General features: G+C 39.4%; 1 non-coding gene and 1 pseudogene across 1 annotated transcript; one reads left to right on the forward strand and one right to left on the reverse strand.

The window, feature by feature from the left end:
* The first annotated feature begins 13030 nt into the window (after window positions 1-13030).
* Window positions 13031-17515, forward strand: LOC126085744 (malectin-like; annotated as a pseudogene).
* A 32890-nt stretch (window positions 17516-50405) lies between these two features.
* LOC126086390 (U6 spliceosomal RNA) lies at window positions 50406-50510 on the reverse strand. Its single transcript, XR_007519481.1, has one exon. It is a non-coding gene; the product is annotated as a U6 spliceosomal RNA (small nuclear RNA).
* Window positions 50511-72089: the final 21579 nt, after the last annotated feature.

A 72089-nucleotide genomic window follows, 5' to 3' on the forward strand; every position in this document is an offset into this window, starting at 1 on the left:
CTTCTGAAACCAGCCTGAATATCTAGTAGTTCCTTGTTGATATACTGTTGTAGCCGCTTTTGAATGATCTTCAGAAAATTTTGCTTGTGTGTGGTATTAATGATATTGTTCAATAATTTCCTCATTCAGTTGGATCACCTTTCTTGGGAATAGGCAAAAATATGGATCTCTTCCAGTTGGTTGGCCAGGAAGCTGTCTTCCATATTTCTTGGAATAGATGAGTGAGCACTTCCAGTGCTGCATCTGGTTGTTGAAACATCTCAGTTGATATTCCATCAATTCCTGGAGCCTTGTTTTTCACCAATGCCATCAGTGCAGCTTGCACATCTTCCTTCAGTACCATCAGTTCCTGATTATATGCTACCACTTGAAATGGTTGAATGTCGACTAATTCTTTTTGGTATAATGACTCTGTGTATTCCTTCCATCTTCTTTTGATGGTCCCTGCATTGTTTAATATTTTCCCCATGGAATCTTTCACTATTGCAACTCAAGGCTTGAATTTTTTCTTCAGTTTTTTCAGTTTGAGAACGCTGAGCGTGTTCTTCCCTTTTGGTTTTCTATCTCCAGGTCTTTGCACATGTCATTATAATACTTTACTTTGTCTTCTAGAGCTGCCTTTCAAATCTTCTGTTCAGTTCTTTTACTTCATCATTTCTTCTTTTTGCTTTAGCTGCTCGACCTGCAAGAGCAACTTTCAGAGTCTCCTCTGACATCCATCTTGGTCTTTTCTTTCTATCCTGTCTCTTCAACGACCTCTTGCTTTCTTCATATATGACGTCCTTGATGTCATTCCACAACTTGCCTGGTCTTCAGTCACTAGTGTTCAACCCATCAAATCTATTCTTGAGATGGTCTCTAAATTCAGGTGGGACATACTCAAGATCATATTTTGGCTCTTGTGGACTTGCTCTGATTTTCTTCAGTTTCAGCTTGAACTTGCATATGAGCAATTGATGGTCGGTTCTACAGTCTGGCCTTGGCCTTATTCTGACTGATGATATTGAGCTTTCCATCGTCTGTGTATTCTCTCTGGTGAGGTCCATATGTATAGTCACAATTTATGTCAGTGAAAGAAGGTATTTGCAATGAAGAAGTCGTTGGTCTTGCAAAATTCTACCATTCGATCTCCAGCATTGTTTCTGTCACCAGGGCCATATTTTCCAACTACCAATCTTTCTTCTTTGTTTCCAGCTTTCGCATCCCAGTCACCAGTAATTATCGGTGTACCCTGATTACACGTTTGATCAATTTCAGACTGCAGAAGCTAATAAAAATCTTCAGTTTATTTCATCTTTGGCCTTAGTGGTTGGTGGGTAAATCTGATTAACACTCATGTTAACTGGTCTTATTTGTGGGCCTATGGATATTATCCTATCACTGACAGTGTTGTACTTCAGGATAAATCTTTAAATGTTCTTTCTGATGATGAATGCAACGCCATTCCTCTTCAAGTTGTCATTCCCAGCATGGTAGACCATATGATTGTCTGATTCAAAATGGCCAATACCAGTCCATTTCAGCTCACTGATGCCTAGGATATCAATATTTATGCATTCCATTTCTTTTTTGACAATTTCCAATTTTCCTAGATTCATTCTTCGTACATTCCATGTTCTGATTATTAATGGATGTTTATAGCTGTTTCTTCTCATTTTGAGTTGTGCCACATCAGCAAATGAAGGTCCCAAAAGCTCTACTCCACCCACATCATTAAGGTCGACTCTACTTCACGGCAGCAGCTCTTCCCCAGAAGTCTTTTGAGTACCTTCCAACCTTGGGGCTCATCTTCTGGCACTGTATCAGACAATGTTCCAAAGCTATTCATAAGGTTTTTACTGGCTAATTCTTTCTTTCTTTTCTTTTTTTAAATAATTTTTATTGTGCTGTAAGTGAAAGTTTACAAATCAAGTCAGTCTCTCACACAAAAACCCATACATACCTTGCTACATACTCCCAATTACTCTCCCCCAATGAGACAGCCTGCTCTCTCCCTCCACTCTCTCTTTTTGTGTTCATTTCACCAGCCTCTAACCCCCTCCACCCTCACATCTCCCCTCCAGGCAGGAGATGCCAACATAGTCTCAAATGTCCACCTGATCCAAGAAGCTCACTCCTCACCAGCATCCCTCTCCAACCCATTGTCCAGTCCAATCCATGTCTGAAGAGTTGGCTTTGGGAATGGTTCCTGTCCTGAGCCAACAGAAGGTCTGGGGGCCATGACCACTGGCATCCTTCTAGTCTCAGTCAGACCATTAAGTCTGGTCTTATAAGAATTTGGGGTCACTGGCTAATTCTTTTCAGAAGTAGACTGCTAGGTCCTTCTTCCTAGTCTGTCTTAGTCTGGAAGCTCAGCTGAAACCTGTCCTCCAGGGGTGACCCAGTATCCCAGCAACATGCAAGCCCCAACAGTACGACAAACTGACAGACATGTGGGGGAATATCTTTATTAAAAAAAAAGTACAATAAAATTCTGGATCAAATGTTGTGTCTAGTTGTCCAGTATGGTAAACTCTAGACACATGTAGCTATTGACACTTGGAATGTGGCTAGTGTGACTAAGAAGTTGAATGTTTTTCAATTGATTTTAAATAATTTAATTTTAAATTTAAACAGCCACATGTGGCTGATGGCTACAGTGCATATTCTAATTCCTCAGTCTTTCTTGTCCTTCGTGTCCTCAATATTTTTATAAGTAAGGCCAATTATTTCACAGAGGGACCCTTAATATGAATATGTCAAATGTTTCTCTGTGATTAGATTCAGGTTATTAGTTTTGGGCAGAAAAACTTCAGAAATGATGTTATGCTCTTCTCGGTGCACTATATCAGAAGGCCCAAGATGTTAATTTGTTTCATTAGTTGTGATGTTAACTCTGATCACTTAGTTGAGGTGGCTTCTTCAAGGTTTCTCCACTGTGAAGTAACTAGAGTCCTTTTTGTACTTAATAAATGTCTTGAGGGGAGATACTTTTAGACTACATAAATATCCTTTTATTCTTCAAAGTTTCATACATTATTTTCAGAATTTATTTGTGATTCTTGCCTGAGTCAGCTGTAACTTTGATTTTTAAAAAGAGTTTTTCTAGGGTTTTGATTATCATCTACTGAAGGATTAGTCCAATGCAAACTATTCCACCATTATCAGGACCAGAACCCTAAAGTACTCCCTATGCACTTGCCATTTTGGTATGTAACTGTTTTATATATGATTATCTTATTTAGTCTTTATAATAACCCAATAAGGTAAAGGTTATTACAAATGAGCAATATGAGACTTAGAGAATTATGTAATGTCTTGGGTCATACATCTAAGTAGTAGAATCAGAATACAGAATTTAGGCCACTCTGACTCTAAACCTGGAGCCTGGTGATGGAGTGGTTTAAGCACGTGGCTGCTTATCAAGAGGTAAGCAGTTCAAATCCACTAGCCTCTCCTTGGAAACCCTATGGCGGGGGCAGTCTTACTGTGTCTTATAGAGTCAATATGAGTCAAAATCTATTCAAGGGCAATGGTTTTGGTTTGTTTGGTTTTTGACTCCAAACCTGTGAATGTAAATCATAGCTGGTTTTATGAGGAATTTTTCACTTTCTTCTTAAGCTTAAAGCTGGAAAAGCCAGTGTTATATTGCTGAGGAATCTAATTAATGGTTCCCGGTCATCAAGCAAGTAGCAGCAGTGGCACTCTACCTGTAGGGACAATGTGTTCACATTTAGGTGATGAGTACTATTATTATGAGAAAGAGAAGCCACAGGGAGAGATATACCTGAACTAACAGATCAGAAAAGAGAAAGATTTAAGATATCCATGTAAATCCAATTCTTCCAAACAAACCTTTCTCTTGAAGGATGAATTTCTCAGAACATAATGAGATCCCTGGCTTCTCTATTGGGCAAGGTCATTCATATCTTGGAGCTCAAGGCTATTTTCTGCCTCTGTCATTCCTTAGATATTTGCTTCTATAATTAGTCCAAGGTATTGATGCTGTCCTGAATTATTAAGATGATTGAAGAGGGGAAAATATATATTTGCCCTAAATTTTCAAAGGACTTAGCCAAGTCTTAATTTTATTCAAGAAGCAATTATATAGTTGTAAGACTGCAAATATTATAAGTTATAGACCTTGTCACAAGAGGCTTTCAGTCCAGTGGAGATGATACAGAAACAAGGAGTTAAACAACCCAAATCACCAAGGCAGCAGTTATCACCTGGCAGTATATAGTATTACAGAAGCAGTGTATTACAAATGTATCCCACAAGCAGTGAGACTAGAAATGAGAAGGAGGCAGGTACAACGTGGCCTGCAGTAGCTTCACAATAGAAATGACACCACAGTGTTGAACAGTTTGTCATTAACAGCTACTCATTAAACCTGAAGCATAGATAAGATGAGGTGTAACTCATGCATATTCTAGGAAGTTGAGGTTCCATTCACCTCTTTCTTTTCCGGTCAAGAAAGCACATATTGAATTGCAAGACAATGAGTATTGTTTTTACAGGGATAACCTTCAGTTATCAAAAAGGGGAATTATCCACCTACTTAGGCAATTGTTGTTGTTGTTATTAAAAAGGTACCATTATGTCAGTTCTGACTCATAGCAACCCTATGTACCACAGAACGAAACACTGCCTGGTCCTGCACTATCTTTACAATTCTTGCTATGCTTGAGCCCGTTGTTGCAGCCACTGTGTCAATCCAGCTCATTGAGGGTCTTCCTCTTTTCTGCTGACCCATACTTTGCCAAGCATGATGTCCTTCTCCAGGGACTGATCCCTCCTGACAGCAAGTCCAAAGTACGTGAGACGTGGTCTCACCATCCTTGCTTCTAAGGAGCATTCTGGTTGTACTTCTTCCAAGACAGATTTGTTCATTCTTTTGGCAGTACATGGTGTATTTAATATTGTTCACCAACACCACAATTCAAAGGCGTGAATTCTTCCTCAATCTTCCTTACTCAATGTCCAGCTTTCACATGCATATGATGCAATTGAAAATACCAAGGCTTGAGTCAGGAGCACCTTAGTCTTCAAGGTGACATCTTTGCTTTCAACACTTTAAAGAGGTCCTTTGCAGCGGATTTGCCCAATGCAGTGAGTCTTTTTATTTCTTGACTGCTGTTTCCATGGCTGTTGATTATGGATCCCAGTAAAATGAAATTCTTGACAACTTCAGTCTTCTCTCCATTTATCATCATGTGGGTTATTTGTCCAGTTGTGAGGATTTTTGTTTTCTTTATGTTCAGGTGTAATCCATACTGAAGGCTGCCTAAGCCCCCACAGTACGACAAACTGACAGACACATGGGGGACTTAGGCATTTAGCTCTGTTTATTGACAGTGGCCTGTGACACACCTCATATTTCATCCATGTGCTCAACATTGTGATTGAGAACAGCTGGCCTAATGACCTCTACCAGCTCTTCCACTTTAAACATTCCCTAAGTCCTTGATCAAGCACTTAGGCTTAAGCACTAGGCTGCTAACAGAAAGGTTGGCAGTTTGAACCCACAGAGCAGCTCCACAGAAGAAAGATTTAACAATCTGCTCCTGTAAAGATTACAACTTAGAACACCCTATGGGGCAGATTTACTCCGTCATGTGGGGTCGCTATGAGTCAAAATCGACTCCACAGAACATAACAACACTGATTTGATGGCTGACTATATGAATATACCATACGAATAGTTCATGCAGAGAATTATTGAGATATACTTCCCTCTGGCCTTTCCAGGATCGAGTATTTATTAGCTCAGGAAGACGCTTGGGAATAGAAGAGTTTCTTGGTAGCAGAGTGAAAGCCAGAAATCATTATCAGGAGAGGCAGCAAAAAGATTACATCAGAATCCTGGAAGTCACTCTTGGTGGAGAGGGCCACTAGAGCTAGAATCATAGCAGTGAAATGAAAGATACCAAACTGAGTCCAGACTCTGCATCCAACATATTAAACCCCTAAAGAGTGATACAATATGCTCTTAGATAAAGGGGTCAGCTGTGGTGTTAACTGTGAACAGTATGACGGTGACGAGGAGAGCTACATGGTATACAGTTGGTGAGCAAGGAGAACCATGATATATATAATCTCAGAAAGGCTCTTTTCTGCCCAAACTCCAGCATGACTGCTGCAACCATGAATATTGTTAAATGTTCATTGACAAATGTAACCATTATATTATGGAGGCAGGACCTGTGGAGTATAATCAGTGGTCAACTTACCTTTTTCCCTCTTCCCCACTCTCCCACTTCCACCCAGTCTCTAAGTCTAGCTGGGAGCCAGGACTTTACTGATCATTCTTATGTTATATGAATTGGTTATTAGTCACTTCTAGTAACACAAAATAATCTTGATTTAGTAATCAAAATGTCCAATCTTGTAAAATAATCAAAACTTCAAACTGGCTTTGACATGAAAACTTCTGCCCCATATCGAACTGCTGTAGACGAGAAGTCTGCAGGTGGGAAAGTGGGTGTTGGTCAGCTCCTTAAGCTTTCTAAGGAGTTTCCTTAAATCCCTTCTCTCTCGGATCAGAGTGAGGGATAGACACAACTATCCCCAAAAACTTACCCTCAAATTATCAACTCCCAACCCTTTTGTAATCTCTTTATGTGGGTGGGAGGATTGAGAATTGTGTAGTTAATTGGTTTATGTACCTCCTTTAGCAATCTTGCCTCCCTCTAGTACCTAACAAATCCCTGTTGAATACTTGTGTCATGCATGCACAGGCTATCTTGTTTTATTTCACTTTCCTTTATTGTACTTCAAAAATGCTGCATTTTTTACAAATTAAAAATTTGTGGTAACCCTGTGTCAAGCAAGTCTATCTGCACCATTTTTCCAACAGCATATGCTCACTTCATGTCTCTATGTCACATTTTGGTAATTCTCCCAATATTTCAAAAACTTTCATTATTATCATACCTATTATGATGATTTGTGATCGGTGATCTTCGATGTTACTGTTGGAATTGTTTTGGGGTGCCACAAACCATGCCCATGTGAGAAGACAAACTTAATTGATAAATGTTGTGTGTGTTCTGACTGCTCCCCTGGCTTTCTCCCTCTCCTCGGGCTTCCCTATTTCCTGAGACATGATAATATTGAAATTAGGCCAATTAGTAACCCTGCAGTGGTCTCTAAGTGTTCAAGTGAAAGGAAGAGACATATATCTCACACTTCAAATCAAAAGTTAGAAATGATTAAGCTTAGTGAGGAACGTGTTAAAAGCCAAGATAGGCTGAAAGCTAGGCCTTTTGTGCCAAACAGCCAAGTTGTGAATGCAAAGGAAAAGTTCTTAAAGGAAATTAAAAGTGCTAATCCAGTGAACTAACAATTGACAAGAAAGTGAAACAGACTTATACTGATACGGAGAAAGTTTTAGTGGTCGGGAGAGAAGATCAAACCAGCCACAACATCTTCTTAAGGCAAAGCCTAATTCAGAGCAAGGACCTAGCTCTCTTCAACTCTATGAAGGCTAAGAGAGGTGAAGAAGCTGCAGAAGAAAAGTTTAAAGCTAGCAGAGTTTGGTTCATGAGGTTTAAGGAAAGAAGTCGTCTTCATAGTGTAAAAGTTCAGGGTGGAGCAGTAAGTGCTAATGTAGAAGCTGCAGCAAGTTATCCAGAAGATCTAGCTAAGAAAATTGATGAAGGCGGCTACGCTAAACAACAGATTTTCAAAGTAGATGAAACGACCTTATATTGGAAGAAGATGCTATCTAGGACTTTCATAGCCAGAGAGGAGAAGTCAATACCTGGCTTCAAACTTCAAAGGACAGGCTGACTCTCTTGCTGGGGCTAATGCAGCTGATCACTTTAAAGTGAAGCCAGTGCTCATTTACCATTTTGAAAATCCTAGGGCCTTTAAGAATTATGCTAAATTTACTCTGCCTTTCCTCTGTAAATGGAACAACAAGGCCTGGATAATAGTACATCTGTTTACAAGGTGGTTTACTGAATATTTGAAGCCCCCTGTTGAGACCTGCTGCTCAGAAAAAAAGATCCCTTTCAAAGTTTTACTGGTCATTTTCAATGCATGTGGTTACCCAAGAGTTCTGATGGAGATGTACAAAGAGATTAATGTTTTCATGCCTGCTAACACAACGTCCATTCTGCAGCCCATGCCACTGGTCGGGAAGTGATTTCAACTTTCAAGTCTTATTATTTAAGAAATACATTTCATAAGGGCATAGCTGCCATAGATTGTGATTCCTCTGATGGATCTGGTCAAAGTAAATTGAAAACCTTCTGGAAAGGATTCACCGTCCTAGATGTCAGTAAGAACATTTGTAATTCATGGGGGAAAAAAAAAAAAAAACAAACCCAGTTGCCATCGGGTCGATTCCAACTCATAGCTACCCTACAGGATAGAGTGCCCTACAGAGTTTCCAAGGACTGCCTGGTGGATTCAAACTGCTGACTCTTTGGTTAGCAGCCGTAGCACTTAACCACTATGCCACCAGGGTTTCCTGATTCATGAGAGGAAGTCAAAACATCAACATTAGCAGGAGTTTGGAAGAAGTTGATTCCAACCATCGTGGGTGACTTTGAGGGGTTCAAGACTTTAGTGGAGGCAATAACTGCAGATGTGGTGGAAACAGCAAGGGAACTAGAATTAGAAGGAGAGCATGAAGATATTACTGAATTGCTGCAATCTCATGATAAAACTTTAACAGATGAGGAGTTGCTTCTTATGGATGAACAAAGAAAGTAGTTTCTTGAGATAGAATCTACTCCTGGTGAAGATGCTGTGAACATTGTTGGAATTACAACAAAAAAAGTTTAGAATATTGCATAAACTTAGTTGATAAAGCAGTGCCAGGGTTTGAGAGGATTGATTCCAATTTTGAAAATTCTACTGTGGGTAAAATGCTATCAAACAGCATCACATGCTACAGAGAAATCTTTTGTGAAAGGAAGAGTCCACTGATGTAGCAAACTTCATTGTCTTATTTTAAGAGATTGCCACAGCCACCCCAGCCTTCAGCAACCACCACTCTGCTCAGTCGGCAGCCATCAACATCAAGGCAAGACCCTCCATCAGCAAAAAGAAGGCTGAAGGCTCAGATGATGTTTAACATTTTTTAGCAAAAAAATATATTTTAATTAAGGTATGTACTTTGCTTTTTTAGACATAATGCTATTGCACACTTAATAGACTACAGTATAGTGTAAACATAACTTTTATATACACTGGGAAACCAAAAAAATCATGTGACATGTGACTGCGATATTTGCTTTATTGTGGTGGTCTGAAACTGAACCTGAAATATCTCTGAGTTATGCTTGTACTATTTTAGATCAAAGTATCTAAGAGGCACCTTGGAAGAAAGGCCTGGTGTTATGGATTGAATTGTGTCTCCCAGAAATATGTGTATCAATTTGGCTAGGCCATGATTCCCTGTATTGTGCGATTGTCCACTATTTTGTCATCTGATGTGATTTTCCTATGTGTTGTAAATACTACCTCTGTGATGTTAATGAGGTGGTATAGATGGCAGTTGTGTTAGTGAGGCGGGACTCAATTTACAAGATTGGATTGTGTCTTGAGGCAATCTCTCTTAAGATATAAAAGAAAGAAGGGAACAGAGAGACAGAAGGACCTCATACCACCAAGAAAGCAGTGCTGGAAGCAGGGCGAGTCTTTTGGACCTGGGGTTCCTGTGCAGAGAAGCTCCTAGTCCAGGAGAAGATTGATGAGAAGGACCTTCCTCCAGAGCCAACAGAGAGAGAAAGAATTCCCCTGGAGCTGATGCCCTGAATTTGGACTTCTAGCCTACTTTACTGTGAGAAAAATAAATTTCTCTTTGTTAAAGCCATTCACTTGTGGTAGTTCTGTTATAGCAGCACTAGATAACTAAGACACCTGGTAATCTATTTCTGAAAAAAAAAATCAGCCATTGAAAACCCTAAGGAGCACTGCTCTACTCTGATAAACATGGGTTCACCAAGTATGGACTCGATGGTTTTGGTATCTAAGAGACATAAGCATGTTTATTATTCTTTAGAGAACCAGTGTCACAAAAGTGGCACCAAAAAAAATCACAAGAGAAGGAGATCATGGCTAGCTAGAATATTCAGGGAAAGTTTTGTAAAGGGCATGATATATGTGTTATGACTTAAGGGAAAGATTGGTTTCCAACAGGTAGAAGTAAAGGAGAAATAGCTTCCTAAACACTGAAAAGTGAATAATTATGATCAGCTGGTCAAAAGGTAAAAGAGCCAGGTGTTGTAGAGCAAAACTAATATTTGCTTTACCTGTTCTATAGGGTTGCTATGAGTCAGAATTGACTCAATGGCAACAGGTTTGTAGTGTGTGTGTGTGTGTGTGTGTGTGTGTGAGAGAGAGAGAGAGAGATTTATGGAGTATATCTCACTTTGCACATTTTATTATATGCCTGTCTCGTTCACAAGATCCACAAGTTGTGAGAAAATAGCCACTGTATTGGGCATTTGCCTTTTGGGCTACCCAGTGTCTGAACTCACTCACTTGGAGAAAGACAGATGTATCTTTTCTAGCTCCTGGGGGTTATACCACAGGTACTTCATTGAAACTTAGTCAATTGGCTATTTTTCCTAGCTTAAATTGGGAGCAAATAAAGCAAAGACACAGGGAGCAAGTTGGAAGGTCTTCTAACAGTGTTGGTGGTGTGCAACCCCTAGCATCTCAGAGGCAATTTCTACTGACCTAACCTGGTAACAGAGGTCAGATCCCTTCTTTGGCATCTCCTTGGGTGTAATTCTGGCAGATTTGCCCATCTTAACTTCTGCCCACTTTCTGAGACTAGTCCTTCAGCCTTCCCAATTATTCTTGGAGTTATCCAATATCTTTCCAATAAATTTCTCTCTGCTCGATTTACCAAGCTTTGTCTCTGCTGTTTCCAACCAAGGACCCTGACTATTAAATGTGTCTATACTTTTATCCTTCGTTGTTGATATAAGAAGCACTCAATTGTTGAACTGAATTCAATTGAAAAGTTTGTTGCCAGATTCTGGAAGGCTTTAAGTTTTAAGTTGTGTTTTGCTTGTCATGTAATGAGCCACTGTGAAAAATATTTTTTTCTCGATATTCTCTCTTACAATTTCACCTATTTCCAGCAAACATCACTCAAATAATCCTATAATCTCTATCTCCAGTTCCCATTTGCTTCATAAGTTTTACATTCACATATCCAACTGCTAAGATGAACTTTTTGTCTCGGTTGACTGGCTGTCAGTACTTTTAACCTAAAATTTTAAAATTAAGTATTTTACCTTATATCCTAAACCAGCTATTTTTCTTGAGTTTCTTAACTTTATAACATTCTTATCTGTGACCCAGGTTTAAAGCCTTAGACTCCTTTTTCTATTTCTCCTCAAGACTCATCATCAAGTCCAACCAAACTGTAGCTTGGGAACTTATCACTGGAACCCTGGGTTGGAGTACTAGTCACCTCAACTTTCCAATTCTTATAACATTCTGCTGGGGATTAATCTCTCTAAGGCACCCTAGGTGACATGCCCACAGTGATGAAGTGATAGGAAATGTAACTAGAGAAAAGGACTAGGCTGATATTACAGATATATTTAAAAGAACCAAGACTTGCCTGTGAGAACAGATGACTTGAAATTTACAGATGGCCTTGAGAAAGAGATTTCGGTAAAGTAGTGGTAGTGCATAAGCGATGTTAAGGGGTAGTGAGAAGTGGTATTAAAAGTGAGGGCTGGAAATTCAGACAATGTCTAGAGACTATGAAGAGAAGACAGTAATGAGAAGGGAGAGTAGGAGTGGAGAAAAGCTGTACATGTAATAATTATAAAACATGGAAACTGGAGTCAGACTTCCTGGATTCAAATCCCAGAACCGTTATCCCCACTAACTACCAGACCTTAAGCACACTGAGATTACCAATCTGTGTCTCAGTTTCTTCATCTCTAAAATGGAGATAATAGTAGCTTCCTCAAGGGTTGTTATAAGGATTAAATGAGTTTGGGCATAGAAAGCACTTCCAACAGGGCCAGTAAGACATAAGGCATCAGTAAATATTTATTCTAAAGGGTAATTTCTTTTTTAAGTCATGAAAGACAAAAGTATGTTTTAAGAAAGGTAAGTAAGAAGGCAAAATTCAAAATGAAAAACAGAAGAAAAAAATGTGACAGAGTTAGATCTTGTGAGGCAGGGAGTAGACAATGCAGCAGTCCAGGTTGACAAAGTTGGCTTTTCAAATGGAGATGGCACCTTTTATCCAAGACTCAGAGGAAGAGAAACACAGCTAAGAGAACATAATCATAATTCCAGGGTGAAGAGGAGGATGTAACAAACGAGTTGTACTGAGTAATCCATAGGTCACTCTGAATTGGCAGAGAAAGTGGCGGACTGTCCAGGGGCTGGACAGCAGATAAAAGGACTTTTGCAGTCTTCACTAGGACTCTTAATAACTGCTTTGGCCTCAGCCCAAAAAAGAGAAACTTAGCTGGTGATCTCACTCCTGGACCACCCATCTTTTCAATGTTTAAGTCCTCCCCTACCCATGAAGGCTAAGTAACAGGCATGCCAAATCACCAGGCCCAGAAAATTAGGTGCCATGGTTTACCACTTGCTTCTTTTTGTCAAATGTGTAGCATGCTGAGTAGTTAAAAGAGGGAGAATGGTAAGGGGTGAGTTCTGGACACACATTTACATGGCTTCTAGAGGAACCTCCATAAAATTTCATTTTTAAAACCTATGGGCCTTTCCCCAGTGTGGTTTGGAAACATTTACACATCCCAGATAGGTATGTAAATTGGAGAATTACATCACATTACACACAGATGTACACTTCGTCTGCTCTGGGGCTGTCTCTCTCTGAATATACCTTTTCACCAGGAAACTTTGCCAAGGAGTTGCTGAGAACCAGACAGACCATGGACCTTAAAAGGGGAGTTTTGCTCCTTCTCATTCGTTCCTAGCTCACAAGTTAGACTCAAGCCATATGTAGGTCCTGGGATCAATCAATTCCAAATGTCAATGTCTCAGAGGCCAACAGCCACCACTCTTTTGTCTGTAGAAATTGGCTACTGACATGGTGGTGCCATTCAATGGAAATCAGAGAACAATAAAAGCAATGTCTTATGATGAGAAAATTGGTAACCTCTTAGAAAGCTTTGGCATCTATCTTATTTCCTGCTAATAATAATCCAGCTGGTTGAGAGGACAGGCATCGTAAGTCCCATTTTATAAATAAGATAACTGAGACAAGAAGATACTTAACAAACCCCTCCCATGATTCCTAACATGCTTTATGACAACCTCCATGGACTGAGTTCTGTTTCTACTTCTCCAAAACACAACTAAGCAGGAAAATGTACTAGCTACCAAAATGTCTTGATAACTATGCAAGCAGGGATTGTAACCTAATTATCTTTGTATTCTCAACCTATAACCCAATACCTGGCATGGGATACTCACTCAGTTAAATATTAAATATCTAAAGATATCAGAACTAAATAAAATGGAGTACTTTATGATATGCTTTTTGGGGGTATTCTTGTTCTTGTCACCTCTGCTGAAATGAACAGACTTGATTTCATTACATCACATAAACTCAAAGGCTACCAAGAGAAACATTGACCCAACAGTAATAATAGGCAACTTTATTTCAAAAAATTTATTCATTCCCTGCCTAAACTCTATAGTTATTTCTCTAAGGATGGGTAAAATACACAGACTATATTCCCTTTTATAGATTTACTCAAGAACAGGAATCATGTCTTCTACTTCTTTCTGTGTCCCCAAGAATTGCACAAACTTCTACAAATATTTGGGACAAAACAAGTTCTGGATGACTATATTTAGAGTGCTAAACACTATGTCTTTAATGACACAGAACGCAATTAAATCATCTGTTATTATTGTTGTTGTTGTTGTTGAGTCGATTCTGACTCATGGCTGCTCTATGTGTTACAGAGTAGAACTGCCCCATAGGGTTTTCTTGGCTGTAATCTTAATAGAAGCATATCACCAGGGCTTTTCTTCCATGGTACCACTGGATGAGTTCTTACTGCTAATCTTTAGGCTAGCAGTTGAGCTCAAACTGGTTGTGCCACCCAGGGACCTTGATCATATCATAGGATCATAAATATTTTCTAGGCAAAGAAAATGTCCATGGTTTTGTGCTAGGTGTTATAGGGTATACAAAATTTTTAGGCAAAGTATTTTCTCCTCAGTGTGTTTGCTTATTGAAGGAAAAAGAAATGTTTGTGAACATAAGACAAGGAAAAAAAAAGTACACGTATGGCTTATAGGGGTTATAGGGATTCAGGAAAAGAGATTCAGGTGCAACAGTGGTCAGGGCTTCATTGAAAAGATGATCCTTAAGCCTCATCAAGAAGGATGCTACATCAAGACTGTTGCCATCAACCCATATCCCTGATCAGCCATATTCATTCTAGAGCTATACGTGTCCTGACCTGGTCTCATTTGGTTGCAGATGGTACAGTTTTGCAAAATACAACTCTATCTCCAGACTTCTCCTTTGAGAGCTGGTCTTTCATTTATTTTGCATTTTGGTTTTCCGGAAATACTCCAAGAACAATACCAATGCAGTCCAATAATCAAAATAGGACAGAAAGATAAGAATTAAGAAGGTTTGATTCCTAACAGCACACAAGTTGGTCAAGTGAGAGTGACAAAAAATGATTAATCATTCAGGACCCATGTTGTTGTTAGTTGCTGTTAAGTCCATTCCAACTAATGGTGACTCCATGTATACACAGTAAAGCTGTTCCATAGGATTTTCAAGGCTGTGATCTTTCAGAAGCAGATCACCAGGCCTGTCTCCCAAGGTACCTCTGGATGATTTCAAACCACCAACCTTTCAGCGCTTTACTATTGTGCCACTGTGGGTCTCTACAAAGCAAATCCCATCACACATTCACATGGAGATCCTAAAAGCCCAAGTCATTCAGACACACGGTGAAGCTCCCACACTCAAACCAATCAATGTATGCATATAAATATCCCAAAGTCAACTTTGTTTTTCCACTCTCATGGGAGGTACAAAACAACCGAAAAACTAATATTCCTCCTTAGAAAATCTCTTCCCTTACTTTGACGGGTTTAGCTTTCCTTTCTCCCAGGTCACTAAGGGCCTGAACACAAAACCACTTCCCAACTTACTTATGGCATCATTTTTTTTACCACCTTCCTATTGGCAGCTCATTAAATCTAATTTAGAAAGAAATATTTAGGTGCTCAGATTGGAATTATTTTTAACAAATGCAACCACCCTATAAAAAACAATTCACCCATAACTATCACATTAAAAGCAATTATTTGCAAATTCAGCAGCAACAATGGTAAGAATTAGGGAAGTTTGATTTTTTAGTTGTCTAAGGCATTCAGGGAAAATATAAACACATATGTATGAGGCGGTTGACACTATTCTGTCTGTGTTCTCTCTATGCTGAAAGCTTAAAATATAGGCTAAATCCTCCACTTGACCCTAGAGCCAAGAGACAGAAGGAAATCCACTGCTTGGAGCCTCCTTCACCCCCGACCCATCCACCCAAGCTCAGTTTCCAAAGACCAACACAAAAGGCATATTATATATCTTCAGCTCCATGGCCTGAAGGTACCTGACTGGAACTGGGAGCCTGTCCAGTTCAGACAGAAGGAAAATATTACCCTTCTATTTAACAAGGCAGTGCTGAAGGATTAATCATTAAGTAAATAGCAACAAGCCAGGAGAGACAGAGGCCCCACCCATGTTCTCAATTTTTCTGGGATTCAGGATGGAAATTATTACAGGGATAGTTTGAAAGGGGCTTCAGGAACAACCACCTTCCAGGGCAAGATGGAACAATGCGTGAAATCTCAGGCCTGACCCAGCCAAGAGGAAAGTTCATTTCCAGAGCCCTCCAGAGAGTATTGTTTTGCTAACAGCAGGCATCCATGCATAGAGTTGATAAAATCTGGAGAATTGTGGAGTCAGGACTTTGTGTTGCTGTGGCTTTAAGCAAGTCATTTAACCTTTCTGAGCCTTGACTTTCTCAACTTAAAACTGAACTTAGTATTTCTCTTATCAGGTGTGCTGTAATTGGCCACACATAGAAAGTAAAAAACCTCAGAAATCTTGGAATGCTTAAGTCTCTTGGTAGCTCCGTCCTGTGAAGACAGACCCAACCAAGTCCTGCTTCTCTTAAGAAACAAAAAAAATCTGTAATCTGAGTAAGTGGACCTGAGGCATTTGTCTGAACAAAATAGGGCATGTGCCTTTTCTTAGAAACTAGATCAGGCATTGCGTCATGAATGGCCTCACCTTGGAGTTGCAACATGCTTAGCCCAGTCCATGTGACTGAATGGTGTTGATAAGATAAAGACATTTCATGAAATGTATTATCTTAAAGGTGATTTCCTTTTTTTTTTTTTTACTTGAACAAAAATCTTTATTTGCCATTGGATTTAATCTGTCTCTTGTTTTCATTTGTACCTATTAATTTATTCTGACAAAAAAAATTTACTGGACATCTAAAGTGTGTTGAATCCAGTACTCAATACTAAATGCAACATGAGAGAACTGTGAGACACAATCTCTGAATTTATTTTTTTTTTACAATATAGTCAAGATACTGCAATGGGAAGAAAACATAACATAAATAAAATATGTAATTAAAAATGTAAGATGGAATTTGCATGCAGGCTCAAGAGTGACATCTCCAGAGGCTGGGGAAGAGTAGCCATCAGCACTGTTTTCCTGAATCTAGGGCAGCCTGAGAGGTGGCCATGGATGGAGGGAGGATGGCCCTACTGTGGTGCCCAACTGCTGAGGGTCAGGCTGCCCAAAAACATCACTTAGACTGCCAACATAGGTAGCGAAGACATGTGTAAGTCCATTCCCTCAGTGACACATTGGAAGGCCAGGTGGGCTAAGCCTTGGATGATGACATGAATCTACAGTCCTATGCACCAACCCTGGTCCAGACAGAGATGTACAACAAGGAGTCCTTACTACAAAGTGTCCATCAAGGATGAGGAGGCCTATGCCTGGTGTTAAAATTTTCAGATATCTGTTTTGTACAGTCCCACTAGAAGGTATTTGATGTGTAATTGAATGGCCACATCATCATGGTAAAGAACTCATTTTTCTTTGAGTTGGGCACAGGATAGCTCACAATAGGAAAATTCCCAAAAGTATCAAAAGAGGGAACCTGAGTACAGGGACAAGGAGTCCACCTTCACAGGGAAACTCTACACTGAGTTTGTCAGTGGGAAACAACGACAATCCCAAAATCTGTGTACTCTACATCATGGCTGGGATGGTGGATGATGTGCCAAAGCTACTGCCTCATCCAGGATTGGATAAGAAAGAATAAAAAGGAGAAAGAGAAAGATATGATGAAGGGTCTAATTTCAAAAGACAGACCAATAAGAACCTAGTTCAGTCACCACTACCACCACCACTTCCACACCTAATCTCTCTGCTTAAAAGAAAAGCAGCCTCATTTTTCCCATCCTGGCAGCCTTTGGGATCTCCATTTCAACTCACTTTTATCTCTTCCAGTTGTAAAACCATAGTGTCATTCCTAAATGGGGTGGAAATGATAGGGAAAGAAACCGAACATGGTTGGCCTCAGTTTCTGTATTTATCAAAATGATTAATGAAACTAAAAGAAGTTTAAAAGAAATATATATGTATATATTATCATATATATTCATTATATATATATAAATGAATGAATGGCAGAATTTGTTTAAGTGTTAAATGAGTAGATTAAAGCTGTCCCAGAAGTGTGATAGTGACAGCCTAGAATCAATAGATAAAGTTCCACAGAGGAAAGGAGCGATTAAATTTTGGTTTTGAAGAACAGGGAGAAATAGGATAAACAGATCATGCATGACCATGTATGAGGATGTCCCAGAGAGGGGAGCTATTTCAGTTTAAGCAAAGCTTAAATGAGTCTCATATTTGTGGGAGGTGAGTAAGAGCCAATACTATCTCCTGTCTCCAGACATTCAGAATGTGGTCAACAATTCCAGGAACACAGCCTTCCAACTCCTTCCCCTTTTGCCTTGCTCTTGATTCTCCTTATTTCCACATTTGGGTCACTTTACCCACCCCATTGCCATCGAGTCAATTCCGACCCATAACGACCCAATAGGACAGAAGAGTAGGAACTGCCCCATAGGGTTTCCAAGGAGCAGCTGATAGATTTGAACTGCCAACTTTTTAGTTAGCAGACGATCTTTTGACTCCTTAAGTCACTTTGGTAGGAAGGTTTCCCAGGATGTTTAAGTTAGAATGGCCCTTTTATATTTCTGGCTTAACAGCCATCCTATATTCCTCTAATACTTGCTTATCATCTGTCCTCTTTGCTAAATCTTACATGTTGGCAAGTAAAGGGTCTGCCATATGTACAGGTATATACCCCAAATATGCCTAGCATAGAATATGTTTTCAATTTATTGAATGAAAGAGCAGGTGATGATCAGATTTTCAAGAATGAGATCTAGCTTGCAAGGAGTAATATTACCAATATAAAGATGAAAAAAATATGTTTCAACTGTTCCAGAATTCAGAGTCTAATGGTGGTTGGGAAGACACACATGAAGTGAATTACAAGGTAATATTATGAAGAGTTTAATAGACACACATAGTGCTGTTAGAAGCATGGAACGAGGCATCAACACTGCTGGTAGGGTCAGGATGGACTTCACAGCGTAGTTGAGTGCTTTGATGAGTCTTAAAGGAAGGGAGGAGTGCTTGCTCTTTAGCTATCAGAGGGTAAAGCACAGAATTTGAAGTTTGAGTAGTGTAGGGAGAAGTTGATTAAATTGGAGTTCAGAGATGCTTTGAATTTCAGCCTTTGTTTTATCTACAGCGAGACACAGCCAGAGCATATTGTCACGACTTGAAGTCTAATTTGCTGTAGATTGCAAGTTCCCAAAGGGTAAGGACCATGTCTTTAGTGTGTTCTCTCAGAACTTCATGCCTTGTGTGCTGTGGGTGTTCAATAAATATTTAATAATAATGAGTTGATTAATTGAGAGCATTCATGTTCCGTATGTATGGGTAGAGCTCTCTTTTCATTTTAATTACTATTGCTTTAATCATCATTAAATAGCATTTCTTAGATGCAATTTGATTAATTGTTAAACACTCTGGTGATCTGAGATTCTAGCCTTAAGGTAAATAGCAGTATCAGAAAATAACCTTCCTCTTACTGCTGGGGAATGATTTTGTGACACTGCCTGTATAAAATGAAGCAGTCAAATTCTGGAAGGACAGTTACTGACAGTGGCACCTGAATGGGTGTCATAAAGCATCTGTGAAAGTGGCAAATGTTGGAAATACCCTGGAAGGAATTAGGAATCCAGTGAGTGTTTTATCGCATGGCAGAGGGTGAAATAAAACCAGAAATAGGTCTTCCAATAAATGTGGCATGGAGCTGAGGGTCTCCTGGCTTGATGATGGCATCAGGGAGCAGATGATCACTAGTCTTTTTAGCTGGTAAGCGAATGTGCTCCAAATCAAGTAAACCCAACAAGACTGAGGTGAAATACAGAACTACACCTGCATATCTGAACATCTCTGCCTACCAGATCCACAAAGCCCAGACTGTTCTAGGCTGAAAAAGGACAATCTCACCTCAGCTGAGCAAAGTGGACAAGGAACTCATCACTTCTTGGCCAGCATAGCCTTGAGCACACAGAACTCTAGTACAGAAGAGGTAGTATCAACCTCTACTGTGAGTCTTAGCCAGATAATAGATCAGAGGTGAAGAGACATACAAGTTGGGAGGAAGGAGGAAACAGAGCAGGAGTGAGAACACTTAGAGCTTTGTTATAAGCATAACTGGAGAAAGTATTTATGAAAGCAGGAAGACCAATTTTCTGCCTTGGGTGATACCCAGGGTCCAACGTGGAGTAGGCTATCACTACAGACCACATATGAGTTTAGATTATCTTAATTCATGTTAATAGGCATTTAATATTGGTTTTCCTTCTTCTATTTTTGTCACATTACAGTCTATTATGCACAAAACATCCAGAGTGGTATTTTTAAAATACAATTCATATTATATCATCCTGTGTAAAACTTCCCAATGGCTTCCAACAGTATAGATCTATGATTATTGTAATACAGGGGTCTCAAACTCAAAACCCTAAGAGATCATATCGTAAGTGTTACACATATAAGAATGGAGGGACCTCTCAGAATTAGAGAGCATGTGGCCCATTTATAGAGTGCTGTTACTACTTACTTCCAGCTATGTGTTGCCATGTGGAAATGTAAACCCTGGTTGCCAGATCTTGTACTTTTTCAATACAACCTGAATATCTAACTTTTCATGTGAAATCTAATTTGCAATGTTGGATCAAGTTTATAAAATACAGTTCATGCCAAGCAAAATGTATCAGTATCACAGTTCTGCCTGCTACATGCCAATTTGCCCCCTCTGGGAAGGAGCCTAGGCCAGACTACAAATGGTATCCAACTAAAGGTACCTCATGATTATTGGCACGTTGTTCTTGTTAGTTCCGACTGATAGAGACCCCATGTGTACAGAGTAGAACTGCGTTCCATAGAGTCTTCAAGGCTATGATCTTTCAGAAGCAGATTGCCAGGCCTGTCTCTGAGTGAGTTCAAACCACCAGCCTTTTTAGGCTAGGAGTTGAGTATTTAACCATTTGCACCATCCAGGGACTCCATGATTACTGTCATAAGGATTAAAATTGTAGGAAACATAACTAGTGTTGTGAAAAGCAAATGGCCAGGTCAGTTGGTTAAACTTGGACTTGAGATAGCTGGAGAGTAGCAGCAAGCTCTGATCAAAAAAAGGTTAAGACAGGAGAGCCCACTGGAACCTGCAGAGGGTCACAGCAGCAAAGAGAAGTCCAGAGAGCTATAGATTCTTCAGTAACTTCTGAAGCAACATGCCAACCTAATTTATAAGTCATTTAATAGCTAATAAGCCCCTTGTTGCTTAAACTAGCTACAGTGGATCCTTTTTTCTGTAACTGAACAGTGAGAGATACAGTGGCTTTTTCTGGATCCGAAACTGAGAGACTGGGACAATGGAAGAAAGACTACAAGAAAGGGAAAGTTGGGGAGATGAGAAGGGTATGGATGAAAGAGAAAGAAAACATTCTGTCTTTCCTTAGAGGACTTGAAATAGACAGTATGACAAGAGGGAAGCAGCACCGAGACAGGCTAGAAAGACTTCAGTGCATCCACAAAGTAACAAGCCAGTATAAATAAACATCTGAGTTGAGCACAGAAGCACTGAGTGGGCTGTACCATCAAGGAGGATGCTGGAGGAGGGCAGCAACCTGCTAGGAGGTGAGAGCTTCCAACAAGCTCACTGAAAACAGAAGGATTAATTGTACAGCATTCCCATAACTGTTTAGATGAATTCAAATCATCTGTGTGCATGTTTTCAACACTGTCACAGAGAGGAAGCATGGGCTTGCGCCATTGGATATCATGCCTGCCTTGCTTGTGAGCCAGGGCCACAGGGGCTGATGCCAATAGAATGCAACAGAAATGCAGGAAAACACACACCATGGCACGAACAAAACACAGGTCATCCTGGAGCTAGTTTTTGGACAGTGGAGGGACAAAAATGCCTCCCCAGCAGAAAATCCTAGGAAAATCCCAGAGAGTGAATTATTGGAAATTGTCTTCTAAGTGGAGTATCAGAATGATTTACAGAGCCATGGCAAGATCTTGGGTTTTGCAATGCCCTGAGTTTCCAGACTGCCCTTGCCAATTTCACACCAAGGATTAGCCAGGGAAGAGGGTGATGGATGTGGAATAGAAGAGAGGGGGGAATGGGTGTGTTTCACCAGAGTTTATAATTTTTTCATTTGTTTATGTATGTGTTCTTTTCCTTTATTTTTACCTGACCTATTTCACAAAACACTGAAGAGTTATGGGTGACGTATTTAGTGCTTTTCATACTTTTTTAAAAGTATGTGCTGGTAATCATTATCTTGATAACGTATAAAGTCTGTCTCCCATTCTTCTTCCTTGCTCATACTCCCTCTCTATTGAATTTGTAAAGAGCTTTTAATAAAAGAAAACAAAATACATAGACATCAAAATGCTTAACACTCACAGCATCATTGTCATGCTGAAAATTGTTTCAGTCACCCATTGAAAACGCTCATCATCGTAAAAATCACACCACCTCCGTAAACTGTATTGTGGAAGAAAAAACACACATCTCCCCAAGTTGATGCTCCTGCCTGCAATGACTCATAGGCAGCAGTTATAGGCTACAATTTGCTGTCAGACTTTCAGGTTTTAAACCCTTGGGTGGGTTGATTTCACTTGTCCTTTCTAAAGTTACAGACTCTGGCATCTTGGTGCTTCAGAGACTTCTAAGTAGGGGGTAACTGCAATGCTGTAAAAAGCAAGAAGGGAAAAGGAAGGATTAACTCTTACAGCTTTTCAATGCAAAGGTCCCTGGGTGGTGCAGACAGTTTGCACTTGACTACTAAACTAAAGGTTGGTGATTCAAACCCCCCACTGGCTCCACAGGAGAAAGGCCTGGTGATCTGGTCCGTAAAGATTACAGCTTAAAAAACCTCATGGAGCAGTTCTATTCTGTCTAACACATGGGGTCTCCATGAGTCAGAATCTACTTAACTGCAATGGGTTTTGTTTGGTTTGTTTTCCAGTGTGCATTAGCATAAAAATACAAATGTAGTATTTATGTTTTTCAGTTTGGGTGTTATGAGAGCCAGCCTAAACATGGCAGGTTAACTTCATCTGAATCCCTCTGTTACCCAAAGAAGGTCCCTCTTGGTACAGCCTCTCTTCAACAAAAATACACCAATGTGAGGAGGGAGGAAGAGAGTTTATTGCAAGTGCACAGGCAAGGAGCAAGGAGGATACCTCAAATCAAGCTCCCCAGACAAAGGGTGGCAGAACCTTTTATACCATCTCTCACAAGAAAGTACATACAAACATTATGGACTACGTAGGTTATCATGGCATAGTAAGACGGATCACATATTTTCTTTGGCATATAGGCTAGTAAACTGGGTTTGACTGGCTTAAGCCACACACAATGCTTTGAGGACAATGGACAGGAGGGAGCAGGTTCCCTCTGGTCTGAGCAGCTCCCAGCTGAGCCACACCCACCGGCCGCCATCACCTAAGGTTTTGTTTGCTAATGGATAGGAGGAACAGGTAAGCAGCTTCTGGCTGCATTGGCAGTCACCTCTACAGTCCGTGTCACAGGATTCTGCACAACATGGGTGTTGTTTACCTTCATATCATCACGGAAGTTTGGAGGTGGAAAAGCCGATAAATGTTTGACAAGGTGTTCACAATCCAGACCTCCAGATCTACTATGCACACCCCTCACCATCAACATTTTCATGAAGTAGTTTGCTTCCTTTTAAAATGATTCATCAATAACAAAGAAAGTGTGCATGAGTGAGCTGGTCCATGCACAATGGGAGATCTGTGGTTCACTTCACTCTGAACCCCAGAAAGCCCACTACAAAGCTAGCCCCTGGGAATCTAAGACTCTTCAAAAATCTGCTTCTTGCAAAGTTGATGATAACAATAATGGTAAAGATGCTAGTTATAACCATAAACCTCTAATATCAATAGCATGCATTGTATACGCCTTTTAATGTTTTGCCCCAAGTCCTAGAGGTAAGGTAAAGATTTTTGTTTTAAATAAGCCTATGAAAATGACAAGACTTGACACAAATTACACCAAAAGGCAATAAAATAATAGGCTAGACTGACAAGTTTTCAGAAAAGACTTTCTGGATGTTCTAGGACCTCTTGTCCCTGCTCCTTAGGGGAGCAGGGATGTTGTTGTGAAGGGTTGGGAAGGGGATTAGGAGAGAAAGGGACCAGTAAAATCTCCAGATATTCCTTATTCTCCCAGTCTATTTTTCAAGATAAGTATTCCATGGTGAAGGTGTTGAAGGAGATGGACACTATAGACTGAGTAGAAAAGAAATGGGGAGTAGAAATGGCAATAACAGTAAGAATTTTTTTTCCAGAAGGTTCTTCCATTCTCTATCGCATTGTACTTTCATCTCAAATATGTGAGGTTAAAGCAACAGTTATTGTTATCCCTTTTTGTAGATAGGGAAGCTGAGACTCCAAGAAGTAGAAATAATTATCCAATCACTGGGACCAAAGCTAGGTCAGTGTTCTTTCTATGAAACCACGGCTGGAGAAAATGCTTTCCATGGAGAATTTTATATATAGTAAAATCTGCAAAAGGCAGAACCTGTGTAAGTCAGAAACCCATCAGAGAAGGAAAACTCAAATATTTTCCACTAATCGAGACCAATTGAAAAGTGGTAAGACTGCACCCTGTCAAAGGCGGAAAACTTTCGAGGCCCAGAAAAACAAAGCAATTCTGTCAAGTTCTGGCTCTCACAGGTTTCACTGTATATATAGTTTCAAAATTAAATAAGTAGATTTTAGAATTCGTTGCATTTCCTGGTATTCTGAATCCCTTCAGCGTAATTGACTTAAGCATATCTTGGAAATATAGCACTGGGCTAGAGGCTTTGTATGGCTCATCTGGTTCTAGCATTCTATGAATAAATTGGAGAGGAGGGGAAAGTATGCCTGCTGGTTTTGGTCTCCTCAGGCAGGGCTCTGGGGGAAGAGGGTGCGGTGCTTTGGGGCCAGAGCCTCTGCACACAGGGCTCTATCCTGACCTCTGAAGGCAGGCCACAACTGGAGCTCCAGGAGGGAGTGATTGCATCACTCCAGCCTTAAATATTAGAAAACACTCCAGCTGTCTCAGTCTTCCTTGCAAATCCCTTATTAGTTTGGGCACTTATCTAATCTTTCAGGAAATCTTTTATGTTTTTATTATATATCCTCTCTGGGAATAAGTAAAATGAAAATTTACTTCCCATTGCATTAAGTGGAATAACTACTGATTTATCTTAAACTTACCATATTCAGTTTCACTATCTCAAAGCAGATCCCCTCATTCTCATATTCCAGACATTTGGGGGAAGTTCTCTTTTTCCATCTGTTGCATGGGTATGTGATTTGTCTACTATCTCTGATAAGTCTTCCTCTGTGAAACCACAGTCCCGTGGTCCCTCATCTCTGGGGGTTCATTAATTCAGCAATCAATTATTGAGTACATTCCTTATGGAAGTCTCAGGGCCAACAGTGATGACAGAGATAAGCAAAGCACTCTCCGTGCCCTCAAGTAGTTCACTCTTTAGAGGCAAAAACACAGCTGAGTGGGAGTGAGAGTGGGAGCTGAGCCTAGACCATCAGAACGTGATTTGAGCTATAAGAGAACAAGCAGAATATGTGGACTTCACTCTAAGGAGAGCCCTAGTATTGATCAGAGTTCTTTGAAAACAGAATTGAACTCTGGATTACTAAAGTATAAAAAATAAGAGATTGGATTATTTAGATGGGTCTGGGAAAAGTGCAGGAGATCAAAAACAAGTCTCAGAAAGCTAGGAGCAAAGGCTGACCTTAGGATTTGGAGAGCAGGAACTATCATCAGAATAAACAGGCTCCAATCATTCCTGGTGCTGAATCACTCCACTTTAAGGCATGATTTCCAAAGAGAGAGTCTTGTTCGCTCAGCCTCAGACCTATGCCCACCCCTTTTCTAGGGGCGACCAGATCACTTTTACAAACATCTCATTAAGATTGCTTCTTGCTATTGGGGGATAGGAAGTTCCTACAAAATAGAAACATCAAGGTGCTTACACTGAAGCAAAAAGTAGCTGCCAGGTGTCCATAAGAGGAACTAGAATAGGCTGGGAGGCTGGGGAAGACTCTTGAGAGGAAATGGACAAGAGCAAAAAATTTCAAGAAAAGTGAGACTTAGTGTGATGAGTAAGAGAGAAGGTAAGGAAAAAGAAGTTACTCTGAACATTCCAGCATCAGGACAAAGGCATGGAGCTTTTGATATGTAGGGGTGGAATCTCTCACCTTCCATCCAAGACCAAGGCATGGAAAAGAAGATGACAGAAAACCACGGAAAAATTCAATACAAGACTCAATGTGACAGCATGGTAAAGGGGGGCAAAAAATAAGTGTAAGATGTTGCCTAACACATAATTAATGCTTAATTAGAAATGGTTCTATTATTGTTACAATCATATCAGTGCCTTCATCATAGATTTGTCTGAGAAATTCAGTGGTATAAAGGATGTTAAATGGCAGGCATATTGTAAATATGTTTCCAGCTTATTCCCCACCTCCATCTCCATTCTTGCAGTTGTTGTTGTTTTGGGGTGCTGTGAAGTCAATTCTGATGCATAGAGAACACACATGACAGAGTAAAACTTCCCCACAGAGTTTTCTAGGCTGTAATTTACAAAGACCAGAAGTTAGAAAGCCAAAAGGGAAGAACATACTCGATGTTTCTCAAGCCGAAAGAACTGAAGAAAAAATTCAAGCGTCAAGTTGCAATACCAAAAGATTCTACTGGGAAAATTTTGAAGGAGTCAGGGAACATTGAGAGAAGATGGAAGGAATACACAGAGTCACGGTACCAAAAAGATTTGGTTGACATTGAACCATTTCAAGAGGTAGCTATGATTAAGAACCAATGGTACTGAAGGAAGAAATCCAAGCTATACTGAAGGGAATGGCAAAAAACAAGTCTCCAGGAATTGATGGAATACCAATTGAGATGTTTCAACAAATGGATACAGTGCTGGAGGCGCTCACTCATCCATATCAAGAAATTTGTAGGCAGCTACCTGGCCAACCATCTGGGAGAGGTCCATATTTGTGCCCATTCCAAAGAAAGGTGGTCTAACAGAATGTGGAAATTATCCAACAATGTCATTAATATCACACAAAAGTAAAATTTTGTTGAAGATCATTCAAAACCAGTTGCAGCAGTACATGGACAGGGAAATACCAGAAGTTCAAGCCAGACTGAGAAGAGGTCGTGGAATGAAACATATCATTGTTGATATCAGATGGATCTTGGCTGAAAGCAGAGAATACCAGAAAGATGTTCACCTGTGTTTTATTGACTATGTAAATGCATTTGACTGAGTGGATCATAACAAATTACAGATAACATTATGAAGGATGGCAGTTCCAGAACACTTACTTATGTTCATATAGAACCTGTACATAGACCCAGAGGTAGTCTTTCAAACCAAACAAGGGAATACTGTGTGTTTAAAGTCAGGGAAGGTGTGTGTCAGGGTTGTATTCTTTCACCATACTTACTCAATCTGTATGCTGAGTAAATAACACAAGAAGCTCGATTATATGAAGAACACAGCATCAGGATTGGAGAAAGACTCATTAACAACCTGCATTATGCAGATGACACAACCTTGCTTGCTGAAAGTTAAAAGGACTTGAAGCACCTACTGATGAAAAGCAAAGATGTCACATTGAAGACTAAGGTGCACCTGACCCAAGGCATGGTATTCAACCACATCATATGCACGTGAAAGCTGGAAAATGAATAAGGAAGACTGAAGACGAATTGATGCCTTTGAATTGTGGTGTTGGTGAAGAATATTGAATATACCATGGACTGCCAAAAGAACAAAAAAACCTGTCTTGGAAGACCTACAACCAGAATGCTCCTTAGAAGCAAGGATGGCGAGACTGCATCTTGCATACTTTGAACATGTTGTCAGGAGGAATCAGTCCCTAGAGAAGGACATCATACTTGGTAAAGCACAGCATCAGCAGAAAAGAGGAAGACCCTCAATGAGAAAGATTGACACAGTGGCTGCAACAGTGGGCTCAAGCATAACAACAATTGTAAGGACGGCACAGGATGGGGAAGTGTTTCTCTCTGTGGTACATAGGGTCGCTATGAGTCAGAGCCAACTCACAGCACCTAACAACAACCACAATAACAACTGATGAAGATGAAAGACCACAGCCTTCAGTGTGGATTACACCTCAATATAAAGAAAACAAAAATCCTCACAACTGGACCAATAAGCAACATCATGATAAAGGAAGAAAAGACTGATGTTCAAGGATTTCATTTTACTTAGCTCCATAGTCAACACCCAGGCAAGCAGCAGTCAAGAAGTCAGACGATGCTGTGCTCAGCCAAATCTCCTGTAAAGGACTTCTTTAAAGTGTTAAAAAGCAAAGATATCACTTTTGGGACTAAGGCACGCCTGACCCAACTCACGGCATTTTCAGTGGCCTCATATGCATGTGAAAGCTGGACAATGAGTAAGGAAGACCAAAGAAGAAATGACTCCTTTGAATTATGATGTTGACAAAGAATATTGAATATACTGTTGGTTGCCAGAAGAATGAACAAATCTGTCTCAGAAGAAGTATAGACAGAATGCTCCTTGGAACCAAGAATGGCAAGACTTTGTCTCACTTACTTTGGACGTGTTATCAGGAGGGACCAGTCCCTGGATAAGAACATTGTGCTTGGTAAAGTAGAGGATCAGTGTAAAAGAGAAATACTCTCAATGAGATGGATTGGCACAGTGGCTGCAAGAATGGGCTCAATAATTGTGAGGATGGTACAGGACCAGACAGCATTTTGTTCTGTTGTACATAGGGTCCCTATGAGTTAGAACTGACTTGTGGGCACCTAACAACAAACAATAACAAATCTTTATGGAAGAAGATTGCCAGGCCTTTCTCCCATGGAGCTGAGGGATGGGTTGGAACCATCAACCTTTCAGTTAGCAACCGAGCACTGAAATGTCACACCACCAGGGCTTCTTCATTCTTGCAGTAGTATATCAGAATGATTGCAAATGGCACGTGACCTAAGGTGATTTTGCTGAAAACAGAAAGAAGAGACTAGAAAAGACATACTCAGTGAACAAGTAGATTGGGGGTATGAGGAAAGGAAGTAGAACTGCTGCTGAATTTCTGATGTGGGGGCTTAGGTAGATATTGGTATTATTTACCACGATGGGAAAGGTGGGTTTTGGGGAAAAGATGTACTCAGTAAAGATCTTGCCGATGAGATGTGCAGTCAACTACGGCTTCATGTTCGGTTTGGATGGCAAAGGAGTGCCTCTGGTGGTGGAACTGGGGGCGCTGGCCCTCTCCAGCCCTTACCAACGTGTATGTGAACTGGCTGGAAAGTGTGAAGACTGCTGTCCTGAGGCACAGAGCTCCGAGCTGACAATGAGGGTACCTAATTGCATGACCTGCTCTGCTGAGTTCCTTGCTCTGATTAAGCCATACTTAACCCTTTTAACCCTTATCTGGAAACCCTGGTTGCATAGTGGTTAAGAGCTACAGCTGCTAACCAAAAGGTCGGCAGTTTGAATCTAATAGGCGCTCCTTGGAAACCCTATAGGGCAGTTCTGCTCTGCCCTATAGGGTCGCTCTAGGTCGGAATGGACTTGAAGACAAAGGTTTAACACTTATCTGCAGAAATTCACATCTGATTATATTATCTCTATTAAATGAGTTTTTTTCCAAAAGGAAAACGGAAGGAGGAAATTAAACAAACAAACAAAAAAAAGGAAACAACCTCAGGGGAATTTTAATGCCTGAAAAGCATTTCCCCCAGAACACCTGGGGTTCCTGGGATGTGAATAGTTTCCAAGCCCATTAAAACTAGTCAGGGGGACCCAGAGCCAAGTCCAATCTCAGCGCTGCAAAGTCAGCAATGAATCATAAAGAATAAAGGAGAAGTCAGACTGGAACTGTTACTAAACCCAAGGGGCTTTTTTTTGTTGTTGTTGTTACTTAAGTGTTTCAGATCTCACAGCATCTGTCTGTTCAAATATCAGCTGGGGAATTTTTTTTTTTTTTTTCTGGTTAAAAGATTTCCTGATTTCTTATAATAGTAACTAGCATTTCCCTGTGCATTCTAACTCATTTTCTAGACTAATTTTACTTCTTTTTAATCTTCCGATAAGTTTTTGGAATGTGGATTATCTTCTTTGTTTTGAAACTAAGCGTCACATAAGATGGGTTATATTATCCATTGAGAAGGTTAGAAAGAACCAGACACCAGGGCTTTTGACTCCTAGTCCAGTGCTCTTTCCCATGGCCTCACCTCCAAGTGTTAGGTTGGAGGCTTCCCTTCCCCCCTAAGGACTGATACACATCAGCTCATACACATGCTAACAGGCCGTGCAATCAGTGAGGAGGCTCTTAACATCTACCTGCTCACTAGCCCAGAGAATATACTGAGCAGCTCAGGTAACAGTGATTACAAAGGTCAGTTGACATGTGGTTGTAGAGTTTTGCAGAGCAATCGTCAGGTACAGACTCCTTCCCTTTAGAACTTTTCAGCTGGATCAGGGTAACACATTCCAGGGTGAGACTTGGCCTCTTGGAGTACTGTGGCTTTGTGTTCATGATACTCATCTTTTAAACTATTTTACTCCATATGGGACCCAGAGATATGTCAAGTGGTGGAATTGGAAAGTTTTGCATTAGAAGATACCACAGAGGGAAAAAAGCCAATTCTTTAAAAATTTATAAACGAGGAAACTTAGACCTAGGAAACTGAAACCACTTGCTACAAACCAAGTAGCTAATCAGTGGCAAGTTTTGTAGTAGAATGCAAGCCTCGACTCTCAGTCAGTGGTATTTCCATACACAGCATATGGCAGTGAAGGCTATACCAAAGTGACCGCATTCATTTCTCACTAATCAAGTCAGCAGGAAAACTCAGGTTTAAGAAATAACAAATTTGAAACAGCCCTCAAGGCACCACTCCAAAGCTGGTCTGTGCGACTGGGAGCTTGTGCTCCTGAGTTCTGAGTCAGACAGAGCCATTCATTCCAATGACTCACATTTCAACGTTAGCCCTCCTGCACATCTCGCCGTATTTTGTAGGAGCAATGCCAAACAAGCAGGCAGACAGGCTCAATGCAGACCATAAAGCAGAGAACCTGCTCCTGTCTTCTTGTCTGGGGCTGCTGAGAGTGGTTACCTGCCATGACTGATTAACATACGTAAATATGTCCCTCGTACTCACCTGTGGAAACCCTGGTGGTGTAGTGGTTAAGTGCTACGGCTGCTAACCAAAGGGTCGGCAGGTCGAATTCTCCAGGCACTCCTTGGAAACTCTATGGGGCAGTTCTGCTCTGTTCTATAGGGTTGCTATGACTCGGAATCAACTCGACGGCACTGGGTTTGGTTTGGGGTTTTACTCACCTGTACCTGCTTTAGAGGAAGCCAGAGTAGCCAATTGCCTATCGTGGAGTGGCTCAAGGAGTAGGTACTCTTACCCCAAAACATCCCCACTGATAAATCAAAATGTCTAAAACTCCAAATAAAAAATAGTTCTTCGATTCTTGAAAGATTTTTGTCTTTCAAGAGTCACCTACTGAAATATACATCCTCAGAAAAGAGAAATGAAATGCACCTAAGGGAGCAGAGGCTACTGGGAAAGGGCTGAGAGCAATGAAAAGGGACATATAGAAGCACCAGAAACCGTATTCACATCTTTCAGCCATCATCAACTTTTATTGAGTTCTTAATGTATACCAGGCACTGAGCTTGCTGCTGGGGAAACAAAAACGAATGAGGTAAAGTCTCTGGTCTCAAGTTCAAGGGTCTAACTAACAGCCAAGCAAAGGAAAATGATGTGAGCAATCACAACACTATTCAAAAAGGGTTTTAATGGTGATAGTCTCATTGTGCTACTCTGGAAATGCAAATGACAATCACCTAATAATGCCCAGAGAGACAGGTGGTACTTGCTGAGGAAGCGATGCTCAGGCTGAGTTTTTGCAAAGAGGAGATGCTCACTATGAACCGAGACAAAGGTGGTGTTTTAGGCTGAAGGAACAGCATGGACAAAGGCACAGAGGCAAAAGCGGCAAGAATAGCAAGCAAGTTGGTAAAAGTATAATGGTGACAACACAGACCCTCATTTTAGGGTGACCAACTACCCCAGATTTCCCTGGACTGAGGGGAATCCTGGAACATGAAATTTTTATTCTAAAACAACGAAAGTCTCAGGTAAATGAGAATAAGTAGATTATCCTCCAGAAGGTCACCAGAAGGGTGCTTATGTTTGGAGGAAAGTAGGAAAAAAAAGTGGTCTTGCGGAAAAAGGACTAGACCAGGACTCAGAAGACCTGAGCCTGGACTTGGTTTTACCACTGTTTTTTTTTTTAGGAGCCTACCTGGAATCAGTTTTCTCAGCTGTATTGCAAGGGAGCTCTGATATGATTTCTGGTTCAAAAACTCCATCATTCTAAATGCCTCAGGAAGTTATCGAAGAGAGGTAGAACTGCCTGTCGGAACAATTGAACATTCCACAGAACAACAATTTTAAGAGTGAAACCTTTCATACACAGGTCCCCTGGAGCCTTCTCCAGGAGCAGAGAGAGACCCTACACAGTGGAGAGGGAGAAATCTAAAACACCACATATTGCTAAGTGGTAACCATGATGACCATAACTATGGCTATATCAGCACCTTGTATTCAAAATTAGACTCTAAAAGGCTTAGGTCACTATTTTGTGACTAATCATCAAAATGATTTTTAAAAACAATCAGTCCCTGTTTGTCATGACTATATGTTATTAGGTTGTTGTTAGGTGCTGTCCAGTCGGTTCCAAATCATAGTGATCCTATGCACAATAGAATGAAACACTGTCCAGTCCTGCACCAACCCCATAATTGTTGTCAAGCTTGAACCCATTATTGCAGCCACAGTTTGTCAATGCATCTCATTGAGGGCCTTCCTGTTTTTCACTGACCCTCTCCTTTACCAAACATGATGTTCTTCTCCAGGGACTGACCCCTGCTGATAACATGACCAAAGTATGTGAGACGAAGTCTGGCCATTCTTGGTTCTAAGGAGCATTCTGCTATACTTCTTCCAAGACAGATTTGTTCATTCTTCTGGTAGTCCAGGGTATATTCAATATTCCTTACTAATACCATAATTCAAAGGCATCAATTCTTACTCAGTCTTCCGTATTTATTGTCCAGCTTTTATGTGCATATGAGTTGTCATGGATTGAATTGTGTCCCCCCAAAATATGTGTCAAATTGGTTAGTCCATGATTCCCAGTATTTGTGATAGTAATTTTCCTCTGTGTTGTAAATCTTAATTTTTGCCTGTGGTTTCTGAGGGAAGACTGGATCATGCTGAAGAGGATTAGGGTGGGATGTAATGCCCTTGCTCAGGTCACATCCCTGATCCAGTGTAAAGGGAGTTTCCCTGGGTTGTGGCCTGTACCACCTTTTGTCTTACAAGAGATAAAAGGAAAGGGAAACCAGTGGGGCGGGGTGGGGGGGCAGGGGTGGACATCATACCACCAAGAAAGCAGCACTGGGAGAGCAGAGCATGTCCTTTAGACCCCAGGTTCCTGCACAGAGAACCTCCTAGTCCAGGGGAAGACTGATGAAAAGGACCTTCCTCCAGACCTGACAAGAGAAAGCCTTCCCCTGGACATGATGCCCTGAATTTGGACCTGTAGCCTACCAGACTGTGAGAAAATAAATTTCTCTTTGTTAAAGCCATCCACTTGTGGTATTTCTGTTACAGTAGCACTAGATACCTAAGACATGAGGCGATTGAAAAATACCATGGCTTGGGTCAGGTGCACCTTAGTCCGTAAAGTGACACCTTTGCTTTTGAACACTTCAAAGAGGTCTTTAGCAACTGATTTGCTTAATGCAATCTGCCGTTTGATTTCTTGACTGCTGCTTCCATGGGTGTTTATTATGGATCCAAGTAAAACGAAATCCTTGACAACTTCAATCTTTTCTTCCTTTATCATTATGTTGCTTATTGGTCTTGTTGTGAGGATTTTTGTTTTCTCTATGTGGAGATGTAATCCATACTGAAGGCTATAGTCTTGGATCTTCATCAGTAAGGGCTTCAAGTCCTCTTCAGTTTCAGCAAGGTTGTGTCATCTGCATATCACAGGTTGTTAGTGAGTCTTCCTTCAATTCTGATGCTGCATTCTTCTTCATAAAATCTAGCTTTTCAGATTATTTGTCAGCATACAGATTGAATAGGTATGATGAAAAGATACAGCCCTAACGCACACCTTTCTTGACTTTAAACCACCCAGTATCCCCTTGTTCTGTTTGAATGGCTGCCTCTTGATTTATCTTCAGGTTCCTTATGAACACAATTAAGTGCTCTGGAATTTCCATTCTTCTTAATGTTATCCATAATTTATTATGATCCACACAGTCAAATGCCTTTGCATAGTCAATAAAACACAGGTAAACATCTTTCTGGTATTTGCTGCTTTCCGCCAGGGTCTATCTGACATCAGTAATGCTATCCCTTTTCCCACAAATTTTTCTGAATCTGGCTTGAATTTCTATTAATGTACTGCAGCCATTGCTTTTGAATGATCTTTAGGAATATTTTACTTGTGTGTGATATTGTTTGATAATTTCCACATTCGGTTGGATCACCTTTCTTTGGAATAGGCACAAATATGGATCTCTTCCAGTCAGTTGGCCAGGAAGCTGTTTTACAATTTTCTTGGCACAGATGAGTGAGCACTTCCAGTGCTGCATCCATTTGTTGAAGCATCTCAAATGGTATTCTGTCATTTCCTGGACCCTTATTTTTCACCAATGTCTTCATTGCAGTTTTGGACTTCTTCTTTCAGTACCATCAGTTCTTGATCCTGTGCTACCTCCTGAAATGATTGAACATCGACCAATTCTTCTTGGTGCAGTGACTGTATATTCCTTCCATCTGCTTTTGATGCTTCCTGCATCATTCAATATCTTCCCAGTAGAATCCTTCAATATTGCAACTCAAGGCTTGAATTTTCTCTTCAGTTCTTTAAGCTTGAGAAATGCTGCATGTGTTTCCCTTTTGGTTTTCTAACTCCAGGACTTTGCACATGTCATTATAATACTTTAGTTTGTCTTCTCCAGCAGCCCTTTGAAATCTTCTGTTCAGCTCTTTTACTTCATCGTTTTTCCATTCACTTTAGCAACTCAGCATTTAAGAGCAAGTTTCAGAGTCTCTTCCAACATTCATTTTGGTCTTTTCTTTCTTTCCTGCCTTCTTAATGACCTCTTGCTTTTTTCATGTATGTTGTTCCACAAATTGTCTCTCGTCTTTGGCCATTAGTGTTCAATGCATCAAATATTTTTTTGAGATGGTCTCTAAATTCAGGTGGGATATACTTGAGGTTATACTTTGTCTCTTGTAGATTTGTTCTGATTTTCTTCAGCTTCAACTTGAACTTGCATATGAGCAATTGATGTTCTGTTCCATGGTCGGCCCCTGGCCTTGTTCTGACTGATGATTTTGAGCTTTTCTATCATCTCTTCCCACAGATGGAGTTGATTTGATTCCTGTGTATTCCATGTGGTAAAGACCATGGATATAGTCACCATTTATGTTGATGAAAAAAGGTATTTGCAATGAATAAGCCATTGGTCTTGCAAAATTCTGGCATGCTATCTCCGGTATTGTTTCCATCATCAAGACCATATTTTCCAACTTCCGATCCTTCTTTGTTTCCAACTTTCTCATTTCAATCACCAGTAATTATCAATGCATCTTGAGTGCATGTTTGATCAATTTCAGACTGCAGAAGTTGGCAAAAACTTCAATTCTTCATTTTGACCTTGGTGGGTGGTGCATAAATTTGAATAAAAACAGTCATATTAACTGGTCTTCCTTACAGACATGTGGATATTATTCTATCACTGACAGTGTTGTACTTCGGGATAGATCTTGAAATGTTCTTTTTGACAATGAATGTAGTACCATTCCTCTTCAATTTGTCATTCTCAGCATAGTAGGCCATATGATTGTCCAATTCAAAATGGCCAATACCAGTCCATTTCAGCCCACTAATGCCTAGGATATCAATGCAATCATTCCATTTCATTCTTGATGATTTCTAATTTTCCTAGATTCGTACTTTGTACATTCCATGTTCCTATTATTAGTGGACTTTTGCTGCTGCTTCTTCTCATTTTAGAGTTGTGCCACATCAGCAAATGAAGATCCTGAAAGCTTGACTCCAACCACATCATTAAGGTAAACTCTACTTTGAGGAAGCAGCTCATCTCAGTTGTATTTTGAGTTGTATTCCAACCTAAGGGTCTCATCTTCCAGCACTATATCAGACAATGTTCCATTGCTATTCATAAGGTTTTCAATGGCTAATTTTTTTTTTTCCACTAATATACTGACAGGTCCTTACTCCTAATCTGTCTAAATCTGAAAGCTTAACTGAAATCTGTCCACCATGGATGATCCTGCTGGGATTTGAAATACTGGTGGCATAGTTTCCAGCATCACACCTACATGTAAGCCACTACGACAAACTTACAGACATGGGGCATGAATATATAGGTGTATATTAAATTATAATGATCCAGAGCTGCTAATCTCTGTTGTAGTCTGGCTTGACACAGACTTATTCATTCATTTTTCCATTAGTTAACCAACGAATTGTAATAATACTTTTGTCAAGTAGTGAAGAGGAAAAAGAACAATGAGGTATCTAAACTGTCAGCTCGTTTTATAAATGAGGTAAATATATATATCCAGCCCCAAAATTATAGCCCAAGAGACGAAAACCTGAACAGAATCAAGGGAACTACCATCATATATGGAATGTTCAAGTTGAAAGGAATAAACATAGTATGGTGTGGCTGAAAGAAAGCTGAGCATAGGGGAAAGAAGTCTTGATCTGAGCCACAGTTATGTAATATGTCCTGCTGTGGACTTAGTTTCTACATCTATAAAATGGAAAAGTAGAACTAAGTGATTTTAGTAACTTAATGTTCCAGAACCTTACATGACATCCAGTCTAGTGCCCTCATATTTCAGAAGAGAAACATGAGAATTAGAGAAGGTAAATGACTGTGCCAAAGTCACATAATGTCATACCAAAGCTAGAATTACTGAACAATCTCTAGACCTCCAATTCAATAGTACAGGCCCTCTCTCTATAATAATCCCCAAATTCTAAGAATGACTCATATCTACACTATACTTTGACTATTTACAAAACATGAAAAGAGTGACCAATTTCAGTCAGAGAAAAATAAAAACCATCAAAATTATTTGGTTTGGTTGGAAGAAGGGACATGGAGAGGAATTATGTGTACTCAAAATTTAGTTGACTGACTAAATTTAGTGTTTCCGAGTCTCATCCAGATAGTCTTCTTCTATGTGAATATTAATGAATTTGAACATAATGGGAGCTTCTAAACTGCATTTTCTATTTTCTGGATTTTTAAGTTTCTCTTATAGTGCCACAGTTGGGAGATCAGCCCTGCAGTCCTTGCAAAAGTTCTAAAAAACAATCAGCTCTGTTTCCAACCCCAGCGATTGTTCTCAGCCTCGCAGCTTGTAGCCTCTGCCAGGAAACTAAGCAAACATTCCCTCTTTCAAAGCAGGTGCAGCCGGCTGACAATAATCCAATAAAAAACCTATTAGCTGGGTCTCCATGACACTCCTGGTATCCATGGGACCCACATTATCTTTAATGCAGATAATAAATCCAGACCATTTCCTTCCACAATTGCTCCCAATATGGCTCCACTCTTAGGACTGTTCCACTAACCTTTTGTTGCTACATTTTCTCATGAATGCTGAATCACTCTCTAATCTATGCCATGAAACACGTGCAGTCCCACTCAGTGAAATAGATCAATCTGCTTGTGGTAGCCAATTGCAATTACCTACTGGGCCATATCTGTAGATTGCAAACAGCAGGCCTAATACTGACCAAGTAGTAAATTTTAAGTCATGGGTTGGTGGTTAAGGGATGATGGGTAAAGGGGGAACATGAGGGGAGGTTTGTCACCACTGAAGTCTACTGTATGTATCTCAGAGTAACCCCGTACATGTAAGCTCCAGAACACATCAGTATGTTAATTAAAAATTTAAGGAAAAGATCCATCCCATGTGTTGCTTTTCCTCCAATATTCCTGATAACGTTTCTCACCTCAATTCAGAAATCTATGGCAAGCTATACTACAAGACCGTAACCTTTCCTCCATCTGGCATTAAAGTCCTTCATAATTAAGCATCTTATATATCCAACCATATCTATTACTGCTCCCATATTAACAGTGCTTAAAGCAGGGCTTTGAACCAGTTTCTCCCTGCTGAGAATCTGCATTTCTAACAATCTCCCAGGTAATGCTAATGCTGCTGGTTAGGGACCAATTCTGAGAACCACTTGTAGAGTAATGGTCCTCAAAATTTATTATGCATAAGAGTCACCTGCGGATCTTGTTAAAACGTAGATTCTGATTCAGTATATCTGGGATAGAAATGCTAATTCTCAGCAGGGTTCGAACTGGAACAAACTGATTTGAAGCCCTGGGTTAAAGCCTCAAAATGGCTCACTGTTAAGTATATATGAATCTAATTGTCTCATCCAGGGGTGGGTTATCCAACAGATAAGGCAAGCATGGTGCTTACCTTGCTCACTAGATCATCTGTAGTGAACAATTTCACATTTTTTTTTTTCACATCAAAGATTCTGTTTCTAGATTACGGCTGGCATCTGTCTCTCTCCAATCGCACAGCACCTTCCTACAGAATCAAAGTCTCTTTTTAAATTTACTGTCCCTGACAGGGTGGATGAGTAAGCAAGGTAAGTATCGGCATGCTTGTGCTTACTAATCCGTAGTGAACAGTTTCACTACAGATAATCTGGTAAGCAAGGCAACCACCGTGCTTACCTTGCTTATTGGATAACCCGCTCCTGGTCTCATTCCTTCATTTGTTGTTAGTTGCTGTCAAGTCACCTTTGACATACCTTACGTATAATAGAACAAAATATTGCCCGGTCCTATACCATCTTCACAATTGGCAGGAGCCAATTTTATCTTGCTTACTGTCATATCCCTAGCACTTAGCACAGTGCTTGTACTTAGCACATACCCAGTAAATACTTGTAGAAACAATAGATTAACTTAGTTATGCACTTTTTGCTCTAAAATAAATGTTATTTTCCTTCTCTATATTTACCTAGTCCCAAAGTTCCTGCTTAAATCCTGACACATGAAAGATTTAACTAGGCTCTTCTAGAGTATATTGACCTCTTTTCATCAAAGTCCAGTTATACTATAGAGCTCATTTTTCTCATACCTCTGAACTTGTAAAATTTTTAAAAGTCATCTTGACCAACTCCAAATTTTTATAAATGTGAAATCTGAAGCCAAAAAAAAAAAAAAAACACATAACTTGTTCAGGTTTACATAGTGTATCATAACCAACACAGAAACTCAGGTCATAGCTTTTTGCACAACACCACCTCTATCATAACAGCCTCATGCGCACCAGTTGACTGTCATTCCTTGAAGACTTTTTAAGTGTTGACCTCTCCACAAGCATAGGGTAGATTCCATGCTGATATTTGATAAATACTGTTCATTAATATACTTGTTTTCTGATTTAAAATTTTAAGCTCTAAACAATAGAGCAGTATGAAGTTGACTCTGGATAATTTTAAAAGTTGTCGAGTCTTGTCTTTGTTTTATGTTAAGTCAAAAATTAAAGTCACCTCAGATATGTGTTTTAAATCAACAAAAACATCTGGGCAGCTATTAAATGTGTTGCAAGCTATAACAAATCAAGTCACTCAGAGTCAATACTCCCCATGGGAAAGCATTTTCATCCACCAAGTCTTCTGTAAAATATGACTTAAGTATTATAGTAAGAATCTGGAAAAATAGGAAGGAGCAGGAAAGGAAAAAGGGGTGCCATTTTATGAGCTGAGAAGGAAACCCTTAGAATCTTATCTAATGCACTGCTGAGACAAATTCTACTGACAATATCATCTAAGCACCTGTTCACTGGGGGAAGGTGGCATGAGCAACATAGAGGTCTTGTCCTCCTCATCATGTATTATCTCATTAAAAGTGTGCAAAATAATAGGACAGGTTGCCAGGCTCCTACGCTCAGCCCCATGACCAACTGGTTGCATAGGTTGCCTTACAATTTTCAGGCATCAATGAATATTATGTTTCTGATAAACACAGAAAAGACTGTGGCTGTGTCTGTTGGCAACTCACCAGTCTCCATTTCCTCTCCTCCTTGGACACACAGCTAAATTAAATTCTGTTCTGAAATCTTTCCAAAGCTCCCTTCTATTGTACGTGGTCACTTGACTGAGATTTAACCAAAGAAGTGGGAATGAGAATGATCTGTACCACCACCACCCCAAGGCCTGGCCTGTGAGAAATGCCTACATGTTCTCCTCTACACTATTCTCCCTTCCAACTGATGGCAATACCGGCATGTTCTTGGAGGCCATGGGTTAAAGACAGCACAGTTTCCGTCAACCTGACTGTTGTGAACTTCAAATTCCCTTTCACACAGATGGGACAGGACAATTTGTCCAAATAACACATTAATAAATTCCCTTTACTCTGATTTTACCTGGTTTTTAAAGGAGGTAAACAGAAAAATAGAAAATTTTAAAGTTCTCAAGTAACACATTAAAAAAAGAAAAAAAAAAATGCCTTCGGAATGAAGACCACCAAAAACAAAAGGAAAATATTAGCCCAAGAGACAAAAAGGGCCAGAGACTCTATCCGCCTGAGACCAGAAGAACTAGATGGTGCCTGGCTACCACCAATGACCACCCTCACAGGGAACACAACAGGGAGTCCCTAACGGAGCAGGAGAAAAGTGAGGAGCAGAACTCATATTCTAGTAAAAAGACCAGACTTTAATGGTCTGACTGTGACTGAAGGAACCCCAGAAGACATGGCCCCCAGATGCTCTGTTAACACAGAACTAAAACCATTCCTGAAGCCAACTCTTAAGGCACACGTTAGACTGGACTATAAAACATAAAGTGATACTAGTGAAGAGTGTGCTTCTTAGTTCAAGTAGGTACATAAGACTAAATGGGCAGCTCCTGTCTGGAGGTGACATGAGAAGGCAGAAAGGAATAGGAGCCGGTTTTATGGACACAGGAAATCCAGAGTGGAAAGGAGTGTGTTGTCACATTAAAGGGATAGCAACTAGGGTCGCATAACAATGTATATATAAATTTTTGTATGAGAAACTAACTTGAGCTATAAACTTCCACCTAAAGCACAATTAAAAAAAAAAAATCCTTCAGTCTTTTTTGTTGTTGTTGTTATTAATGATAAGGCCGACAAGGTCCCTTCAGTAATAAATCAGATTTGAAGCCGGAATTACATAGATACTTTCTCCAGTCTTTATTTCTGTTTAATTAATGTAAAACCTGGCCAAAAGAAAGAGCTAGACCTCAAAGATCTAATCACAAGTTTAGTGTAGTAGCTTCAAGGAATTGTGACCATTCTGTATAGCCTCTAAGCTTTGCAGAGAGAGAGATTTGCTTCTCAGTTCCTCAGAGCAGAGCAGTGCATGAGATGAGATTTTGATAATATCTTTCAGTTTATACCCTTGTGTGGAAATGGGCGATGCATGCCAGAGTTAGGCTCTTCCTTTCAGATGATCATACTTTACTAGGTGATGCAATGATAACTAACAATTTTACAGTAATTCATAGTTTAAAGAACACTCCCAGATTTTCCAGTTTAGTCAATGACATTATCATCAGGCTTTCAAATTTTAATTTAAATCTTGGCATAGAAACCAGTTGTTTCTGGCTTCATACTATCTCTGAGTCTCACCAATTATCATCCATTTTCAATACCTGCACCCCAGATAAACTTTTTAACCCTATGCCTGGATTCCTGAAAAGTATTCCTAATTGATTATAGCTCAAATATTCCACTCTCTAATCTATCCACCAAACCAGGTGCCCTAAAAGATTGATGTATCATATAAAAATAATAAGAATGGTTATCTTTTATTGAATACTTACTAAGTGCTGGGCTCTATGGTAAGTACTCCATGTATATTATCCTATTCCTGTAACCACTCTCTGCAGTAGGTGTTATTGTGTGTGCAACACATAATAGCCGAGGAAACTAAAAAAAAAAAAAAAAAAGCTTAGAGAAGTTTAAATTGTCCTTACTTACAGCCTTTAGCAGTAGGGACAAAAGTCAAACCGTGGTCTGTCCAACTTCAGAGCTTTAAATTTTGATCATTTTATTAGAATGCTTTAGAATAATAATTAATAATAATAATAAATGCCCCTTGATCCATTTGCTGGTTTTTAAGTAGAAATCTCTCAACTCCATCCTTCTCTATCTCCAATAATTCAAAATGGCTCTCTATTGTATGTTGACACACATTCTCATTCTCCAGTGACATTCAAGCCTGTTCATAGTATGTCCCATAGCTCTCTCTCTGTCATTTCTGTCTGGCTGTAGTAAATATCCATATGAAATATATACACAGTTGTTGATAGTTGCCACGGAGTCACCTCTCACTCATGGTGACCTTATATATAACAAAATGAGGTTTGAATCCACCAGAGATCACCTGGTCATCTACTTCTGAAAAAATAGTCATTGAAAACCCTATGGAGCACAATTTTACTCTGACACACATGGGGTTGCCATGACTCAAAGTCAAGTCAACAGCTACTGGTTTGTGTTTGTTTTAGGCTTATGTCCCCCCCCAAAAAAAAAAAAAATAGAATTATAATCCTCTCAAAGAGTAAAACTGTGTCCTTTTTCTTCTTTCTTTCTTTTTTTTAAAATTCTTGACAGGACTCGGCACATTGCTTAAACATATATTTAATTTCAAATTGCAATATTCAAATTCAAAATAATTAGTGAAAAAATTATATTGATGTGTCAACAATTCAATTCACCAAGTATTTATTACTGAGTGTCTATTTAGACCCCTCCCCTTGCTAAAGGCTAAGTGTACACATTAAATTGTTTAAAGTGTGGCAGAGCAGTATTTCACTCCATGTAGAAGCAGAGTATACAGGCTCTCTAAGAAAGTTTTTATGAAAGATTCAAAAAATGTAAGGTTGGTGTTTTAGTCTCCTAGTGCTATTGTAACAGAAATATCACAGCTGGGTGGCTTTAAAGAACAGGAATTTATTTTCTCACAGTTTAGGAAGCTAGAAGTCTGAATTCAGGGCACCAGCTATAGGAGAAGGCTCTCTCTCTAGGCTCTGGGGAAAAATCCTTGTCTCAGCTTCTATAGCCTTGGTTTCTTGGTGATCTATCATCCTCTTGTTTGTGCTCACTTGTCTCTGTGTCTATGCTGTTCCTTATAGCTTGTAAGTGATTATTGGGCACACCCTATACTGATATGTTCACGTTAACATAACAAGAAAATTCTTTTTCCCAAATGGGATTACATCCACAGATACAAGGGTTAGGATTCCAACACGTATTTGGCGGGGGGGGGGGGGGGGTACAATTCAATCCATAATAGTCAGCTAAATATGCAGCAGTTCACTATGAAGGATCTCATGAGAACATTGGCTGGCCGTCATCCTGTCCAAAAGCAGACCCACTGTCTTCCTGCAGTCAATGCTAAAAATTTTTTTTTTGAACAGGCAAGTTCCGTGAACAAAGTGTTAGCTTGGAAATGTTCATCTGGTGGGAGGGTCCAGAGCATACTGACAATAAGAGGCTCAGTCGGGGCAGTAAGAGGCATAAGGTAGAATAAGAAATTGCTAATATATTTGGGTGGCTATTTATCATAGGCTTATGATGTGTCAGGGATGGCTAGAAACTTTATATACATAATCTTGTGTTAATTCTTTGTGAAAAAAAAAATTAAGCTAATCATTATCTTGACTTTGTTGGTAGAGAACTTGATGCTCAGAGTGCTTCTGTGATATCCAAAGTGAAAAAAGTAGATACAAAAAGGGGAAGAACTAATATTAGTGACATTTCAAAGACTTGTATATAGGGTTTGGCACTTGAATATGAGAGTGTACAATAAGAAGCTAAAATTTTTTGTAAGCTTTTAGTCTTGTTGTTATTCTTAGGTGCCATCAAGTCTGTTCCAACTCATAGCGACCCTATGTACAACAGAATGAAACATTGCCCAGTTCTGCACCACCCATACAATTGTTGTTATGCTTGAGTTCATTGTTGCAGCCACTGTGTCAGTCCATCTTGTTGAGGGTCTTCCTCTTTTCTGCTGACCTTGTACTTTGTCAAACATGATGTCCTTCTCCAGGGACTGATCCCTCCTGACAACATGCCCAAAGTATGTAAGATGCAATCTCACCATCCTTGCTTTTAAGGAGCATTCTGGTTGCACTTCTTCCAAGACAAATTTGTTCGTTCTTTTGGCAGTCCATAGTATATTCAATATTCTTCACCAACACCACAATTTAAAGCCATCAGTTCTTCTTTGGCCTTCCTTATTCCTTGTCTATCTTTCACACGCATATAATGCGATTGAAAATACCATGTCTTGGGTCAGGCACACCTTAGTCTTCAAGGTGACATCTTTGCTTTTTAACACTTTAAAGAGGTCCTTTGCAGCAGATTTACCCAATGCAATGCGTCTTTTGATTTCTTGACTGCTGCTTCCATGGCTGTTGATTGTGGATCCAAGTAAAATGAAATCCTTGACAACTTCAATCTTTTCTCCAATTATGATGATGTTCCTTATTGGCCCAGTTGTGAGGATTTGTGTTTTCTTTATGTTGATGTGCAATCCATATTGAAGGCTTTCGTCTCTGATCTTCATTAGTAAGTGCTTCAAGTCCTCTTCAATTTCAGCAAGCAAGGTTGTGTCATCTGCACAACACAGGTCGTTAATGAGTCTTTCTCCAATCCTGATGCCCCATTCTTCTTCATATAGTTCAGCTTCTTGGATTATTTGCTCAGCGTACAGATTGAATAGGTATGGTAAAAGGGTATAACCCTGACGCACACCTTTCCTGACTTTATACCAATCGGTATCCCCTTGTTCTGTCTGAACAACTGCCTCTTGATCTGTGTAAAGGTTTCTTATGAGCACAATTAAGTGTTCTGGAATTCCCATTCTTCGCAATGTTACCCATAATTTGTTATGATCCACACAGTTGAATGCCTTTGCATAGTCAATAAAACACAGGTAAACATCCTTCTGGTATTCTCTGCTTTCAGCCAGGATCCACCTGACATCAGCAATAATGTCGTTGGTTCTACATCCTCTTCTGAGGCCAGCCTGAATTTCTGGCAGTTCCCTGTCAATATACTGCTGCAGGTGGTTTGGAAAGATCTTCAGCAAAATTTTGCTTGTGTGTGATATTAGTGATAAAAAAAAAAAAAATGATATTACTCTATAATTTCCACATTCGGTTAGATCACCTTTCTTGGGAATAGACATAAATATGGATCTCTTCCAGTTAGTTGGCCAGGAAGCTGTCTTCCATATTTTTTGGCATAGACAAGCGAGCACCTCTAGCTCTTCCTCTGTTTGTTGAAACATCTCAGTTGATATTCCTTCAATTCCTGGAGCCTTGTTTTTCGCCAATGCCTTCAGAGCAGCTTGTACTTCTTCCTTTAGTACCATCAGTTCCTGATCATATGCTACATCTTGAAATGGTTGAACACCAACTAATTCTTTTTGGTATAATGACTCTGTGTAGTCCCTCCATCTTCTTTTGATGCTTCCTGGGTCATTTAATATTTTTGCCATACAATCCTTCACCAGTGCAACTCAAGGCTTGAATTGTTTCTTTGGTTCTTTCATCTTGAGAAATGCCAAGCGTGTTCTTCCCTTTTGTTTTTCTATCTCCAGCTCTTTGCACATCTCATTTTAATGCTTTACTCTTTCTTCTCCAGCTGCCCTTTAAAATCTTCTGTTCAGTTCTTTTACTTCATCATTTCTTCCTTTTGCTTTAGCTGCTCGATGTTCAAGAGCAAGTTTCAGAGTCTCCTCTGACATCCATCTTGGTCTTTTCTTCCTTCCCTGTCTTTTCAATGACCTCTTGCTTTCTTCATTCTTCTGGAGCTGCCCTTTGAAATCTTCTCTTCAACTCTTACTTCATCATGTCTTCCTTTTGTTTTACCTATTCAATGTTCAAGAGCAAGTTTCAGAGTCTCTTGTGACATCCATTTTGGTCTTTTCTTTCTCTCTTGTCTTTTTAAGGACCTATTGCTTTCTTCATGTATGATGTCCTTGATGTCATTCCACAACTCATCTGATCTTGGGTCACTAGTGTTCAATGCATCAGACCTATTCTTGAGATGGCTCTAAATTCAGGTGGGGTATACTCATGGTCATATTTTGGCTCTTGTGGACTTGCTCTGATTTTCTTCATTTTCAGCTTGAACTTGCATATGAGCAATTGATGGTCTGTTCCACAATCGGCCCCTGGCCTTGTTCTGACTGATGATATTGAGCTTTTCTATTGTCTCCTTCCACAGATGTAGTCAATTTGATTCTTCTGTGTTCCATCTGGCGAGGTCCATGTGTTTAGTCGCCATTTATGTTGGTGAAAGCAGGTATTTGCAATGAGGAAGTCATGGGTCTTGCAAAATTCTATCATTCGATTTCTGGCATTGTTTCTATCACCAAGGCCATATTTTCCAACTACCAATTTTTCTTCTTCACTTCCAACTTTCGCATTCCCGTCACCAGTAATTATCAATGCATCCTGATTGCATGTTCTATCAATTTCAGACTGCAGAAGCTGATAAAAATCTTCTATTTCTTCATCTTTCGCCTTAGTGGTTAGTGGGTAAATTTGAATTATAGTTGTATTAACTGGTCTTCCTTGTAGGCATATGGATATTATCCTATCACTGACAGCATTGTACTTCAGGATAGATCTTGAAATGTTCTTTTCGACGATGAATACAACACCATTCCTCTTCAAGGTGTCATTCTCAGCATAGTAGACTATATGATTATCTGATTCAAAATGACGAATACCAGTCCATTTCAGCTTGCTAATGCCTAGGGTATCAATGTTTATGCATTCCATTTCATTTTGGACCATTTCCAATTTTTCTAGATTTCATACTTTGTACATTCCAGGTTCCAATTATTAACAGATGTTTACAGATGTTTCTTCTCATTTTGAGTCATGTCACATCAGCAAATGAAGGTCCTGAAAGCTTTACTCCATCCACGTCATTAAGGTTGACTCTACTTTGAGGAGGCAGCTCTTCCCCAGTCGTCTTTTGAGTGCCTTCCAACCTGGGGGCTCATCTTCCAGCACTATATATCAGACATTGTTCCACTGCTATTTATAAGGTTTTCACTGGCTAATGCTTTTCAGTAGTAGACTGCAGGGTCCTTCTTCCTAGTCTGTCTTAGTCTGGAAGCTCAGCTGAAACCTGTCCTCCATGGGTGACATTGCTGGTATCTGAATACTGGTGGCATAGCTTACAGCGTAACAGCAACACAGAAGCCCCCACAGTACGACAAGCTGACAAGCTGACAGACTCTTTCATTAGTCTTATGATACTGGAAAATGGAGAGCTGCCGTTTTTTAGGTGAGAGCTGAAGCTAGTAAAATGGAGTCTATTCCCCATCTACTTACCATGCACCCTAGATTAATTTTCTGGAGAACTACCATTCTAATAATATTCCTCCCCTTCTGGACAAACTTAATGTAACCATATTTGTTTCAAAATGATCTCTGTTTGTAAATATACAACACATCTTCCAAAAACAATAATTTGCCACAACTGAGATAAAGAAGATCAGCAGATTTTTCTTTTCTAGTTGAATATTCATGGAGAGTTTGGTTAGCAAACTTAAGTTACAAAAATTTAGTACATGTAATTTAGTAGAGAGAACAAAGAGAATTAGAGGCATTACAGAGTTTGTAAGATTACTATTGTTGTTATTATTGTTGTTTTGCAATAGATCACTTGCAAAGTGATTGCAAGTTTAGTCTAAATTGTAGTTCATTGTTGTTCTTTCTCATTAACATTTTTTAATGTATTTCAGTTTGTAGCCTAACTCTCAGTACCTAGTAAATGCTTGATAATTATCACTGTTGCTTTTGAGACTCTTCAACTTATACATGCAATATTCCTCCTCCTTCATAAGGATCTGTTACCTTTGTTCACCGTGCAAATGGAAAATACTGAAATAATCATTGTTTGGTTGGAAGCAGAATCACTCATTATAGTATCTCAGATATGTAGTTAAGAATAGAAGAAAAAAATCCTGATATTCTATTCCTATCTTCTTGTTTCCATCAAGATGACTCCAATTCATGGCCACCTTACATACAACAGGACACAATGTTGTCCAGTCCTATTCCATCTTCATGACCTTTACTATGAGTTCACTGTCTGTTGTGGCTAAGTATTAATCCATTTCACTGAGGATTTCCTTCATTTTTTGCTAAGCCTCTATTTTACCAAAAAGCCTGCCCTTTTCTAGCAATTGGTCCTTCCTAATAACGTATCCTGGGTAAACAAGCCTACTAAGCCTTGCCATGCTCACTTCTAAGGTTTCTGGTTGTATTTCTTCTAAGACTGATTTTTTGTTCTCTTGGCAGTCCACAGTATATTTAATATTCTTTACCAACACCACACTTTGAATTCATTGGTTCTTATCTACCCTCCCCCTAACCAGTTCTACTTCCTTAAGTGCATGACCAAGGAAGAAAATTAATGCTTCTAGTTTTTCCACACTTTGCCCAACTGAGATCAAATTTCCCTGAAGCATATATGGTGTTTTATGTGTTCCAACATGCTTCCTCATCTATGACCATGGTTTCCCCATATAATAACCCCAGCAATTACTATCCCCATTGTTAACAGAAACATGCCAAGTTCAAGAGCCTTGCCTAAAAACACACAACTAGGTCTTGACAAATTCAGACCTCCAGGTATCCTGCCCATCCATGTTCTTTCTCCTCAACAAGTCAGCCTTTGAAACTGAACTGATATTTCTCTCAGTTAAATTTACCCACATTAACTACAGCTGTACATCATGGATGGCATAGTGAAAAACTGTTCTTAACCCTAAGGAGGAGGAAGAACACAACCACAGAGAATGACAAGAGGAAGCATCTTTCAGGCAATTTACGACTTGGGGCCAGGCCTGCATCTGCTGTGACAAATAAAGAGGGGATTGGGTAATTACCTATGATGTTGATCCAAGTAGATTGCCAGTTTCCTTAGACCTCTCAGATCACTTTGTCCTTGGAGGCACTTCCTTCCTTCTCTTACCCTCACATTTTCTGACTAATTATATGATAAATACTTTGAGGGCAGAGACAGGGTCTTCTATGTCCTTCACAACTGGACTGATTGGCTCCACTGGTGCTAATGAGAACAAGGGTGTCATTTAGAGTCATGAAGGGGAAGAAAAAAAAAAATAATAACTCGATGCTGTCCTGGAAACTGCCCAGAGTTCTTTGTTTACAGGGCTATTGGGTGAGTGTAGACGCTTCCTAATGCCTTTCTCTGACTTCCTAACCAGTCCAATTTCAACCCGTTCTTAAAGATCCAAATACTACTACCTTCTCCATGAAATTTTCTCTGTATATGCTTTTTTAGAATCCCCCAGGCTTTAGATGGCTCATTTTAAGCACCAAGTCATAGCCAACCTCTCACTGGTATATAATTATGTCGCTTGCACATACATGTCTCCTCAATTAAAATGAAAGGCCAGGGACTATGCATTTTCTTTTTTTGTATTTCTGCCCCCACCCTCTTCTATTCTCATCCCACCCCTATCCCATTGCCATTTATGAGTCTCTGGCATAAGACTGAAGTCCTGTGAAAAATGACAATATGAATGATTTTGTAAATATGTTGAGACTTATTCATTCAAATAAATGCTGCTCCCTCCAAAGCTATTCTCTTGGAAGGCTTAGTGCATTGTTGCCTTTGCTTGATTGCTCTTCTCCCAGGTAGGTTCATTCCTTAATGGTTTTCTCATCATTAATATGGAAATGTCTCTGTTAAGACAAAGATTTAGGTCAAATGATATGACATATGGGAAATACTGTGAAAAGCACTAAGGTAAGTGTAAGAAATTTTATTAACTGGGCCACTGGCATTGGATGAGAAGGCAGCTGTCTGTAGATGTGTATGACTCCCATGTTAGTCACCTGCTTTAAACCCTTTCACCCAAGGCCAAAGCTTCTAAATGTGAAAGTACGTGGTCGTACAAAAGGTTGTCCTCTTCCTCTTTTTTCCTTCTAGGATTTTGGATTTAAGATACATTCAGAATAAACGATTTGGAAATATCTACTCTCTCTCTTTTGTTCTAAGAAAATCACTTTATTCATCCTTTTTTTCAATATTTCATGCATAAACAAAGATTGTTTAAATAATTTTTTTTTTGCACTTCAGCAAGAGAGAATAGGTGTTTATTTTATTTATAACTGTCTTTGATAAAATCTTCACATAGACCCACTTACTACACAGCGTTTATGAAATCTACACCTTGAAGTCATAATACTGTCTATTTTAGGCTATTATATCTAAAAGCATAACATCTCAAATCCTTTATTATTATAAGCAGTTCTTGTACATAAATGTTACATCACAATAGCAAAAAAAAAAAAGTAAACTTCTTTTGCAAACTACATGTTGTTATTGTTGTCATTAGGTGTCCTTTGAGTTGGTTCCTATTCATAGCGATGCTATGTACAATAAATCGGAACACTGCCCAGTCCTGCGCCATCCTCACAATCATTGCTATGTTTGAGCCCATTGTTGCAGCCACTGTGTCAATCTAAATCATTGAGGGTCTTCTTCTAAAAATATGGAATGCTTCATGAATTTGCATGTCATCCTTGCTCAAGGGCCATGCTCATCTTCTCTGTATCATTCCAATTTTAGTATATGTGCTGCTGAAGCGAACATACGTTTAATAAAATTTGATGAATGAATAAAGTTGCAAACCAACAAAGACTTGGGATTTATTTGTTAACTAATTTAGTAATTTATATGAAGAATGTGTCCAGGTCATTTAGAAAATGGCTCCTCTTTCTCATGATTTAGATCCACTAGTTAATTGGTTTCTCTGCCTGGCTGGTTGTCAGTCAAGATGCTTACATTGCTTATAACCAACATGTCCATAAACAGAGCAAAGTTATTAGTTTAATATGCTTCAGTTGGTGGGCAGCAGCAGGTAACCAGTCTGTGTGTACATGTTTCCCTTGGGTGTGTTTCTTTGCCAGGTTACACCTCAGACAAAACCAAGCTGTGTCTGTCTATACAACACCCACACCACTGGGCTATTTTGGCTGTGTAACCAACCAACTCATTGATTCAGTAGCAAATATCAATTGCTTAACTGAATTTCCTGCTTGTCTAATGGAATTGAATGGTTAATGAATTCCAATTGGTTGATCCAATAACGCTTTTGTGGAAAACATGTTCTTCTTTACTTGAAAAGACTAATGATTAGTTTTATTCAACTTCACATGCACACAAATAACCAGTTTAGGATGATATAAAGAACACTGGTTCTTTATATCCAAAAGTGCCTCTAGTCCACCTCTCCCACCATCTAAGTCAACCCAAGGAAATCCTGTACACACAGGCTGACCTCCCATTGCCCAACAACTGAAACACATTAAATAACTTAGGGAATTGATATAAACCTCACACCCTACCTTCTCTCTCCACCACCATCTTCTAGCTCACCTCTCATTTCCAACCTCACTGTCATCACTTATAAATGAAAAATGTAAACAAGTTAACCTCAAATTTGTTTTTTATGAACTTCTGAAGACATATTCATCTGTGATCCTTATCAGCCTTCCCCATTATAGAATCGCTGCTTAGTTAGGCTTCTAGTGTATCAGAAGAGAAAGTAAAGTATTATAATGAAATGTGCAAAGACCTAGAGTTATAAAACCTAAAGCGAAGAACATGCTCAGCCTTTCTCAAACTGAAAGAACTGAAGAAAAAACTCAAGCCTTGAATTGCAGTAATGAAAGATTCTATGGGCAAAATATCAGACGATGCAAGAATCAAAAGAAAGAAGGAATACAAAAAATCAAATTTACCAAAAAGAATTGGTCAATGTTCAACTATTTCAGGAGGTAGCATATCATAGAGAATAGGTGGTAATAAAGGAAGAAGTCCAAGCTGCATTGATAGCACTGGTGAAAAACAGGACTCCAGGAACTGACAGAATGCCAATTGAGATGTTTTGACAAATGGATGCAACACTTTAAGTGCCCACTCATCTATGCCAAGAAATTTGGAAGACAGCTACCTGGCCAACCAATTTTTTGGAATGTGCCCATTCCAAAGAAAGATGATCCAACAGAATGCAGAAGTTATCAAACAATATCATACCCAAGTAGAATTTTGAAGATAATTCAAAAATGGTTACAGCAGTACATTGACAGGGAATGGCCAGAAATTCAAGGAAATTTCTTCAGAAGAAGACATGGAATGATGGATATAATTGCTGATGTCACATGGACCTTTGCTGAAAGCAGAGTTTACCAGAAAGATATTTAACAGTGTTTTATTGACTATACAAAAGCATTCAACTGTATGGGCCATAACAAATTATGGATAACATTGCAAAGAATGAGAATTCCAGAGCATTTAATTGTGCTCATGTGGAACCTGTAGATAGACCAAGAGGCAGTCATTCAAACAGAGCAAGGGGATATGTGTGGTTTAAAGTCAGGAAAGGTGTGTGTCAGGGTTATATCCTTTCACCATACTTATTCAATCTGTATGCTGAGCAAATGATCCAAGAAGCTGGGCTATATGAAGAAAATTGCAGCATCAGGATTGGAGGAAGATTCATTAACAACCTGTGATATGCAGATGACACAGCCTTGCTTGCTGAAAGTGAAGAGGACTGGAAGCACTTACTGATGAAGATGAAAGACCATAGCCTTCATATGGACTGCACCTCAACATAAAGAAAACTCATATCCTCACAACTGGACCAATAAGGAACATCATGATAAATGAAGAAAAGATTGAAGAGTTGACCAGGATTTCATTTTACTTGGATCCACAATCAACACCCATGGAAGTGGCAGTCAAGAAATCAAAAGACTCATCGCATTGGGCAAATCTGCTGCAAAAGACCTCTTTAAGTGTTGAAAAGCAATGATGTCATTTTGAGGACTAAGGTGTGCCTGACCCAAGCCATGGTAGTTTCAATCACCTCATATGCATGTGGAAACCCTGGTGGCATAGTGATTAAGAGCTATGGCTGCTAACCAAAAGGTTGGCAGTTTGAATCCTTGGAACCCCTGTGGGGCAGTTCTGCTCTGTCTCATAGGGTCACTATGAATTAAATCAACTCAACAGTAATGTTTTTTTTTTTCTTTTGGTTTCATTATGCATGTGAAAGTTGGACAGTGAATAAGGAAGAACAAAGAAGAACTGATACATTTGAAATATGGTATTGGCAAAGAATAATTGAATATACCAATGACTGCCAGAAGAATGAACAAATCTCTCTTGGAAAAAGTACAGCCAGAATGCTCATTAGAAACGAGGACAGCAAAACTTCATCTCACATACTTTGGATGTGTTATCAGAAGGGACCAGTCCCTGGAGAAGGACATTATGCTTGGTAGTATAAAAGGTCAGTGAAAAAGAGAAAGACGCTCAAAGATATGGATTAAAACAGTGGTTGCAACAATGGGCTCAAACATAGCAAAAACTGTGTGGATGGTGCAAGAATGGGCAGTGTTCGTTCTGTTGTACATAGGGTCGCTACGAGTTGAAACAAACTCAACGGTACCTAACGACAACTGTATCTCAGTACCTGTGACTCATCTCTGTTTTGTTTAGATTCTATTTCAAATAAATGAAAAGAACAGTGAATGCTTCCCAATGAAGTTGACATTTAAACTACATATAGGAATATAGGTAGGAGTTAGATTAATGAAGAGAGAAAGAATAAAGGAGAGGTTTTCACACGGAAGAAGAATTATAAGCAAAGGCCTGCAGATAAATCACAAAAGTGGAAGTCGCTGAATTTACCTGCAGTGTATACTGGAAGGAGATATGGCAATAGTTGGAACTCGGATAATTAGGCGGTGTCTATGCTGTGGAGGCTCTTACAATTAATCTAACAAATGGCGGCTAAGTTCTACTATTTCCTAAGAAGTGTATTAAGTGGTAACAAAGACTCTTACAATGGAGCTTATGTCCATAAGCCTAGAAGTTCCTGATGGCTCCAGGACACAGAATTGGAGCCGATGCACAATATGGTTCGAAGGGAAAACAGATTGTGTTAAAACAGGAGTAACAGTTGGGGAGCTGTCACAGTGATCTAAGCAAGATATGATGAAGACCTAATCTAAGGCACTGAGGTGGTCATGGAAAAAGAATAATTTTCCTTAGTATGGCCATTACCTGAGAACCCATGGACAGAAGACTCCACTCCTGTTTCCATAGGACAGTATAGTCTTGTGTGCTAATTTGGGATTGTGGTAAATTAGGGTACATTTTGCTTTATTTATTTTTAAACTAACAATTACAAAAATGTATCAGAGCTGCACACCAATTAATGAACCCTTTCAGTCTGGGGCTGAGGTGTTCACAGAGGCTGTAGGGGGACCTGTCGGCATGGCAGCCAAAGAGAGGTTTCTGGGCCCAGACTGGATTCCTGTGTCAGATGTTCATGGCAGAGCTGCTTTCATTGCTCCGTAATTACCCATCTCACAGTTGTACATTCTGAGAATTATCAGGACTTAATTTTTCCCCTGGTTTTTACCAGCCCTCCCACCCACTGTGAATGTTTTCAACAGAGAATACATAATATATGACAACACAGTACAAAGCAGAGAGCCAGAGATCTTGAAGGAGGCAACTTCTGTTTGAGCCCCTGCTTGCTCACTTACCAGAACTGTGACTGTGGGTGAATCCTTGAAATTTTCTTCATTAATAAGACTGTTGTTACTAGTTGTCACTGAGTCAACTCTAACTCATGGTGTCCACGTGTACAACAGAATGAAATGTTGCCCAGTCCTGTGCCATCTTCATGATCATTGGTATGCTTGAGTCCATTGTTGCAACCATTGTGTATTCTGATTAACTTCCGGCCTAGAGGGCTCATCTTCGAGCACTACATTGGACAATATTCTTTTGTGATCCATAGAATTTTCATTTGCTAATTTTCAGAAGTAGGTTCCCAGGCCTTTCTTCCTGGTCTATCGTAGTCTAGAAGCTCCCTTAAAACCTGTCCACAATGAGTGACCCTGCTGGTATTTGAAATACTGCTAGCATAGCTTCCAGCATCAGAGCAACACACAACAAACTAACACACAGGTGGTAGTCATCTATGAGATAGGTGACTATTATAAAGATTCCATATAATAAAGATTTTTTAAATCAAAAAAGAAAACTCCCACATCTGGTGCACAGAGTTAGGAAACAAAGTTGTCATGTTGATCCAGGAAAATAAAATTATATACGAAAAATCTTGTGTGGGGGAAAAGAAAACCCTGTATGAACTATAAGAAGCCTTGGTGCACAGTGGTTAAGATCTTGGCTGCTAACTAAAAGGTCAGCAGTTCAAATCCACCAGCCACTCCTTGGAAACCCTATGGGGCAGTTCTACTCTGTTCTATAGGGTCACTATTAGTTGAAATTGACTTGATGGCAATGAGTTTCATTGTTTTTATTTGTTTGTTTATGAATTATAAAACATTACCCAAATGCTGATTTGTATTATTATGTAAGTACTGTATGACGTTTTAGTTGTTTATTGCTGTGTAACAAACTACTCCAAAATCTAGAGGATTAAACTAACAAAGATTTAATATTTCAAGATCTATGAATTAGCAATCTGGTTAGTTTTATTTTTGCTTGGCTGGACCAGTCATAACCAGTTGCCATTGAGTCAGTTTTGACTCATGGCAACCCCATGTGTGTCAGAGTAGAACTAGGCTCCATAGGGTTTTCAGTGGCTGACTTTTCAGAAGTAGATTGCCAGCCCTTTCTTCCAAGGTGCCTCTGGGTAGACTCAAGCCACCAAGCTTTCATTGAGCAGCCAACTGTGCTAACCATTTACACCACCCAGGGACTCCAGACCAGTCATAGGACTGCAGGTATCTGATGACTTTTCTGTCAGTTGCCACTGGTTGTCACCTGTTGTGCCTTTTTTATGAGACCTCTCATCCTACAGAAAGCTAGACTGAACTTTTTCAGAACATGGAGGTCTCAGGGTACCAAGAGAGTGAAAGTGGAATCTGTGAGGTCTTTTGGGGCCTTACCTCAGAAGTCACATAGCATCAGTTTTGCTGAATTCTATTGTTCAGCGCAAGTCTCAAGGTCAGCCAGTGTTCAAGGGGGAGGGAATATATGCTGTACTTGCTGATGGTAAGAGTTGCAAAGTCTTTGCTGCAAAGGAGTTTGGGAAAAAATTGTTGTATCCATCTTTGAAAAGAATCTACCCAGTATGAATATAATAAAAATAACACCATGGCCTGAAGTTTCCTCTCTGGTCAGGCCAGTCATGATGCTCAGGGAGAATAAAGCTCTAGGCTTAGCACCTCATTTTAGGTTTCCTCTTCTGACTCTCAGATCTGCAAACACCTGGACTACAAGCCTACTCCACAATTCTTTCCAGAAACCTCAGAGTCCGAAGATGGCATTATTTGCCTTCCTCTTACCTGGTGGGATGGAAGATATTTTGGAGAAAGAGACCAATGAACTTTGACTTGTGCCCCTTGATGAGGAATGTATGCTTTAAAAAAAAAAAAGTATATAATTTCTACACTGTAAAAGCATCTTGCATAAGCAGGAAAATTGTTTTTTGTAAAAGCTAAAAAAATTCTGCTCTTAATGTTCATTTCAGTCAATCCCAATTATATTGAAAATTCTGCTTGCTAACCAAAGATGTCCATGCTCCAGATGAAGGGCCACTTAATTCAAGCTTGATGGCACACAAGTTAAGTCTGACTCAAGGTTTATCACTGGGGTTTAGACACATATTATCTCTCCAGTTAAGTAGCTGAAGATTCTAAGAGCTGATCAGCCTTATCTGCAGAAGGAGCAGATCAGCCTTATCTGCAGAAGGATTCTATGCAGTGATATGGAAGGTGCCAAATGAGTCCCTTCGCTTAAGACTTTCTTCCTTCAACCATATGCCTCATAACCTGTAATCCCATGACTCAAGACTCATCCCCTTTAGTGCTGAAACCCACAATTTCTCTACTAAAATGCAAAATTTTAGAGGGCCCAAGGTACAATCTGGAACTATTTTTGGTCTACACCTTCAACAGGTCGTGTTCTAGGTAAACTCTCAGCTGGAAGCAGTGTTCTATAGCAGAAATTTTTAACTCAAGGATTCATGGACCTTTAATGAGCTGGTGATAGACTTCGAGTGACCTCTGGGCCCTGGAAATTCCTGCAAAGCTTAAGTTTTAATAAGGGACTCTTCATTCTTGTCTCTCTGGGGAGTGATAGGAGAAGTTTAAACTCATGCAGGTGCACTTTTCTGGAGAAAAGGCTTCAGCTGTCATCATATTCCTGACAAGATCCTTGATCTGAAAAGATTTAAAATGATTTAAAAAAAAGAAAACACAGGATGGAATGAGGGATACAAAGTGGTCCAGGAGGGGTGGACGGTTGGCTGGGAGAAAGGGAGAGAATTTGAACAGGAAGACAAACAGCCCTTGAGACAAAATGTCCTAAGTTCAAAATTTGGCGGCCGACCGAGATCCCAACTCTTGCTCAGCAGGGGCCCAGACCCTGTTCCCATTGATCATTGCAGTAGGTCCTCTAACCCCTTCTCCTACCCCCCTAAAAGAGACCCTTGGTCACTTGTTTTGGGATTCTTCACCACCCAGCCTTTGCCATAACCACTTTCCCCACCGTTCAGAATCTCATGAAAGAGCTGGACGGTAGGCTTGGGCAGGGAAACAACTGCATTTCTCACTTTTCCCTCCTCCCTCTGGCCTGAGGATTAGTGAGCCTCTCTCAAAGCTTAGCTTCTTTCATATTTTAAAAGCAATATATGCCCACTGTGGAAAATTTGTAAACTATAGAAAAGTGTAAACCAAACCCATTGCCATCATGTCAATTCTGACTCATAGCGACCCTGTAGGAGACAGCAGAACTGTTCTATAGGGTTTTCATGGAACAGCTGGTGGATTTGAACTGCCGACCTTTTGGTTAGCAGCCAAGTATCTTAACCACTGCATCACCAGAGCTCCTAAAAAGATATAGAGAAGGGAATTAAAGAATACTCATTCACACCACCAGAGGTATGTTCTGAGTATATTTTTCAACTAATAGTACACAAACTCTTAACTTCATACACATCCCGTCAAACTGTTCTATTCTTCTCCATTTTCTTAGTGGTAGGGACAGATCTTAGAAATATTCTCAAAAATTATTAAAATAGCTACGTCAGCGTTTGTTAAAGTATGTTCGGTACGTTCTCTGATTTAATATTTCCATAGAATATTAACAGATGATTCATGTTAACAGTGTTCTGTGGTCAAACAAGTTTGGGAAATGCTGGGTTTAACAAGATTAAATAATTTTCTTGATCACTGAGTATTTAATATACAATATACATTGAGAATTCCTGAGAAAAAGATAGGCCATGAAGCATATCTGCAATGCCTTTTTACCATAGAACACTCTCCTACAGAGCATTTTATTTAACTAATGTTCTATGGATATTTTAGGAAATCCTGAACCAAATTAAAAATCAGAGAAAACAAACTCTTTGACAAGTTCTAGCTCTACCACTTACTCAATATTTGACCTTAGTTTCCTATTCCAAAACTCCCATTGCTGTCAGGTTGATTCTGACTCATAGTAACCCTATAGAACAGAGTACAGTTGCCCCATGGGGTGTCCAAGGCTGTAAATCTTTATGGAAGCAGACTGCCACATCTTTCTCCTGAAGAACAGCTGGTAAGTTCAAACCACCAACCTTTGGGTTAGCAGTTGAGCACTTGACAATTTTTGCCACCAGGGCTCCTCAGCGTCCTATTACTTGGTGTTATGAATTTAAAATTGTGTCTCCCAAAAATGTGTGTCAACTTAGTTAGGCCGTGATTCCCAGTATTTTGTCATTGTCCTCCAATTTGTGATCTGATGTAATTATTCGTGTGTTGTAAATCCTAATCTCTATGATGTTAATGAGGCAGATTAGTCAGTTATGTTAATGAGGCAGAGGACACAATTTACAGGATTAGGTGTGTCCTGAGTCAATCTCTTTTCAGATACAAAAGAGAGAAGGAAACAGAGAGAAAAGGGACCACATACCACCAAGAAAGAAGCTCCAGAAGTGGAGCATGTACTTTGCACACAATGTCTCTGAGCTGAGAAGCTTCTAGACCGGGGAAAGACTGATGATAAGGAGGTTCTCCCAGAAACAACAGACAAAGAGCCTTCCGCTGGAGCTGACATGCTGAATTTGGACTCGTAGCCTACTAGACTGTGAGAGAATTAACTTCCGTTTGTTAAAACCATCCATTTGTGATATTTTTCTTATAGAAGAACTAAATAACTAAGACACTAGGTAACAAATTGCCCCAATACTTATTGACTTAAAACAACATTAATTATCTCTGTTTCTATGTGGGTCAGCAATCCAGTAGGGACTTAGCTGGAGGCCAATGGTCTGGGTAGGACCTCTCACAAGGCTGCAATGAAGGTTTTGGCCAGAGCCTCTTCATCTAAGGCCTAACCAGGGGAGGCTCTGTTTCCAGGTTCACTCATGTGGTTCTTGGCACAATTCAGTTCCTTGCTGGTTGTTGGGCTAAGGGCCTCAGATTCTCACTGACTGTTGGCAAAAAGACAGTTCTTTACCATGTGGGCCTCTCCGGCTAGCTTCATCAGAGCAAGTATGTGAAAAGAGGACAAGCAAGAGGGAAGTGACAATCTTTATGACCTTATTTCAGAAATGATATCCCATCACATTTGCCATATTCTGTCTTTTAGAAACAAGTGACTATGTCTTACCATGCAAGAAAAAGGGATTATAGACAAAGGTAAGTAATAAGAGGTGGGGATCATTGGGAGCTACTTACAAAGTAGCTTATCACAACTATTAATGAAGATCACTGATTTTCAGTCTGAAAGAAATCTTGGAGACAACCTGATCCACATATTAAAAGATAAGAGAATTGAGGTCCCATAGGGTCATGTTTGTTTCCTCAGATCACATGGCACCAGGCTGTGGCAATCCCTTAGTAGGGACTCAAATCGTCTGAGTATTAGTTTGGTGTTTTTTTGTTTTTTTCCACCATAGCTGGCTGCTCCAGTGCCTGTATTGATAATATAGGGTTAATCTCAGTTTCTATATTTGTAATATGAAGTACATAATCTCTGAGCTGCCTTCCTCCCCCCACAGAGGTTGGTAGAAAACCAAAAAAAAAAAAAAAACAAAGAAGTGAAAATGCTTTGAAAATCATAAAATACTATAGCTACTCAAAGTTATGTTTTTATCATTGTTGTTTCCATTAATAATAATGATAATGATATTTAGACTTAGGCCCAATCAAATTTGTGAGATAAAATTTCTTTTTACTTCTTTTTTCTTTCTTTGATGGTGCGCATACCAACTTGAGGGAGATTGACACATGTACTACCTGTTGAGGGAGACCACAGAGCCAGACCTTCTTCCTGTCTCTTTTCTACTCAGGTGCTTCCAGTGCCATTTACTGAACATGGCTCTTCTCACTGCACTTGCATCAGAGTCTAATAATCCTGAGTTTCACCCTGGAAGTTCCCCCTCTCTCCTTAGTAACAGTGCCTGTTTGAACTAAAAAAACTGAGGTTCCTTCCTAAGCAGCTCCCTTGTGATGAGAACAGATCTAAGACACTGCAAAGACCCAAACATCCTCCCACCTCGCCTCCCTATCACGTGAGATAGAGGAAGAGGCCAACCACCTCTGTGGAGCCTTCCATTATTCCTGCCACCAGAAGTGCTTTCTCACGTACCTGAACCTTTACCTCGCTTAGACTCAGACCTACCATTTCTTGAGGATTCACTTCATACTGGATATTTTTAAGCACTTTATGTAGATATCATTGATCTTCAAACACACACACTCATTGTATAGATGAGATCTATGAGACTAGAGAAGGTTAAGTCCCTTGTCTGTTTTCAGAATCGCAAAAGAATATGAAATCAGCCCAACAAATGCAAGCCATTTGCCCCTTAGGGATTTCAAGGAGTGGCTGGTGGATTCGAACTGCTGATCTTTTGGTTAGCAGCCTGAGGTCTTAATCACTGCGCCACCAGGGCTCCAAATCAGCCCACAGTGTGTCTAATTCCAAAGCCAAAAGTTGTATCCTTTTACAAACTTCTGTGAATTCCCAGGTTCTTTATTGTATTATCCAGTAGATTCTACAGAACTTTGAGTAGGGGAAGAAAAGTTTGCCTTATCTGTAATCTCAGTGCCTGGCCAATGTTGGAAAGGGGCACTGGTGGTTCAGCAGTATAATTCTGCCCTACCATGCAGGAGACCTAGGTTCAGTTCTCAAGGTTCTGAGGCCTCATGCATCGCTACCATCCACCTATCAGTGGAGGTTTGTGGGTAGCTATGATGCTGAACAAGTTTCAGTGGAGCTTTCAGACTAAGATGGACTAGTAAGAAAGGTCTGGCAATCTGCTTCTAAAAATCAGCCAGTGAAAACCCTCTGGATCACAATGATCCAATAAACAAGCCATTGTTAGGATGGTGCAAGAGTGGTCGGTATTTTGTTCCATCATGCATGGAGTTATCATGACCCAGGGACGACTCTACGGGCAGCTAAAAACAATGACAATTAATAATTAACATTCACTGCCCTTTTCAGGTATATTTATCACTCTGAGATCCTTGAGGTCAACATCTTGACTCATATTCCCCCCAGCAGCTGGTATAAGTCTTTACATTTATCACAGATGTGTTATTTATTTCTACTTACCCTATCTTTTACCTCATGAGTGACAGGCAGTAACCCATGAAGTAAAATCATGAGTTTAGTAGCTGGATATAATAATTACTTGCCACAGACTGTACACCTAAGCCTAGTCATCCCAGAAATGCCTGCCAGCGGATGGCTCCATGCCACACTATCCAGAAGAAAGAATGAAGTGGTGTCCCGATGAATCTGGTTCATTATATACAAAGAATGGTACCTCATACTGAGGGCTTTCCTTTAATTTGTTCTAAATTATCTCCTTCACACTTCAAAGAAGGCAACCTCTTCTTTTATGTTCCTTGTTGGAAGCCAGCTTATCCATACATGTGAGGAGAGAAGAGGATGTTAGACATTTCTGAATGGTCTTTACATTTGTTCCAAAATATGTGTTCTTCCAAGGGTCTGATATGGTAACTTTTTAATCTCTTCATGCTGCCCACATTCTAACCTTATCTCACTCAACCTTAAATATTAGCATAGCTGATTATTTATATAATTAAAGTGTTTATTTATAGAGTTTTATACCACAAGCACAAAACACTAATCAGGTGTCATTCTGTCAGTTCATATTGCCAGCAGAAGTCTTCTTGATGTTTTCCCAAATTTCTCTCACTTTAATTCACCTTGTCTCAACTTCTTGGCTCCTCACCCTCATTCCCTTCCTTCCTGATGTAACTGAGAACAGGAATCCCCCTGTCAAGTTAATTCCCTGTTCTTTTGCCAAATGTTCTTTATTTCATTTATTTATTGGACTCATCCATGTCCCCAGAGTTTACGATAATCCAGAGATTCACAGAATTTTGATTTAGTACTTCCTTTGCAACCACAGGCAGTCCTCACATTACAAACGAGTTCCTTTCCTAAGTCTGTCTTTAAGTTGAATTTGTACGTAAGTTGGTATAAAAAAAAAAAAATAGTTAGGTACAATTCATATCTAACATCTGTTAGTCAAATGTTTGTCTTAGTATATAGTATAACTTTCTATGCATAAAAACATTAAAGAAACACTTCCAGATATACTAAAACATCTTTAATATAATATACTACAATAATAATAATGTTTTGATCCATATAGCAAAGTAGTGCCTATTTGTTATTACGAACCATTGTATGCACCTTGAATTTTTTTAACGATAAATTTATACTTACATAACAAAAATTCTAGAGTGACAATTTTCACAGATTTAGTTAATTCAGCTGCTTCATGATATCATCAGTAACACAAATTTTTTCCATCTTTTCACTTCATTCTTTTCAGTATGATGCTTTTGGAACTTGATATAGCTCCCCTCAAGGCCCTTAATGGCTGAAATGACTCCAAGCATGGCATCCTCAATTAATCTTGTCCCAAGGTCAGAAGGGAAAAAAGGATTTCCTACCTAGAGTTCTTTTTTTTTTTTAATTTTTTGTGTTTTAGGTGAAAGTTTACAGTGCAAATTAGTTTCTCATCCAAAAATTTATACACAAATTGTTTTGTGATGTTGGGCGCAATCCACACAATGTGTCAGCACTCTACCCCTTTCCTTTTCCAACCGGGATTCTCTGTGTCCATTTGTCCAATTTTCCTGTCCCTTCCTGCCTTCTTATCTTTGTTTTGGGGCAGCTGTTGCCTGTTGGTCTCATATACTTGATTGAACAAAGTAGCACGTTCCTCACATATGTTCTTGTTTGTTTATAGACCTGTCTAATCTTTGGCTGAAAGGTGGATTCAGGGGTGGCTTCAGTTCTGAGCTAGCAGCGTGTCCAGGGGCCATAGACTTGGGGATTTCTCCAGTCTCTATCAGATCAGTAAATCTGGTCTTTTTTTTTGTGAATTTAAATTTTGTTCTACATTTTTCTCCCACTCTGTCCAGGACCCTCTATTGTGATCCCTGCCAGGGCGGTCGGTGGTGGTAGCCAGGCATCGTTTAGTTCTTCTAGGCTCAGGCTAACTGGAGGCTGGGTGTACCTTGAATTTTTAATCGGCTTTACTGAGGTTGTTTCATAACTACAGGCTGTACATAAATTGGATGTTCATAACCTAGGGACTGCCTGTAAATTCATCTCTCTATTGCTGCTCAAGCCTTAACCATTTGCATCTGTGCCAGAAAATATACCATTTATCTCACAGCTGAGGTGCAAATAGGATATTCCTTGAAATATCTTGCCCTTTATCTAGGAGCTATAAAAGACAAAAAAAACTGGTTAACATAGTATCAGCCTCCTAGCTCCAGCTGTGCTGTCTACGGTTACACTAACACCCGTCATCTGTACAGGTTAAGCCCAAAGATTTACTGAATGCTCACAAGGTCGTGATAATACCTCAATTCTCTTTGTGTAAAGATTCAATAGTATTTAAATGATTTGGTGCAAATTTAAGAGAGGTATTAGATTTGTCTACATTGGCATAAAAGAATCCCCACTTAATGAAAATTACACAAGTATATGAAAAACAGACCTTAGATCACATGTACTCCAAAACTAGAGACAGTCAGAGACCAAGATCAGAATCTGACTCAGCAGGGGTGGCAGCCACTGGGTCATTTCTGGGTTCCTTGCACTTTTTTCTCTGACGCATATCAGCTCTTCCTTGGGCAGCGCAGTCTCTCATCTGTTCCCCCAGGGAGAAATCTGCCCACTTCCAAGGGTCACAGCACTGAACTCACCTAAACAGGGCACCATCCCATATGTGTCTGACAGCAGCAGACACAGGGAATTTCAGGCTTGGCCCAGGGCTGGAAAAGATTGCACTGTGTCCTCACGACACATATTTCTCCCTGGGCCAGATCCTCCCAGCTGGGCTTTTGCCAAAGGACATGTTCAAGCAATTGCTGAGCATCTTGTCAGCCCAGAAATGAGATAGAGGAAACAATGCCATGCGATTTGAGGAAACAAACTTGACCTTACAGGACTTCAGTTCTCTTATCTTTTAGTATGGGGATCAGGTTGTCTCCAAGACTTCATGCCTAAATGTAAAATATTTTTGAGAATTATAAGGATGTTAAGGAAATAGAGTTTTTAAAACTTGAATGGTGTGAAGAAGCTGAAAAATAAGCAATGATTTTTATCTTCGTATGTTTTACTAGATATAAAGTCACATGGTTAGTACGGGAACATAAAATTTATAATATAGCACTCAAAATACTAATAAAATTCTCAGTTTTGGTATAATGAATGACAGGAAGATATCTTTACAGAAATGAACTGCTTTTAAAAATGGAATGGAGAGTATTGGACCTTAAAAAGAGAACCCTATACATTCTTTGGATGACTTTTATGATTTCATGTTTTAGTTCTAGGCCTTCATATCTCCATAAATGACATTCTTTTGGATCCAAAAGAGAGCGATTAAACTAGACACTCAAAAAATTTTACCAAAAATTCTTCTTTTGTATTTAGTATGTAGTTAGCTTTTATATTTCATAAGGGGTAAGGGAATACTCATTCCAATTCACACAGCAAATAAGTGAAGATTTGAGGAAAACCCATTCGGTGAATGATACTCGGCCCTACTCCCTATTGAATGAGTTATTAACTGTGTGATTTTAGGGAAAGTCCACCAAAATCTTAGTGGCAGTTTCTCATCCAAAAAGGGAAAGGGGAATAGCAGTATTTTTCATATATCCTTACAAAATTTTTGTCATACTAAAATAAAATGACATAGGGGAACTTCATGAGCAAATAGAATCTACTATTTAAATTATTTATTTTCAGGTATCTTCATTAAAATGCTGCTTTTTTTCTTCACACTGTGAATGATAATCAGTAAAGATAGATTCCACTGAATTCAACAAGCTTTGGGCATCCTACCTAGCCAGTCAGTACCAGCTTACCTACTTTCATTCTAGCTCTGAATCAGGAGTCCCTGCCTCAGCAGGGCGGCAGCACTAGCAGAGTTTGTTAGTGATTTTTTTAAAAAACATAGAAAGCAATGGTATCTGAAAATAATGACACTTTCATATCTGTTTTCCCAGTCTTTAAAACTTTCATGTCTTTTTCGTACCCATGACACTGGCTAGGACTGTCAGCAAAATGTTGAAATTGTTTATAGAAATTGTTTATATTTTCTGATATTTAACTAGTCTTTGTGTGTGTGTGTGTGTGTGTGTGTGTGTGTGACATTTTTGAATATTACACTCCAAAATGCCCCTCAGTTTGGGTTGTCTGCGTTTTCTTCTTGATTAAATTTGAGTTGTACATTTTGGCAGGAATGACCCATTAAAAAAAAACCCCAGTGCCATCGAGTTGATTCCGACTCATAAAAAAAAAAAAAAAAAAATTATAGCGACCCTATATTAGTGACATTGTATTCTCAGTGTAGTGTATTAGGAGGCACAGATACTACTCATTATAGAAAATTTCAATCACCTGGTTAAAGTGATTTCCACCAGGCTTTTCCATTCGAAATTAACAGTAAATAAATAGTGGGTTTTTGAGATTACATAAATATCCTGTTATTTCTTAAAGTTTTGGCCACTAGCTTCATCATTCATTGATGATTCTGGCCTTAATTAATGATGATGGTTGCCAAGTAGTAATTTTCTAATTCTGTCTTTTTTGCTACGTTTAGAAATGGGATTTCTCCTATAAGGAGGAAATTTGCCGCTTTGTTTTTATAGCTGTGTGGACTCATCAATTCTTTTTATTCAATTGGTTATAATTATTTGCTATTATTACTTACTTTGAGCTTCACTTTTCTCAGATCTGTCCAGTGAGAATCCCTTCAAGCTGACTCCTGTGTCATTTTGATGTGTCACTATTCTTCTGTGAGAGCTTTTTTACTTTCTTACGCAACAAGAATCCCTGGTTGCTTTTAGTAGAGAATGGTAATAGAAGCCAAAATCTGGGTGCTAGATATGGCTGTTGTTTCTGGAATGTCACAGTTTCCAGAGCTAGGAAATTAAAGCAAGTTTATACACACACACACACATCACGTGTATGTGTGTGTCTGTATCATCTGGTCTGCAAATCTTAGTCTTTTGTTGAAATATTTATTCTACTTACATTTATGTGTAATTACTGAAATCTCAATTTATGTCATCTGATTTTTGTTTTTTTACTCTTTTTTTTTGACCCTCTTTTGAATTAATCATATTTTACTACTTCATATTCCCCCACTTATCTTGTTATTGATGAATCATTTTATTATTATTTTAGTGGTTATCCTAGGGATTAAAACATACACGATTCTCTGGATAGAGTGTAAAATAAAAGACCTTACAAGACTTTAATAAGATAACCCTTGTCTCTCTCGTATGTTACCGTTTTCATTAATTTTCAGTCTACATATATTTCAGACTCTACAAAATATTATCTTAACCAGTAAATATTCAGTTAGAACTACTCACCTATTTACTTTCTCCAGTGCCCTTTATTTCTGTCTATGAACATTTCCTTCTGTCCCCCTCCCCCCCAAAAAAAAATCCTTTTAGTATTTCTTTTAGTACAGGTCTGCTGGCAATAAATTTTCTGATTTTTGTCTAAAAGTATTCTGCATTCATTTTTTATGAACTATTTTTGGTGGACATAGAATTCTAGATTTAGAGTTATTTTTGCTTAATTATTGTTCCACTGTTCTTCTGAAGTCTGTTCTCTGTCTTATTGTTACTTCCTTGAAGGGAATCTGTGTTCAACCTCTGAATATTTTGAAAAATTTATCTTTTATTTTCTACAGTCTTACTATGATATACCAAGGTATGGCTTTCTTTACATTTTTCTTGCTTTAGTGCATTGGCTAGGACTGCCAGTGCAAAGTAGTTACTCTTCTGGGGGACTGTAGAACTTTGGGATGTAAAACTTGGTTCTTTAACAAATTTGGGAAAATTTCCAGCCATTATCTTTTCACTTATTGCTTCTATCCTATTCTCTCTCTCCTTCTGAGATGCCAGTGTATGTTAGATCACTGCACGCTGACTCTTGTATCTCTTATTTTTTTTTCTGCATTTCCCTTTTTATATGTGCTTCCATTTAAGTGTTTTCTAATAATATATTTCTAGTTCACTAATACTCTGGTGAAAATACATTGGTCTATTAACTCTTTATTTTAGTTATATTTTTCAGTTCCAGAATTTCCATTTTATTCTGTTGTATAGATGCAGTTCTCTGATTAAATTATTTATATTTTTATTTTCAATATTTTTATAATATTTGTTTTAAAGTCCTTATCTGATCATTTTAACCTGTGATTCTGTTTCTATTATCTATGTTTCCTCTTGGTTTTCAGTCATTCAATCTTGTTTCATGGTTTACCTGGTAACTTTTGATTGAATGCTGGATATTTTGTATAAAAAAAATAGCTACTCAACTTGAATTGTCTTCTCTCAGATAGGCAAACAAAGTATTGTGAGATGGGCTTAATCCAGTTGAGACTACCTTATTTCAGGCTAGCCTTTATCTTAGGTATAGCCTTTTCAGGAAAATCATCTTAAAGTCTGAGTGTTTACCAGGGACCCTCTTCTTTCATAGGCTCTGAATGCTAAATCTTAATTCCCTATTACCATGAGACTGCCAACATCTCTGCTTAGCCTTTGGCCTCTTAGCCACAGTTTTCTTCATGATTTCTGAGAGTATTTCCCACCATGTGTTGCTTTGGAGTAAATAAATGCCTTGAGGGGAAATTGTACAAAAAAAAAAAAAAATTAAGTTCACCTCTCTGCAGTTTCCTTTTCTATGAGATCTTTCCTCCTCAAATTCCAGCTGTCTAGATACCTCTGAACTCCAAGTTTTGCCTCTGTAACCCTGTGAGACTTCCAGAAGCTCTAGCCTGACACTTTCTGTTTGGCCTTGTTGCCATGATCAGTGAGTCAGCAAACACCTTGAAGGGAAAAAACAGCCATAAATGCCAGACTCACTTCCATTCATTTCATTTCTCCTCAAAACCTTGGATTTTTATGCCTGGTTGCCTTAGTTGCTTTCTAATGATTTCAAATTGCTGCTTTGCCCCCCCCCACCCCCAATTCTAACTTTCATAGACTTCTTGGTGGAAAACCATCATAGCCAGAAAAAGAAATATTTCTTATTTTTACTGAATCCTGTAAGAATGGAGACATCCCTGGGTAGCACAAACAGTTAAGTGCTCAGCTGCTAACCAAAAGTTCGGTGATTTGAGTATACCCAAAAGTGACTCAGAAGAAAGGACCAGCAATCTACTTCCAAAAAAATCAGCCGTTGAAAATATGGAGCCCAGTTCTACTCTGACACACACAGGGCAGCTGTGAGTCAGAATTGACCCAAAGGCAACTGCTTTGGGACTTTTTGTATGTGTGTGGATATAATGGTAGAGGTGATAATTGCTGCCTTGCTTACCCAATGGGAAGGTCTCGAGTTAATTTAACCAGGAAAAAGGAAGAGAAGTAGGAAAGAAAAAAAGTATTCATTCATTTATTCACTTCTTGTCTGAATGACAAGAAGATATCAGCCATCAGAAGGCTACAGCAAATAACATTCCTAACAGAGGCAACAGCTAATGCAAAGTAAGCACCAAGATAGAAATAAATGAAGTAAATAGAACCATTAATGCCAAAAACCTATATGAAGAGTCCATTTTTTTATACTTTCTGATCTCCCCACGGGTCCCTCCTATTGGAGAAATTAGCAGGAAGTCAGCTGGCAAAGGAACCTGGGAAATGTAGTTTGCAGACTCAGCCCCAACAGGTAAAATTTATACATTATCTGATAATTTTTTACTTACCTACCAATCTACCTGTTGTGATTTTAAAATGAGAATGTTTAAAATAAAAAAGGTAATATTTATTGACCACATACCATGTACCAGACAGTTTTAAGTACTTAACATGCATTATCTCATTTAATCCTCTCACCACACATACAAGATAGATCCTATTATGAAACCCATCTAGCATATTAGGCAACTACACCACAGAGAGGTTGATATAAACTATCCAAGCTTCAACAGCTAGTAAGTGGCAATTCAGAGTTGTTAACCCACACACTGAGAAGCCCTGGTGGTGCAATGATTAAGCTCTTGGCTGCTAACCAAAAGGTGGGGGGTTCGAATCCACCTAGCGGCTCTGTGAGAGAAAGACCTGGTGATCTACTTCCATAAAGATGATAGCTAAAAAATCTTGTGTGGAAGTTCTACTCTGTCACTTGGCGTTGCTATGAGTTGGAATCAATTAATGACACCTGACATAGATAACTCACACAATTCTACTGACCATAATGAAAGCCTTCCATCTCAGTGTCAGTGTCTGTGATCTTCTTTTCAAACTCTGCTATATGATCTCGCAATGGTCCAAGCTGATCCCAGGAATGACCAATTTTAGGGAAACAGAAACAGCTTTGGGCTGCACTTGAGCTATTGTGTAACTTTAACCCTGGTGGACTAAATTGGCTGTACATTCTTTTATCAGGTGTCCATGCCCCACAGGCTTCTGGGCACTGGAACAAAAATAACTTAAGTGCAAAATGATCACAACAGGGGCAACTTGCCCAAACAAATCCATGTGCCAAAGCGCATAGGAGAGGAAGAGAAATAATATCCTATCAACACCCCTAATCACCTTGGGAGGCTCCTTCAAGTCCTTCCTTGGACCCTAAACAGCCGTGTCACACTGAACTTACTATATCGTCACATAGCACTAAAGGAATCATTATTGGGTTAAAATTCCTGACTTTACAGGTAAGAATATGGAGGCCTAGAGCAGTACAGCCAAATCAGAGCTCGACCATTCTTGATCCCCTTTGTTCACACCATATCCCATTGTCAAACCAGGCCTTTCATTCATCTCAGGGTCAATATCCTCATCTGTAGAATGAGGGTAACCTTAAATGCTCTACCTACCTACTACAGATGTTTTAATATAATCAGATGGAATGATATACTGTATGTGAAAATATTTTTTAAGGTGTAGACCATGAAAATGCCACTAATCTGAGGATTTAGGGGTATATTTTCCTTCTCAGTGGGCCATTTCCACAGACTTCAGCAGAAGTGCCATAAACATCTCCAGACACAGACCTTGAGTTTATAGAGAGACACGAGCAATCCATAAGATAGAACTAGGAAACATGAAGAAATGCGAGTATGGGAAATTTTAAGTAGATGGTTAAAAAAAAAAAAAAAAAAACCTTTTAAAAGGCCATTTGGTAAACCATAAGATAATCTACCTAGGGACAGATTGACTACTCCATTGCTTGTCTTATTTAAACCCACATCTGACAGCATTTAAGAACACAGTAGGTAAGGTGACCCACCATTAGAAGGGAAGCCAGTAAAGGAAACAAGCAAAGGTGTTCTAGGTGGGCCTTGCTGGTCTTTAAATCTGCACTCTATCTACTTGTGTACCCTGTCTGCATCTCAGCCTGGGAACATTTTTTCCTATAGGTCCTGATCATCCCTGATGGTCTCAATAAGCCGAGTACAGCCAAAGAATTTTGTACTCACTGGAGTGGTCCAATGAATGGAACTAGCTGTTTTGAGAGTGTGTATAAGCAGAAGTTATTGTTCAAGCAGGGATTGTCAGGGACCATCTCTCAGGGATTGCTACCAAGGGGAAAGGGATTTCTGGTCCTAATGGTTACTGAAGTAATAGCAATACTGAAATACCACAATTTTATGACTGGTAAGTTTGAGTAAACTATAAGTAAGAACATCCTTTATCAAGTGTGGCTTTTCATAGGATTCCACACTGACAGTGATCTGACCAATGTCTTAGTAGTTGAGAAACAAAACTAATTCTCCAGACTTAAGAAAGAAGTTCCTTTCTTGTGCTTACTTTCTTTTAAATCTGTCATGCTATCCCCTGCTGAAATATTTTCTCTATCTCAGTTACGGGATTTAACCGTCTTTTCTTCATAGACCATCTCAAGTCTCATCTCCTTTACAAAGCTTCTTCTGCATGTCCCAGGCTTTGACATTAACACTCCTCAAACTCTTACAACACTTCACAAAAAAATTAATACATTCCTAGTTGCAAAGAGTGCACTATAGAAGCTGTCTATTGCAGAGGAGTCAATGACTAATTAAAACAAGGATAATCAAGACAAGACTTCGGAAAGGGAAATGAGACCTGAGCTAAATACTAAAAATTAAAAAGTAGTTGTCAACCCAAGAGGGTGATAAATGTGGATTTCTGATCATCTGATGGAACCCTAGCAGGTAGCATAGTGGCTGGCACATTGTAGATGCTCGAAAATATTTATCAAAGGAAGGAAAGAGGTAAGAAAAAAAGGAAGAGGGACATGATTAGATTTAAAAGAACAATCAGATGTGAGGTGGCTATTCCAAGAAAGGGAAACACATGAACAAATCCAGGATCAAAAGTGGGCCAGGCCTGTTTGCATGGTGGTGAAGAGTCCAGACCTGTGAAAACAATGTCCATCTGTGTAGAGCAGTGGGTTTTAGGACTAGGTAAGCAGTGTCAGCTCATGTTATGCACAGCTCAGAATGCCTGCATGAGAACTTGAGGCTGGCTATAAAGAGATTTACATATAGCATTAAGACTTAAGGTGGCTTCCTCATTAGACTGAAGCTATGTGAGGGTATAGTTCTCAGCTTATTCTTCTTGACAGAAACAGTTTTTTAACTCAAGATGTTCAATTTTTTTTTTTTTAATAAAGAAGTAAATACATA

The sequence above is a fragment of the Elephas maximus genome, chromosome 11 (assembly GCF_024166365.1).
Source record: "Elephas maximus indicus isolate mEleMax1 chromosome 11, mEleMax1 primary haplotype, whole genome shotgun sequence".
Taxonomy (NCBI): Eukaryota; Metazoa; Chordata; class Mammalia; order Proboscidea; family Elephantidae; genus Elephas; species Elephas maximus.